We start from the raw sequence: 72089 nt of genomic DNA, 5'->3' as shown, positions 1-72089 counted from the left end.
CATCAATTTCTGTTATTAAGTTTCGCCCTTATTTTGTGAGCTCATTTGTAATACGATTGAAAAATAGAACATTATTTTGGAAGACCAGTTGACGGACAAGGTTACATGGGGAAAGACAAAGGGAAATAAGGAATCAACAAGGGTCCACAAAAGGTAAGTGTCGGAATAAAACGAATGGATGGGTATGAAGTTCTTCATAACCGCCATGAAAAATAGTAGCGAACGTGACGGGCATGAATTCTTCCAGCCCCATGCGTCGTCATAGCGACGAGACAGAGATAGATATGCGCGTGAAGTTTGCTTAACTATTGTGCGCGCAACGTGCTGAAGCATTGTGTTTTCTCGTCTCGCTTGTTCCCACGTTGAATGATCGTTAGAAGCGAGAGCAATTCACTGAACGGAAACAAACAAACGGCGAGGTTCAGATAATTTTTTTCTGATATTTCTGATAATATATTCCTGCTATCGCGTAGCACTTAATGAGGCATAAGCAGCTGAGGCTATCATGTGCCAAACACAAAGTTAAAAGTCTGTTTGCTCAATTTTGGGATTATAATTTATCGAATCCATATTTCGTTTAGTATGTCTGCTGCTTTTTAAAACTTCACTATATAGGAAGGGTCAATAAGGGTATCTTCACTTAAAACAACGCTGCTGATCGATAAAATTGAGAACATTATAGCAAAAGGTGGAAAGGGAATGAAAGACAAACGATCCAAAATATGTTCGCAATCAATATAAGCATGCTTTTTTTTAAAGCGCGGAAAGCTTTGTCAAAGAAGGCTTTAAAAAAACTGTGGGCACTATTCCGCCTCAACTATGGGCGCATATAGAGGCGCCAGAATTGATCCAAAGGCAAAAGCGAGAATCATTCGCAAACTCCGGTTTGAATGCGAAAATGCCGGGAGATAATTTGCTGAAAGGCATTAAGGGGGGGGGGGGGGGGGGGGAGAAGAAAGGAAGAACAATCGAATTCGATGGTGGGCTCGCTATGCCGAGGCTTTTGTTATCTTGAAAACCTGATGGGCTTGCGCCCGTTAAACTGACGGCAGTGCAAAACACTGCAGTGAACAACAAGGCTCTAACGAACGTTGCTTGCAGACACTTTGACTCATCAAACTTCTCAGTTATCCCCCGCCATCACCAAAACCACCGTTGTTAGAATATTAGCGCAAGAACCGCTTCAGGGGCTCCTTAACTTACTGCTTTAAGATCAGGATGCATCATTTTCCCTAAGATGAAGCCGTTCCAGCCCGCAAAACTTGAGACGTTGAGCGCAGAAAATTCCGCAGGTCGCGAAAGTTCGCCTCGACTTACTTTCGAAGGCAAAACTTGGCGATTTCATACATGTGTGCGCTTGTAGCTGAGCGTAGAGCTGAAAGTAATGGATGTGCGTTTTCTTGACGCTGGCCCTCGAAAAACTTGCTCACTAATTTAGGAACTAACGAATCCACACAAATGGCAAGAGTTGGCTATTCAACAGGCGTTAGCGCCAAAGTAAAGGAGCATGAAAGGGCGCGAGAACTCGTCGCGCTTATGGAGCTGGCAAAGGTATATTTTTTTTTACGAAATTTCATATTACGTCAAATGTCCAGCGCACAACCATTAACCGGAACTTTAAGCACCGTCAGTTAGACTACTTTAGAACAACCTCAATGCTTGAAATTTTATTATTTTTGTCGAAATCAGAACTCTATGCTCTTTTCTTATCTTTTTTTTTTTTTTGTCTTTCAATTTAGCGAACACCCTTTTGAGCGAATGTTTCCTTCATGCTTCCTGCTGCTAGGCAATTCGTTTTATTTAATGCGTCTCTACCGGAAATGCAACGATTGCACCGGTTTGTGAGATTTCTTAGTAGAAGTTGATATAACCATGTACTGAGTCCCTCGCAGCGCCGCCGGTCCAGGTGAAAGAGGGAAGGTGCTGTTGCACAAGGTACACTACAGGATCCGCCCTTCCTTCTTTCTCAGTAAAGATTCCAAAGTGGAGTCTAATGAGTTTCCGCAGCTACCTCTGTATAGTATCCCATGAATTGCCTTGGGAAGTTTTTGTTTGTTTGTTTATCATTTGCTTCCAGGTATAGGAAAAATTTTATAGAAATCTGATTATAGAAAAACTTTGCGCGTTGCCTCCCTATACTCATATATTGCGGCAATCAATAATTTAGAGATGGAGCTTACCTACCCGGGATAGGGTGCCCGGGCGTCCACCCTACTGGAAGCATTGCAAGTTATGGCAAGTATCGTGAACGGTAGTCTAGTATAGTGTCTGGAGATCAAGTGAGGTGGGTAGCGGCGGAATAAGCGAAGGTGTAAAGCGGAGAGTGAGGGAAGGAGGTGGACATTGTGAGCGCAAAATCACGAGCATTCCTTCGGCATGTGGTAGTTGGCAGCCATATGGATTTCAGGCACGGACGTTAGTTTGCTACTCGAGTGTCCCACTGGCAGCTCGGGAGCAGTCAGATGGGAAGGTGACGGGGAAATCGAACCCAGGACCTTTTTATTCCCACTCATTGGAGCGTCAATTCTTGTTGGTTGGTTGGTTGGTTTGGTTCGTGGGGTTTAACGTCCCAAAGCGACTCAGGCTATGAGAGATGCCGTAGTGGAGGCCTCAGAAAATTTAGACCACCTGGTGACTTTTAACGTGCACTGACATCGCACAGCACACGGGCGCCTTGCTTTACACCTGCATCGAAAAGCGCATCCTTGGGCACAGTACTCGAGCGCCCTAACCAATGCCCCACCACAGCGGGCTAAAAATAGGTCAAACTGTGTTAGACACGGACAGCTATTCAGAGGTGGCAGTTGTAGGAAGATCGGAGGGGTTGGAGAGGAATGAATGAATGAATGAATGAATGAATGAATGAATGAATGAATGAATGAATGAATGAATGAATGAATGAATGAATGAATGAATGAATGAATCCTTTATTTGAGTGAAAGGGTGAACTGGATGGCACTCGGCCTGCGCTTAAGTCTATTTAAGAAGTTAGAGCGGTAATGAAGAAAGCCACTTTACAGGAATGCATTGTCAATACAATCCCCACTATCATTATAATCACTGTCGCTACTATCATCCTTATCAACTAAATGCATCTATATCCCCGCTACTATCATCATTATCATTGTCACATGACTACATCGTACGTCGTTGACACCGCTCCTATTATCCTCACGCTAGATAAGGAGAGTTACAATCAGTTTTTCAAGAGCCAGGCGTGGCGTAGTGGTCTGCGAGCTCAGTAGGGGATGGGAGGGATAGCGCTTCGATTGCCGGTGGGAACAGATTTTTATTTTAACTGTCAGTTTGCTAACATTTCCTGCGAAAATTTCCTTCGGAGATTTTCGCAGTCTATGAGTCTAGAAAGGCTTTGGCCTGAAGTTCAATCTGAGGAATGAGGCAGCGGTCAGTGACAACAGGAAGCAGAAACCAAAAGTTAGGAAAAAGGGAGAGAGTAGCGAAAGCAGATTACACTTTGTCAATTAAACATGAGGGGATTCAAGCGAGCTATAAATGAGCTCGTGAAAGGTAATAAGCGGTTTTGAGTATGAGGACTTTCCAGGGAGACAATGAACGCGATGCTGAGAGAGACAAAAAGTTTAATTAACAAGTTTAATTTTGAAGGATGCGGTAGGGTGCTATCTGGTGATGGTAACAGTATATACTGAATGATGTCCTCAGTGGTGGCGCCACACAAACGATGGAAGAATTAGATCAGGGAGTCGAGGATATAAGGGCAATAACACAAGTGCAGATCGTTGTGTGCGCAGTTCCGGGGGTGCTAGGCGAGAATGGAAAAGTTGAAAAGGACGCGGCCTCTGTTAATCAACAGATAGCAAAATTAGGCCTGTAGAGAGGTTTTGAAGTATAAGAAATACATACGAGCGTGGAGCAAGCTTTGGAAAAGGGTTTGAACGAGATGACATCATTCTAGTGCAAGGATGGGAGCAGAAATCATTTTTATGAGGTCCACGGGGGCGTATTAATGAGTCTTAATGGCCCAATAAACTGGCCAATTGGGGATTTGGGAAGAAAGCTAATAAACGAAGTTTAACACTCAGATCAATTACATAAACCTACAATGGGTCGCAAGAGGGAGACATTGTTGGAAACACAAGAGTAGAATGCGAGACGCATATCTCACATATCTAGAAGATTTGACGTTTATCGATTGTTACGCTTGTGAAATGTGGAAGACAACTAGATCAAAGAGGAAAGAAAGAGAATGGGGAAGGGGGGACAGAATGCTGATCCACGAAGGGACAAATAATTAAAGAATAAAATTATATTCAAAAGCGTATGTCTGGGTACCAGGAAGAATTGCCGGTAAAATGATATGGCTAGGGGTAGTTCATTTAAAGAGAGAGTACAAATGCAAGCAAGAAAACAGGCATACAATTAGGTATTGTTATGACGATATGAAAGTTTGAAGACAAGGCTGATATTATTCTATCGGGGCCTTGAATGGCCTCATCGAAGATCTACGTGGATGCACAGATTGTAACGGGAAGCTAATGCTAGACTCCTGTGAGCATCACAACCTAGGTTGGTTATTGGAGTTGAACGTCCCAAAGCGACTGAGGCTATGGGAGACGCCGTAGTGGAGGACTCCGGAAATTTCGACCACCTGGGGATCTTTAACGTGCGCTGACATCGCACACAACCTAGCTGTTTTAAATAACGAAGCTAAATATGAGGGCCAATCATATGGGAATTCCGAAACACACAGACGACCATTTACTGTTTCCTAATCTTGCAAGGAATCTATAGAAAGCTCAGAAAAATGGAAACGGACGAAGAAGGTGAGTATAGCCTGAAGTGATCATAAGCGTATTAACCTGGATATGTGTGCCCTGATCAAAAGAAAAATCGTGAAAAGACAAAAAAGGAGCGCGAAACAGACTACCAACATATAGTGGTAATAGCAGAAAGCATAAGGAAGATATAGAGAAACGCCCCATAGAAAAGTGGGACTGCAACAGCTAGAAATATCCATCAGCACAACAATATAAAAGAAATGAAAGTGACAAACCACTGCAAAGAGGAAGCCACAAAGCTGACGAAATAGGGAAATTAGGGAGACCATAAAGTAGCGACTAGTGGCTTCAAGGGAACACAGAAAGGCAAAGAAGGCGCCGTTATTCTAGGAGAAAATGAACCAAAAATGCGAATCTCAGCGACAAAAACAATTGGAAGCGCAGGCTCTCGCCGAGGGTAAAATAAAGCAGTCCGCTGTTCACTGGATGACGCAAGTTCGTGATGCAACTAAAGGCGGGTTAAGAAAGTTCTGGAACCATGTAAGCTGGCTGGATAAAAAAAAAAAAAAAAAAAAACTAAAAAGCAGTAGCGGGCTCAATATGTCGTGGGAAAATGCTTAGTACAAGGCGGCACTGTGACCTGCATTACATCAGTAATGGCTGATTTGCCACGAGTATACGGCAAGGTAGCCTCCTAAAATGAGGGAGCAAGACCAAACCGCATCATAAAGCAGTTTAGAACTTAACAATCAAAGCGGGATCATATATTCCTAAATATTCAACCGCAAGAATAAACGAAATTTCAATCAAATTGATAAATGAACTTTGGCCGAGGTTGAACAAATGAACGTTGTTATAAAGTATTGCAAACAGTCACGGCAAATCAGCAAACCCAGGACAACTGGAGACAGGAAAATAAATTTAATTTCCGAAGGCAATGAAGATTTGGCGCAAATAAAATCTTTCAGGCCGGTTACGAAAAAAATCTGGTATATGGAGACTGGCAATGCGGGCGGTGAAATTAAAAGTGCAGTCATGTGAAGAAATAATAAATGCTCGAAAAACTTCGTAAAGGGTTTAGCAGTCGCAGGCGCTTAGATGATAGCCCGTTCGTGCTTACCCAGTGCGTGTAAGTGGGTCGTGAGGGAAACAGACCTGTGCTTAGCCTTCTTGGATATAAGCGGTGCATATTACGATTGCGAGAACAGGAATATCCCGTGGAAGAAATATACCGAGATAGTTTAGTGAAAATAGGAAACAAGGAAATAAGTATGACAACTGTCGAAAAAGCCAGTTGTTCTCTATCACCGCTCCTGTTCCTTATTTATATGATAAACACTGAAAAAAGCCTACAAGAAATTAACCTAGGTTTTATTATGTCGTACGAATTAGGTGGAAAGGTAGAAGAGCAACGACTCTTCAATTTAATATGTGCAGATGCTGTATTACTGTTAAAAAACAACAACAAAAGATTTACAAACGCTGATGAATTCTTCTGGACACGAAGCAGAGGCTCTGGGCTTCGATTTTAACCCAGGTAAGTCCGTTATGTTGATATTCAACGTTTCAACCGATTATGTGTTTACGATACAAGGTCATGAAATATCCAGGGTGGCAGATATTACAAACATCTCGAGGTGGGGTGCTCATACACATAAAACATGCTCAAACAGTCTATGAGAGCAAATGGACGAAGAGATGCCGAGATTATGAAGCAAGGCGTTGTGGGATTACAACAGCTATGTATCTGGTACTTTGGGGTATTTGAAAAGGAATATCGCATGTGTAAGGCCTTAGTTTCGGAAATGCGGTTTGACCAAGAAGCTGACAAATGTGGAGTGTGTGGTAAATCTGTACAAACAAATGACATCCATTCGGATGTCGATGAAGGCACAGACACTTTCTTGGGAGGTCCTGCGGTATTAATGACAAAGGTCATATATCATTGCAACTGCAGCGGAAGTTAGCAAAAAGCGATTGGAAGGTTGGTGGCGCAAAAGCAGCGTTGACATAAGGTAAGCAGTACAGGATAAAAACTGCATTTAAAGAAAATGGCGCAATTATTTTACACTATTAAATAAATATAAAGATAAAAAGCTGAACATGGTGTCAAGTTCCAACTACCACCTCAAAGGTGTAGCACTGGTTTTTCGCATGGGCCATGCCGGCAGCTGATGCCATCTATCCGAGAGGACTGGTACTGGTGGAGACGCTGGCACTGGCGGCTAACGAGACGAGCATGGAGGAAGGGAAACGAGATAAGGAGCAGAGGGTGGACAACTGAGCATGTGCGAGGTTTACTACTGCAAGAGACAATGGGGCTAGAAGGATACAGCAGACATATATATTATCAAGGGACTTCCACGCGGACGAATGCGACGCGAAATTTAGTTATAGGCGCGTAGAAGCTGCGCTCTAAAACCACGTGGGCTGCCTTTTAACGCTTCGATGTTAGTGCCCAATATCGAAGTTCCATGGGCACTGCAGAATATGCCGTGGAGAAATGCGAAAGCCTGAATGTTACTACTGCAAACGGTACGTCGCGCGCCCCTTGTTGAAATTTCACACTGCATAAAATACGATAGCAACTGTGTCGTGAACGACACTGTGTAACAATTGCTGCGCATGTTCTTTTATTTTTCTTTTTCTTCGATTAAACGACCCTCATTTTAAACATCCGATCATGTGACACACATGCAGACGAGTCACACTTGCAGTCACGTAACCCTACCACCCATCGCGTGTGACCGCAAGTGTGACGTCACATCCGGACGTCTCCATTACTCTGCCTGTTATTTCGATGTCTTGTTGATTTTTGGCTATAGTTAACTACCTAATTACTCTTTACCCATACGATATCTCAGACGATATTTTTTCATCCTCTATATAGCACAATAATTCGTTGTTCGCTAACTCGTTCGGTTACAACGAAATCGTGTACACAACTTTTGGAGACGCCAAACCACAAACATAGACAGTGCTTACGCATCAATAAATAATAATAATAATAATAATAATAATAATAATAATAATAATAATAATAATAATAATAATAATAATAATAATAATAATGTGTGTTGGCGGCTTCGGCGGCGTCTCGATCGTTTGAAGCGTCGCAGCATCGGAAAATCACGAACATGACCATGGAAGGTGGTAGTTGGCAGGCACTGCATCCTTATTGTATCCCCCGTTTCAGGTAATAATAATAATAATAATAATAATAATAATAATAATAATAATAATAATAATAATAATAATAATAATAATAATAATAATAATAACAACAATCCACGCCGTAAGGGAAGGGATGAAGGTGGTAGTGAAAGTGGAAAGAGAGAAAGGGGAGCCGTAGTGGAGGGCTCCGGAATAATTTCGACCACCTGGGGATATTTAACGCGCTCTAGCCCTCCACTACCGGCTCCTCTTTCTTTATTTCCCCTTTCACTCCATCCTCCTTTCTTCCCTTATGGCGCGGTCAGGTGTCCACAGAAACAAGTGTGACAGATACTGCGCCTTTCCCTTCCTGTGAACCAATTATTATTATCGCATAGCACATGCACGCCTCTGCTTCGCTTGCACATCGAAACGCAGCAGCTGGCGTTCGGGACCGAACCCGGCTATTCCGGCACAGTAGTCGGGCATCTGAACCCCTGCGCCATCGCGGTGGGGCGTGCGATTAGTGGGCGGATTGTGTGACGTCATGCGACCAGATGGCACGGTCTATTTCGGAGGAGCTGTCAACTCCTTTCGTATGTAAGAAAGAGACCGGGAATCGAACACACGCCTTGCAATCATTTTTTCGAGGTCTTGCCGCCTCGCAAAATTACTAACATACCTCTGGAAGGTGGCATATGGTAGGGTTCACTTTTGTGACCAGAACACCATGATCATGCCACTGAGGTCGAAATCTTCATCTGAAAGAAATGCAGACGGGAGACGCTGTCGCGTGCCCTCCCCCAAATCATTTGCTTGTTTTGGTGCAGTTGCACAATATGTGGAAACAAAATACGTTCCGAAACTGCTCTCTGCGCATGAACACTCAAATACAGATGGACAACTAGCCGCACTGGCCGCGCATGCGAGATGGCCGTGCATATGACTCATACTTTCCGCATTCGTTCGCTCACACTGAAGCTGCCAATCATCTTGACAGCCAAGTCGGGTAGTTTCTCCTTGTCTAGCATCAGGTCAACGCTGTTGCCATGCAGACAACAGCCGCTGTTTACCTTTAAGGCTATCTGAAGAAATTTACTCATTGGTAGATCTGACCGAAAACGATAGTGGTAGCTAGTGATAGTGACAAGGATGATCATAATGACAAACCAGAGCAAACCATGTATGACCACGCTTAATCGAACTTCCGTTCTCTAAACTATGTTCAGGTCTATGAGAGTCTAACCTGGGCCCGTATTCCGAGTTTGCGTCGTTATCGAAAATGTCGCTATCTCCCCGACCTCGAGTCATCTGATTGGTGGAAACGCCGGAACATGATGTTGCCACCTTTTCCGGTTCCGGGTGTTTCGACCAATCAGATGACTCTAGGTCACGTGAGATAGCGACATTTCGATAACGACGCAAACTCGGAATACGGGCCCTGGTGTAGCAGCGCAGAATAACCAAGCATAAAAAATATTTCGCTTGCATGATCGGGATTAACTGAGCTAAGCCGTAGTTATCCTGTAGCGAAAGCTACACTGCGGTAGGTTTCCCGCAAAAGGTCAATCGCCGAGCAAAAATGAACGAATTCATTGTGTCGGCTGCCTTGTGTTCCAATCGAAAGAATCGATACTCATAACGTGTATCTTTTCTTACGCTGTTCCATAACGGACAGATTACTGTTGCTTTTTTTTTCACTCAGAAAGCTAGAAAGGGTCGTATATAGAGCAAGCGGAGTAACGGTTTTACGCACGGAGCTCTCGCTATGCATCAAATCCGTGTGGCTCGCTCGATAAGTCATTTCCAGCGACCTTATTTTTTTTATACATCTCTGCCTCTCTATCAGCCCTCGCAACCGTCTTGATCCGGGTGTTGAGATTGTTTCATTGCGTGACAACCTTCAATATCAGGTGGCTTTCCGACAGTTCTGTGTTCAAGAATCTGCTGATCAATATAGGCCGCCGTCGTTCAGAGCGCCCGTCGCTATGGATGGCTCCGCGCTTTCAGCGTTCGGCTGATCATCTCAACGTCGTTGGATGGAATCCCGACCACCGCGACCGAATTTTGATGAGACGAAACACTCCTGTGCGATGTGCCATGCAGGCGCATGCACGCGAATGCAATGGTCCTGGCAGGCTGAATACCACCCTCCCGTATGAAAGGAGAGGCCCGAGTTGACAGTTCCCGCCAAATTAAATATCAGGCGACACTACTTCCACTCAGTGCTCGCACTGCTCGGTCATATCAGCTGCCAGCGCCATAGTCGCGATTTTTCGATCACAACGCCGGCACCGAATTTTCGGTGAACTGAGCATTTAACACTTTCCCGTTAAAAAGGGAGACAAGCAACCACATCAAAGGCCCACCGGGGTTCTTCCATATTACGTCGCCTTATCTTGATGTTGGCAGCACGTTTATGTAGGTGCGGAGGTAGGTTTACGTAGGTGCGCTTACGTAGGTGCGGAGCTTGCTATTCCCAGTCGAAAAAAAAAAACTACAGAACTGTGTCAAAAATACGACAAAATATCCTGTAGTTATGTCGTAACCATCAAATTTTTCTGTAGTTCTGTAGTACGTTTCTGTAGTTCTGTAGTTTTTCTGTAATATATTTCTGTTGTCTGTAATTCTGTAACACTTTTCTACTGTAATTACAGAAATTTCTGATGTTACGCCGAATGTTCTGTTGTCACAACCGGTTTCCCATCGAAAACCGCACAGAAATTTTGTCGTAACGTCCGAAAATTTTCTGCAGTTTTTTTTCGACTGGGTTGACTACTTAACAGCTCTAGTGCTATTCACTAAAATCATAAACTACGGCACGGGAAATTTTGTCAGTGGACGTTAATGCGTCTCCTCACGAACAAGCACTGCTTTCCTGTCCCCTCGGAACTTTAGACAATATAATGCGGGGCGTCTACTTTTGTACTCATCTGCATGTTCGGAGCTTTGCGCTTGCTTATAGTCTCGCCATCACGTACTGCTTAATCTTGCTGGACTCGCCGCTACTGTTCACAATCATGTGCTTGAGGCAAAGCTTCTTAGTCAGCAGGATCCGGTATCTCCATACTTCTTCTGAGGTCCTTAGCAGCGTCAGTCCCGATGGTTTCGTGTTACTCAAACAGTTTATTCCGCGCAGTGAATGCGTCATAGCATATAAATATGCGCCGGATATCTACTACGCACTAAGACGAGGAAGACAACAATGCTCACTTCCACAGCTGGTCACTCACATATATGCCTACACCCTCCAGTGAGCAGTGTGGCCAAGAGAAAGACGAAGGGAGTCGCGTATGTCGACAATGGATGCTATACGCCGCGAACTTGAGGGTTGAATAACTAACAGCTCGCGCTGTTAAATAAACAACAGGAAAGTATCTGTCATTGTAGTTGAGGATTCGTTAGCCTCGTGCTTGACCAAGACAACAATCTCGCTCGAAGCCGAAGAAGCAGCCATAGCACTTGCCATTTACTCCTCCGCTGTTACAATCATTCTGAGCGACTCGAAAACCGCAATCATGAATATTGCACAAGGAAAGATTCACTCTGCCCCAGAAAAATTCTAAATTCTCGCTCCACAGAACCCAGACCAGTTCAAGTAGTTTGGGTGCCAGCCCACGTTGGTAACTCCGGCAAGGAAGCGGCCTGCTAGAAAGTATGTCAACCGAGCAGTAGACCGGAGTAGCGCTAGGGACCGACTGGTCACCTGTCATCACATTACGCTCCACTACAGGGAGCAGAGGCTCGTCGTCTATCCCCCACCGCACATCTCCCTCTCGAAGTAGCAACAAACTACCTGGAGACAGCTTCAAGCTCGCACATTTCCTTCACCGGCTTTGTTAGCCCTTATCGACCCCGGCCAATGCCATTACAAACCCGAATGCTCTCTTTCTGAGACTCCGAGAGCCAACTTAAAGCCCCCATTTTATATCTCTGCCGAGAATTCCAGACACCATCTCGCTGGAACCTCACAGACATAGGGTTGGGAAACCGCGTTCGCCAGCTCCGAGCCGGCCTCACCAAGGCGACTGATAAAGTGGGCTGGGCTGGAAGTGTCACCACATGTCATGGACTGTTGTCCACCACCCGAGATCAAAAGCCCTAGGAAGCAACACCCTTTTTAAGAAGGAGGAAGGGGAGGAATACCTTTATTTGGTGTCCGGCACCCGACCGGACCTAGGTCTCCCCCGTGGGAACGTCGAGATCCCGTCTCTTCGCCGCCACGAGGGCCTGCTGGACGGCCCAGAGTTGGTCGTTGAGGCTGGAGCTGCGCAGCGCGGCACTGCCGTTCAGCGAGTGCCTGGTTAATTCTGGCTGTGCTACATTTGCATATACAAAATTTGGTTTTACGTTCATTTATTGTTGCAGATCTCAAAAATGGCCACCATTGTTTCCAAGGCTCATGAATAGTTTTCACCTACCTAAAGGAAATAAAAGACGCAGCATCTGTCACAGTTTTTCCTGTGGGCACCTGACCTGCGCCTTAAAGGGACACTGCAGCACATTTTGCAGAAATCAGGATTTCGGCAGAAACCCCCAGTTTTTCATGCTGCGAATTCGAATATCAGATTGAAATTACGCAGAAAAAAGCAGAAATAGCTTATTGTTTTTTAGCAGAGATGCGCAGCCCGCGCGACGGGGCTCTCCGCGGGTCGCGCCGCCGCCTGTGATTGGCCAAGACGTCGCGTGACGACATTTTGAGGACCAGGGAATCTGCCAATGCGCTTCCTTCGCTGCGCTGCGTGTTGATCGCAGCTCTCTGCGGTTTTATGAATGCCATTATGGCCCGCCATCTTCACTCGAATGACCATCGGGATTTTCACCGTATGCATCCGTACCAGACACGCCCACACACGATGCGGCAGTTCCGTTGGGAGGAGCGTAGGTTTTGCATGAACACTTGCTTTGCTTAGACTAAAGGCATTTCGCAATTTGAGTTGCGCGCTTTTAGTCGGTGATCGCGCAGGTGTTTTATGCACAATCGAAAAAAGTAACTTCGCAGACGTGATAAACAAATGATCTAGTTCAGAAATCTATAGTACTGGCCCCGCCGGGGTGGCGCAGTGGTTAGGGCGCTCGACTACTGTGTGCCCAAAGACGCGGGATCGAATCCCGGCCTCGGCGACCGCTTTTCGATGGAGGCGAAAAGCTAGGCGCCCGTGTGCTGTGCGATGTCAGTGCACGTTAAAGAGCCCCAGGTGGTCGAAATTTCCGGAGTCCTACATTACGGCGTTTCTCACATCCTGAGTCGCTTTGGGACGTTAAACCCCAAAACCGAACCAAATTTATAGTATTGGCACATTTGAAAACCGCTGCAGTGTCCCTTTAAGGGGGAGGAAGGAATTTGGGAGTGAAATAAGAAAGAGAGAGGCGCCATAGTGAGAGCTGCGGACTAATTTCGACCACCTGTGTATTTTTAACGTGCACAGAGACATCGGACAGTACAAGGACGCCTCCCTCTGTTTCGCCTTCATCAAAACGCTGCCGCCGTGATCGGGTTTGAACCCGGGCACTCTGGCTCAGCAGCCGAGCGTCCCGAGCCACCGCGACGGGCCCACTAGTTTTACACAGCCCAAAAAAGAGAAAAAGTCAGCCCTGCGAAAGGTTGCATGTATATACATTTAAGTACGAAATGTCGGAATATGTCTTGCCTGGAGCGTGAGAAAGTCCAGCTTCGTCTCGTTCACTGCTTCAACTCTCCAATGACGCTTAACCAGATAACTGGATTAATTAGGAAGTCAAGCTTTAACCCAATTATAGAGTTTTGATATTGAGTCAGTTACCGAGTATTAGATCATAGCAAAATATTTTACATTAGATTACTTCCGCCGTGGACGAAAGTTTGTTCTTAGAATTACCTTCCTGCAAATCCGACTCCATATAGTGAGGAATTTTGGAAGGTTTGGTTTCGTTTGGTTTATGGTATCCCAAAACGACTCAGGCTATAAGAGATGTCATAGTGAAAGGCTCCGGAAATTTCGGCCAGCTGGGGTTCTCATGCACTGACATCGCACAGCACATGGGCGCCTTGCTCTTCGTTTCCATTGAAAAGCGGCCATCGCGGCTTGTATTGCATCCTCGGGCACAGACGCCGAGCGCCCTTCAACCACTACACAACCGCGGCGTGGCAATTTTCGAAGGTGACCACAAAAACTCCCGCTGCACTTTCTATCGTAACATATGCTAAAAAGTCACCTATGGTGCCAGCAAGGCATAAAAAATCGTGCTCAAAACGTCTTTCTTGTTAAAGGCACCGTTCACCATAAAATCCGGCGTTGGCATTGTGTGCGAAGAAGCACGAGCATAGCGTTGGTAGCTGGCATAGCAGCGCACTGACTGGACCATGGACTGGGCGTGGGGTTGTCTGACGTTACCTTTGGCGGGAGTTGCCAACTCGGGCCTCTCCTTTCACAAGGGAGGGTGCACATCAGAATCAACCTGCCAAGACCCTTGCATTCACGTTACCCCTCTAGGCCACGCAGACACGTTCATACAGCTTGGTTAATGCGGTGCTTTGTATGTGGGCTGGTAGCGTACGCTATCGAGTTATACCCTTAAATGAGCAGCTTTTGTTTTCGAATAATTTTGTTTTCTCGGCTGCATACAGTAATGTCGGGGTTGTGATAACGCGCAGGCTTCCATTGTTTTGGACAGAAAAAAAGGGGGGGACTCTTCAATCGGCGCCGTGGCATATAGCGAAAATGCGTGTACGTCAGTGAAACATGCTCACAAGACGATATGAGCGCACTTAATTCGGAAAATGTGGCTCCTTCCTTATCTTGTTCTACATTTTTCTCGTTTTCTCTCGTCCGGTTACAGACACATCAAGTTTAAACGCGACAATGTTAAAGGTCCCACTATGCAGAAAATCGGACGTTGTCAGCCATGTGAGTGAAATATGACTGGCAGGACTCAAGGCAGGTGGTAGTTGGTAGGTGGCATGGCTGGACACTGATTGTCTTGTAAGTTGTGTGACGTCACGAGACCGTAAGATATTAGAAAGCTGGGTGGAGCTGAGCTGACAACGATCATGCTCTCATTTCAGGTGGGAGGGGTGGGATAGACATCAGCCTTCCGGGGCTCTTGAATGCCGAGTCAGGCTTGCACGCTATGTTTATATAGGCTACGCACGCACGCTCTTCGTTAGAGCAGGGCTTTTTATCTCTTTTATTGGTTGGTCACACCCGGCAACTGATTAACGTGGTACCATATAGAACTGTATTTTAATAAGAATGAATAATAATTCGTAAGATATTAGAGGTACAAATTGGAAGATTGGTAATTAAGCCTACAGAGACTACACCTACGCGGATTATTCTGATTCCATGGCACGCGTCTGGGGTGCGGCCACTCCTCAGATAGATGACTGGTCGCAGGAACACAAGGTAAATAATCTTTATCCGTGCATTTTGCAACTTGTAAAAACGCGGTGCTGCCGCAGTCGCGCAGCGCGATTAGAAAAAAAAAACCAATTTATCTATAAGTTTCTTGCGTGTAAAACTTGGAGAGGGAGGTTTGAGACAGAGAGAGAAAGCACGACGGCGAGAGCGAGGGCACGTGGGGAGAAGGAAGAGAAAGTGCGTGGAGAGGAGTCCAATGTTTCCAGGTGAAGGTTTTGCGCGGTGGGAAAATTTAACTCAAACTCATGGAACAGCACGCGGACCAACAACCGGGAAAGGAACCGTAGACGTGGGACATTAAGACCAGATAATCATACCCTTAAAGACGGCGTTTTAGTATCCTCCGTAATTTTTTCCTAATATGGGAATGTGAGCATGATAAAAACATTTTATAAGCCAGCCCTGCAGCACATTTCTCTTTCCTTGTCGTCTTGATTCTTTTTGGTTCGAGAGCAGGGACCGCTTACGAGAAGCCGGAAATTCCTTGGTGCAGAAGGAACTAGCGGTACACCATGGTGACAGACAGCTTTCAAATTGTGTACAAGTGGTTGGCACCACCACAGGTATCACCTCTTCTCGACGAGGTTCTGCTATGAAGTGCGCTCACGGCGGTTGCCCATTGTTCTCCTCCCCTTTGGCGGCGGTGCATCCCTCTTCCCTCCTCGCGGATACTTGAAAACGAAGCCTGAAAGATAAGCTCGACCTTATCTGCAAAAGCGCCGTCGCTTTTCCCGGAATACTCAGACTTCTCGCGAGCGCAGTACAGCACACACAACGCCTTCGGCAGAAGCACGCAATCTGCAGAGGTGTGACACGTGACGACTCCGATGTCCTTGAAACGAATGAAAGAGCGCTATGACAGACTCTGTCGTGGCCGCCGGGCAGCGTGTTTGACGACACTTACACCCTGGCTAGCGGCGGTGGACGCCACGCCAATGAATGGTCGGATATTCTGAGGATCATCACGTCAAGTGTGCCGATGTGTTCGATTTCGGAAGTTGAGACGAAACATCTCGTAATCCATGATCGACCATCGGGTGCACTTGTCGAGTAACGTAAACGACGCCGGCGATCAGGAGGGACATGCTGACAGCCTGGAACGTCCGTGGTAAAATAAGCCTGGCAAACAACCAATAGTGGGGGGTAAAAATGCAGTTTGTTGCACCGCGATTCGATCAGCGACACTGGGGTAGGAATCTGAAGTGAGCCTCAAGCCTTGACAACTTGGGCGACCTTGCTGGTAGGGACCTTTACGGCATGGCGACTGGCCGCAGCAAAGTGCTGTATGGGTATGTGATGACAGAATGCTACAGACAACCGAGACCCTGAATACGAGGATCAAGAGACCTCAGTGAATAAAGAATGTTCTGTTGATGAACCAAAGCCAGACGGTGGCAACATAGTGGCTCGAGGGAGCCGTCAGGATCGGTGATCCGGGCTGCAGCCCGACAGTTTATCTCCAAATGCCGAGACTCCAGGCATAGGGCCTTCCCCAATCCCCTGGCCACCAAACCGTCCTTGGCTGACGTAATGAAGCCTCCGTTTCTCTATGCAACCTCCGTATAGTGTCAAGAACCTGAGCGACTTCCCGCGGACTCGAGACGCCCTCAACAAAGCCTCCTAGAATTCTAGGAGGCTTTGCCTCAACCAAATGATGATGATGAAGTTGGATTTTAATGGCGCAAGGGCGTCTCAGGCCAAAGAGCGCCAAACACAAGGTTAACGGTGTACTCAGGTTTGCGTAATGTGATAGTTGTAATGTTTCATGAAGGGATAAAAAACAGTGGTGTATGGGGCCTAAAAATGCATTTGCTCTGTAATATCGCTAAAAACAGTGGTGTGAAGGGCCTAAAATTCATTTGCAATTAATAATGAGCTGGGAAAAAATTAAAGAAAGTATATGTAGATGCTTTAAAAGATCTCATCCGTCCTCTCAAGGAGGAACGGGCTGATACCCACGTCGATAAAAAATTCCATGTAAAAAACCTACTGTGACAAAATTTAAGCACCTGTTTTAAAGGAAATATTGGGTTGTCACCAATAAAAATGGATGGGTGTGCAGGTATTTGAAGAGCGTACGAGGGAAAATGACGTCTCCTTTCTGGTTCCAGTTGTGCACATATAATTAAAACATGAATGACAGTGAGCCGATCACCACATCTCGAACAGTGTGGTGCAGGAGAGTTAGTTAAAAGATATGTATGTGTTGTGTATGTGTGACCAATTCTCAGCCTGCACAGAGCTACTTCTTTAAATCTGTCTTGTTTTTTTTTTTGTAGTGTACCTGCCTATCCTTGGCTTTATTGTGTGCAGTTTATTTTGTGTTGCTGCGTCCCATTCCTCTTGCCATTGTTGCCGAATCATGCTTTTTATGTATGGCTTGAGGTCATGATAAGTTATTTTATCAATGTATGTGCCATTTCGAAGGACAGCTGACGCAGCAAGCCTATCAGCTGCCTCGTTACCCGCTATACAGCGGTGGCCTGGTACCCAACACAGTGTAATTTTAATTTCTAGTTTATGGGCAAACATAAGGGTGTTATAGGGAGAATTCAGGACTGGGTTCTTATTATGCCATTTCCAAAAGGATAGGGACGTTGAAACACTGAGGCAGTCTGTGTAGATGATCGACGTCTGTATTTTATTTTCTATAATGTGTCTCACAGCTAAAAGGATGCCATGGCATTCAGTGGCAAGTATACTTGTATGTCTGTTCAGTGTTTTTGACTGTGAAAACTGTGGTCCATGTGCTGCACAGGAGACTTGAGCAGACTTCGAAGCATCAATGTAATATTCATCACATGCCTCAACCAAAGCCTGCCTCAACACGCCCCCCCCCCCCCCCCCCCCTAAACACACCCACTAATAGTAAGAGACCATTCTTACTGCAGACAGCCACTGCTCATGAATAAACGTTGTGCTAAAAAGTCAGTTGTGGTGTTGATTCGTTCGCCAGCGGGCTTAATTCGCGCTTGTGAGGCAAGCTGCCGCTCCTGTATATATATATATTTCATATGCCTTCTCCCACATCGTCACCCATCATGATCTTCTTTCTTCTCCCCTTCTCCTTCCCCAGTGCAGAGTAGCAGACCAGATTTGAATTATTCCGGCCAACCTCTGCTTTTCCTTTCAATAAATCCATCTATCTCGTTCGCTTCATAGTCGCAAGACGAACCCGGCTTCAGCAACTGCCAGGAAGCAATATGACTCCGTACAGTTACCGCCGCAGTGCCGTAACTGCCACAGTGCATTCCTTTGCTTTCTGCGAGAGATTGTAACTGAAAAAGGATTGCGGGAGAAACCGCTTAGCCGACTTATTTATACGAACCCTGTCCAAGCTGCAGGCAAGGTATACATTTTTAACGAGCCTTGCCAAGGTAGTCTATTGTATTGTGCGATGTCAGTATACGTTAAAGATCACTTTACGTCTACAATCTATATTAATACGAAGCCCACCTCTACGGTGCCTGTCGTAGCCAGTGTCACTTTGAGGCAGTAGATCACATAACCCTCGTCTTATGCCATCTTTATCAAACAAATTAGATATAGCTTGTTTCTTGCTTTGAACCGACCCCAGGTGTGAGAGGGCGTTTTCAGTTTACAGTAAGCTAGAGAACTCGCACTTTAGAGGGGAGTTAAACTCGAACATTGTTTTTGTGGCTGTAGGAAGAAGGAAAAGAAAATGCACGGGTCTGCTACTGGCTCTGTAGCTGAGCCACCTCCGCTGCCTCGTGCAGACAGAAGAGAAAATAGAGAATAAAAGGAAGAGGGAGAGAAAGACGCGCGCCGGCAACAACAGCCGTCGTCCACCACCGAAGCGGTGGCGGGTGCAATGACGGCCTACAGGTAACAGGCTAGCCCCCACCGCAAGCGGCGGTGACTATTCCTGTCCCAGCCCCATCAGGGGAGTACCCACCCTTTAAACTCGAACATGAACGAACACAAAACAGTATATTTACAAAGAAAAAGTATTCACAGAGCTAAAAAGAAACTCGAATATGAATAAACACAAAATGGTATATTTACAAAGAAAAAGTATTTACAGAGCTAAAAAAAAGTTGCAAATTTCGCATATGTAGCTTGCGCACTGCCACACTCTTCTGTCGCTCTATCGTTCTCACTGCTCTGTCTTGGTCCTTTCCAGCTTGGATAACAACCACGCACCCAGAAACACCAAACACAGAAAACACATAAAGCACACAGAACGAACACACATACACTACACACGCACACGCACGCAGACACATATACGCGCAAACATACAGGAACTTATTTTTTGAGAAATGCCCGGGGGCTCCCGGGACCGCACTCCGGCTGTGTTTGAAGATCGGACACCAGGCTGCAGGACCAAACGAGCACACAGAGCTCGACTTTCGAACGGACGCCAGTTACTTCTGCGCATGAAACGGAGGAGAGCTCCTCATAGAAACATACAAGAAAGGGCTCTCGCTATCGCTAACAAGGGACGAGTCGGCCATACTATAATTACGGAAACAAATATACAAACGGCAGAGCACTAGCTTACCCATTGTAGCTTTATTCCGTTCGCATGCGGCTTTATTCTTTTCGGTTACGGAGGGCATTGAAGAAAATTCCCAGATTTATTTTGCTAACTTTCCACTGTTTGGATTGAAAATATGTTAAACTTTATTACAATTTTTGCTTGGAATTTTGCCCTGCAGTGGGTATAGTCAGGCTGATGATGATTATTATTTGAAATCCCTTCTTTTTTTTTTTTTCTTTTCTGCAGAACCTGTACCGCTTCCTGGACAATTTGTCACGTGAAAAATTTCATTATTGCTTTTAACAGAGAACACCCGCTCCGGAGACAAAACACGGACACTCTCTCCGCTTCGGGTAGTGAAATGAGAGGCCCGGATGAATGTCCAATCGTTGATCAAGGACGGACTTCGCGGACTGTTAATGAGACTCTTCGCATCACAGAGGGAAATAAATGCGGATGATGTACTTTAACCCAAGGTAATACGATACACTCTTTCATAGGTAAGAACTCATTCGCGTTGCTGTGCGTCGTTTACGTCGGCAAATTTTAAAACCCACCTTCGCGTCCATGAACAAACCGTGCACGCTACCGTCGTTGGCGCAAGTATTCGACATCATGCCGCCCTGTCTTCTTGGTTGATTCATGCGCCAAAAACGCGAGCGAGCTTCCGAGTGGAATTTTTCAGGAAAGCGGTATGTGTCAAGACTTTCAGGAGAATGAATATTCTTAGAATTAAAACTGAACAGAGACAAGCCAGGTCTCCAGTTTTCGACGTTTGCTCTTCTCTTCGAAACAGTTAAGGGGTACACGCACAAGCCAGTAAGCTCGCTTCGTCTCTTCAGACAACTGAACTCGTTACATTGTTAAGCTGAAGGGTCCCCCAGCATCCCCCCTAACTTGTTTCCAAATCGCGCTCATACGCGCGCAACGTCACGACAGGTCTCATGACCTTCAGGACAGAACCTGTTTGAATGTAACTAAGTCTTGCGCAAACTTCATCGCAAGCAAACAAGCAAACAGTAGCGCACAAAGTTCAGCAGCAGATCACCAAGACGTCCAACTATAGGCTTCCGCCTTCACATTTCTTAGTGAGTTGTACGCATAGCCCGTAATTTTGGTTTCACTTTTTTTTTCATAGCACAAGTATTCTAAGGTAGAAGAACAGAGGTTTGGGCTAGCTGGTGATCATCCATGTTTAAACAGCGCGAAAGGACAGAGACGAGTGGAAGGTTGTGTACCTCCTTCCACTCGTCTCTGTCCTTTTGAGCTTTTGCTTAAGCATGGATATTCTAATGCGTTGGCTGTGCGCACTATTTCGTCGCTGCCTGATTTTGCCACCAATCTCTCATTGCATGCCTCTTTTTCCATGCGTGAACCATTCCCCTTGTGACAGCAACAACCGCTTCATTTCCTTTGCCAGGAATCCCACAATTAGGAAATCACTTTGGTACTGGTCGTTTCGCTGCATATCCTCATTTAGGCTTTCAACTTGAATTGTATGCGAAGTACTGAGCGCCGAAATTAGACTTTTTTCACGGACCGTCCCCTCAGCACTTGCTGTTCAATCACTCCGCCTATATCGCACCAGGGCAGCTGCCTGAAGTCGAGTAAGTGCGGTACATCTCGCCGCCTGGAAGAGCGCGCTAAAAGGTACGGCTCAACCTCGACGAAACTAAACGATAATTGGAGCCCATTAATCCGGCGGGCGCAGTCTGATCACGTATGCGTTTTCTCTGGCGGATTAGGCGCTGGACTCCACGGCTTTTAGCGAACAAGGACATTCGTTGGAGGCGACTCCCGAGTTCTCGGTGTGCAAACGATGCAAGTTTTGTACATCTTTTCTTTGTTTCCCCTTCCATTGTTTGCCGATGTGATTGGAGTGACCATTAGGGGTGCTGCAGGGATCTATACGGGTTGTGCCCTCGCTCCCTTTTTAGCGGGTACAGGGAGGTCGAAGTTGCGAGTTAATCCTTGCGCCTGCAGGTTTTGTCTACTTTCTTCCGACAGGTCTCAGCAATTGATTTTTCCCAGACTGCTTCGTATTATTCGCTGCTCAACGTGCAGCTCGTTCGACCGCTGTTTTTTCGTGTTTCCTCATAACATTTAGCTCGCCTCACCTTCTCACCACATAACCTTTTCTTTCTAAAGCATTCTTTCGTGTTTATGACAGGATCCCTGATAGACACGGCACTTCGCGCAAAAATGCTATCGAGAGCACTGCAGAAATGCGACACCCTAAGCGTTCCTGCTGTACACGGTGCATCGCGCGTTTGCTAGCAAGGCCAGTGCTCGTGCTGCACTGTGGAAATTTCCCTTCCTTGGCGCCCGTTCGTTGCAGCGCTACGGCAAGTGTGGGATCCCACGGTACATCCTCGCTTCTGTCGCGTTGTTTGGCCACGTTCGTTGCAGCGCTCGTGCAAGTGTGGGATTGCAAGATATGTCATCGCTCCTGTCGTATGGCGTTTTTTTTTTTTGAAGCGGAAGCTTGTTGTTGTTGTGGGTGTAGGAACAAGGAAAAGAAAATGCACGGGCCTGCTACTGGCTCCGTAGCTGAGCCACCTCCGCTGCCTCGTGCAGAAAAGAGAGAGAGAAAGACGCGCGCCGCAACAACAGCCGTCGTCCACGGTGCAATGACGACCTACAACAGATAAAAATTCGGTGGCAGGCCAGCCCCCGCCGCAAGCGGCGGTGACCTACCTGTCCCAGCCTCATTAGGGGAGTCCTTTTCTTCTCTATGTTCTCTTCTGTCTGCACGAGGCAGCGGAGGTGGCTCAGCTACAGAGCATTTTCTTTTCCTTCTTCCTACAGCCACAACAACCACCTCGTGCAGATAAAAGAGAGAAAGTAGAGAAAAAAGAAGAAGAGGAGGAGGAGAAGCACGCCGCAACAGCCGCCGTCCACCACCTAAGCGGTGGCGGGTGCAATGACGGCCTACAACAGATAAAAATTGGTGGCTGGCTAGCCTCCACCGCAAGTGGCGTCGACCTACCGTCTCAGCCCCGTAGGGCAAGGAAAAACCACCCTTCACCACCTCCCGCCCGTCCTCAAGCGTAAGCTTCACTACGCTGCTAGATCGAGCGTTCAGAGCAGCACCAATTTTCACCTTCAAGTGACCTTGACAGTTAGTGCGCCTTTTCTTTTTTATAAACTAATTTACAGTTAAAGCTGAATGTTCCCTACTCTAGGTAGAGTGCGTCGGTCTTCGCGTGGCGAATTTGACCTTCAAGTGACCTTGACCTAGAGAAGTGTGGGTGTCCACGATTCCGTGATGCCCAACCGAAGTATACTGCGCCTTCCTTTCACCCGCCAAAACATTATGGGGGTTTTACCAGTGGTGCAGTGGTAAGACGTCCGACTACTGTGCCCGAGTTCGATCTCGACCGCCGGCGGCTGCGTTTCGATGGAGGTGAAACGAAGTGGCATTCCATGTGCTGTGATGTCAGTGCACAATAAAGATCCCCAGGTGGTCGAAATACTCCGGAGCTCTCCGCTACGGCACGCCCTTTCTTTATTTTTACACTTTAACTCCCATCTTCCTCCCTTCCCGTACGGCGCGGTTGAGGAGCCCACAAAACAAGTGTGACAGATACTCCTCGAAGCGAGCGACAGAATTAAAAACCACGAAGAAAACAAGACCAGACACAAAATTATATGGGTACCGGGGCACATGGGGGTGGCAGGGAACCAAGAGGCTGACAGGATAGCTCGAGCATACACTACTTTCCGAGCATCCGACGGGTCCGCGGTACTTTTGCCAGCACCCAAGGCATACTCGGCCATACTAGAAAATTATAGAGGAAGAAGAATGCGATATCCCCCACCGCACAGTTCTCTCACTAGAGAGGATACTGTCATATGGAGACAATTACAGACGGGTTCATACCCAAACCTACACATACTAAACAAAATGCACCCTACCATATACGCTGACAGATGTCCGTGGTGCGATGAAACACCAACACTATATCACATCACATGGGCATGTCAAAACATAGATGTGGTCCCCAAAATTCGAAACCCGAGTGCGGAGCAATGGGAGACTCTGCTGTCCAGCGACCGCTGCGAAGACCAGCAAGGTCTGGTACAGCGAGCCCAACGGGCGGCAGCAGCCAGCGGAGCCCTGGACTGAGGGCAACCGACCATTGTGAAAAAGTGGACGAAGTCGACGGAGAAGACTCTTGTGGATACAACAAGCAGACATCTCTGAAGACGTCCAAAAACCGCCAAATAATATAGGGCTCAATAAAGTTTTTCCTCCTCCTCCTCCTCCTATGAACCAATTATTATTAAAGCATGACTTTAACCTAGTGATAGAGCGAAAGCTGTGTTGCAGCGATAGCCTGTTATAATATTCATTTAATTGGGTTTTGGGGAAATGAAGGAGCCTTATGCTTTTGAGTGGACTCCACGGAATTGAGGACTACACCTAACCAGGGCCCGTATTCCGAGTTTGCGTCGTTATCGAACTGTCGCTATCTCACGTGACCTCGAGTCATCTGATTGGTCGAAACGCCGGAACTGGGTGTTGTCACTGTGGAACAGAAAGAGGAGGCATCATTTTCCAGCGTTTCCACCAATAGTGACTCGAGGTCGGGGAGGTACACTTACGATAACGACGCAAACTCGGAATACGGGTCCAGGGCCCGTATTCCGGGTTGTTGTGGCTGTAGGAAGAAGGACAAGAAATTGCACGGGCCTGCTACTGGCTCTGTAGCTGAGCCACCGCCGCTGCCTCGTGCGGACAGAAGAGAAAATAGGAGAGGGAGACAAAGACGCGCGCAGTAACTGTCGTCCACCACCGAAGCAGTGGCGGGTGCAATGACGGCCTACAACAGATAAACATTCGGTGGCTGGCTAGCCCCCCCCCCCCCCCCCCGCAAGCGGTTGACGTATACCGTCCCAGCCCCGTGGGGCCAGGAACTGCCACCGTTCTAACCTATTCCAAGTCTGCGTCGTTGTTGTGGCTGTAGGAATAAAGAAAAGAAAATGCACGGGCCTGTTACTGGCTCTGTAGCTGAGCCAACACCGCTGCCTCGTGCGGACAGAAGAGAAAATAGACAAAAAAGGAGAGACGCGCGCCGCAACAACCGTCGTCGTCCACCATCACCGAATTGGTGGCGGATGCAATGACGGCCAACAAGATAAAAATTCAGTGGCAGGCTAGCCCCCTCACCTGCGATAACGACGCAAACTCGGAATACGGGCCCTGGTCAAGATTCATGTTTTTCTTGTATATTGTACATTAGTTTATCAGAAAGGAAAGGTGCCGTATCTTTGACCTTCAAGATTGCTCAAGGTGAAAACCTCCGGGACACTGACGGCTCGTAAATTAGGTTTTGGGGTTAGGAAAGAGCCTTATACTTTTGAGCGGAGGCACGGAATTGTGGACACCTACATCTAATCATGTTTTCATAATTTTTCTCGTATAATTGTACATTGGTTTATAAGAAAGGAAAGGCGCAATATATGCATTTGACCTTCAAGGTTGTTCAAGGTGACATCACACAACCCAGGGCTGCAGCTGTTTTTTAATTGGTTCATAGGAAAGGGAAGGCGCCCACTTCAGGTGTCCACTTGTTTTGTGGACACCTGAACCGCGTCGTAAGGAAAGGGAAGAAGGTGTGAGTGAAAGTGGAAAGAGCGATGTAACCACTGGAAATTGGTACCACGGCGAAATCGCTGCATCACGGCCAACGAAGCTTTCGCTTCTAAAGTCGTAATGACTAGGCGCAGCCCGGCGGCTGCGTTTCGATGGAGGCGAAACGAAGTGGCGTCCGTGTGCTGTGCGATGTCAGCGCACGTTCAAGATCCCCAGGTGGTTGTTCTTGTTGTGGCTGCAGGAAGAAGGAAAAGAAAATGCACGGGCCTGCTACTGGCTCTGTAGCTGAGCCACCTCCGCTGCCTCGTGCAGACAGAAGAGAAAATAAAGAACAAAAGGAAGAGGGAGAGAAAGGCGCGCGCCGCAGCAACAGCCGTCGTCCACCACCGAAACGGTGGCGGGTGCAATGACGGCCTACAGCAGATAAAAATTCTGCGGCAGGCCAGCTCCCGCCGCAAGCGGCGGGGACCCACCTGCCCCAGCCCCATCAGGGGAGTAGTGCTAAATCATCCCCAGGTGGTCGAAAATACTCCGAAGCCCTGGACTACCTCCTCTTTCTTTCCACTTTCACTCCAACCTTCCTACATTTCCTTACGGCGACGTTTAAGGGTCAGTAGAACAAGTGCGACAGCGATTGGCGTAAGCGATCACACGTTATTAGCCGCCCTGAATTTGAACTAGACGGCGACCAGGCATACGCTGCTCGCATCGGTGTGGAGCTCCGTGTCTGCTTTTTTGTCGAAGTGAGCCAATATGGGAGGTGCTTGTAGGCAGTGTGAAGCTCTTGGAATGCTTGTACCTCTGGTGTGTTCCAAGTGAAAGGCGTGTCTATCTTCGTGAGGCATGTTAGGGGCTCAGCGAGTCGAGCACTGGGATTTCACTGATGGTAAAATGCACACAGCCAATAGTAGAGTAGAGCCCCTTATAGTAAAGTCACTCAGACTAGCAAGCAAAGATCTTACTATATCAATCATTGGCGACGACATGGCCACTAAGATGCTGTCTAGTAATTAAATGGCTACCTACTAAAATGGCTTGTTGCTTCATGAGAGAACACTAAAATATCTTTCACCTTTCTTTTATCATCTCTTCGTGCAGTTTTTTTTTAGTTAAATAATTCTTTATTTACATCTTATGCAAGTACCTCTTTAGCATGAATGCAACGTGGCTACAAATACATCTTTGTTCAATTTCATGTAAGAACCAAAGCTTTGCATGAGCATGGCGCAGTCTTCCTCTGCTTCTTTCATTTAAGAGGCAGTAGATGCGAAATGGTAGCAGCAGCCACAGCGATCGCATACTTTTTTTAAGTGCCTTCGTATACTTCCACAAGTTGGTGAACTATTTAGTAGTAATGATAACCTGTCAACTGCACTTGTTTTCACTGTGCTGTTCTCGCTACTGTGCTTTACACACTGCATGTTTTTCTTCCTTCTTGATCAGTGGCAATGTCGAAGAAACTTATTATGATATATCGCACCTGCGTGCTATTCTTAGTGTTAAAATTAGGCTCTTGGTGTACAACTCTTTAGTTCTCTCTCTCTCTGATGATACTGCACTAACATTTGGGGTACAAATGATATAGCTAATTTGACCAAATTGTATCTCCTTAAAAAAACCTGCGAGATGTGTTGCTGGTGTGCCTTATCATTTTCAAAAGAGCGAACTCTTTTTAGGATACGAAATTCTACCAATCCTTGCTTTAGAAATTTTACACAAGTTTAATGAGCTTTGCATTTGCTTCAATGGTTATTTGTTTAATGAGCTTCTAAGTGTCTAATGAGGTTGTTTTTTGAGCTTCAAAAGCGGAGTGTGGAAAATTGTATTGTTAAAAAGAAATAATCTTAGTGTCGACACCTAAAGCAGATTACCCCGAACAATATATCTCATACTCTGTCAGCGCTATTAAATAAGTTGAGCCAAGAAATGTTTGACCCTTTCCAGCATTCAAAACTTGTTAAGAAATTTTTTCTGAACACATTTAAGCGATGACAGTGCATGTATTTCTGCATTGGTACTTTAGTTGCTTTTTCCACAATGTGTTATCTTTTTGTGTTATAATGAATAGCACAGTATTTATTACCTCAAATGTTTGTAAGAAAAGATGCCACTTGTCTGATGCCCTGCCAAGTTGAAAAGGGAACAGGACCTCTATCAAGCTTACGAGCCTGTCTCCTTGTCTAATTTGGAGAAAATAAAAGGCTGATTCATTGATCGATTGAAAAAATGCACGTGACAGTCAAGGCGTAGCAAAACAGCACATATTGCATCTCCACTTTGTCACCACTGCCTTGAGCTTCGCACTGCACAGTGCTGCGCAGGCCTACATAAAGTTGGCTTCTCCTGAGTGCTGGTGAGCCTAGTGGTAAAACTACTAAAAAAAAGCTGGGGAGGGGGAGGAGGGGTTATTATTATTTTTTTCCGAAAAAAGTAAAATTCACTTCGTGATCCTAGGTCATTTCATGAGAAGTATGTCACAGCGGCCAGACACGCTTCACTATAACCAACCTTTATAAAAAAATGTCATTACTGTAAAGGAGAAAAAATGTGCAGTTGTACATGGCAAAGTGGGACTTCAGTTTAACTTTACTATATGCGACTTTTTACTATAACGGAGTTTACTATAGCGGGGTTCATACTGGAGTGCTGTGCATTTAGCAATATAAATTTTGCAAATTCAGTCACTGCAGCAATGATGTAGAGTGAAATATTTTACTGCTGTTCAAGTGGTATAAAAGTACATTATCCACATACCAAAAGGCATTTCCACACTGGTATGAAAAATGGTCAGTGCAAGAACAGCAGGCAGTGATTGACATGGGCTGCGCAAAATTATTTACAGCAGTCAAAAAAGAGCACACTGGAATGCAAAGCACCTAAGACTGCAAAATAACTGCCTTCTATGTTAAGAGAATGTAATCCGGTGGTGATAAAAAAAAAAAAGAATGCTTAACAATTAAACGGCAACTTGAAGAGAGGGTTTTAACCTACACGGGACAGCAATATGATCAGGCTCTGAAGCATATGTTTTGAAGCAGAATTCAGAGATATTCAGCATCATCTGAAAACCTTGCATGAGCAGAAAGTGACACCATGAAACTATAAAATATTGCGGCATTTTCTGCTAAAAACAAAAAAGTCAAGTTGTATGCAAGCATACGCCCTATTATATAACTTGCTGTATCATACAAGTTATGACTCAATGCATAGGGTAAAAGTTTCTTATAAAACTTCTAAAGACTGCTGTAAATGTTCCTCTGACCATTAGAGCTGACATAACACTCATTAGTCGTGTTAGACATAACAAGACAACACGCACCTGAAAATGACATGTACAGAATATGACCGGGCCATTGCTTTAAAAAAGTAGGGACATAAGTTTTAGTTGCGTTTTTACAATGATGCGTACGAAATTAGTAAACACAACTTGCCACATGGAACCTGGAAACAATTTATAATTGAATTCCTTCTCTCATGCTTCGATTCAGGTCCCCCCATGACTGTGAAGTAAAAGCTGACTTCAGGTCATACAAACCTTACAGTAATCCCAGTATATAATCACTGAACGGTCATTTTAACTTACCCTAGCTGTTAGGCAAACCTACCCAAAGAATCTGACAACAAACGAGAAAGCTGTATTATACTGCAGTTATTTTACGACTAGTGTGCCCTAAACTAACCTCTTACATTACAGACACAATTTACCACTAAAACTGAAACATAAAAGCACTGGCTCAATTGCAAATTGTTTACAGGATGAAGGCCAATTCTTATGCATATCAATGTCAGAGTACTGTTATAAAGAAAAAAGGCCATCACTACGCCACTCTGCAACCTGCAATGAGATCACCTAAAGGTTCTTGCCTCTCACAACCTCAGATCAGGCAACCTTCTCTCATTCTAGCGATATATCCATGACAGCTGTCCGAACAGTCCAAGATACCGACTGCCAGCTGCCATAAGAGACAGTACACCCACTAGTACAGTACATGGCCCACACAAACTGCATTCTTGGTTCATGGCCAATCAATGGCACTCATAAATATGACTATAACTGCTTCAAGTTTTACATTGTCCACCTTGTGGCAATGACTAATACCACTAGACTGCACCAAGTCTCCAAAATAACACAAAGACTAGCAGTGCAAGAAACAGAATCACAAGAATGCATGGCAGAAAGGATGGACAAATAGGCCCACTGAAAACAGAGCAGAGTTAAAGAATGCCCTCTGTTAGCAGCAAAACAGCAAAATAGACTATTTTGTTCATTCTGACAGGCAGTAAACAAACACACTTACCATGTTTCTGTTAGGACACATCTAATATCTCAGTTTGCATATGAACGTAAAAATCTAACAGTGCATGCAGCTGAAAAGAACTACTTTTAATGTTCTTACGGTCGGTCAGGAACAAGGCACCTATGTTAGGCTGAAATATGATTATTGATGGATATCAAGAATTTACTGATAATGGAAGTTTAGGTCAGTGCATGAAAGTGAAAAAAAGTTCATGAATGCATGGAATGGACGCAACACTGTTGCATTTCCTTCAACAAAATAAAGAAAAGCATATATGTGCTACCATGCATACACTGCTCGACTAAATGTACACAAAACTGAACTAGAAATCAATGATTCTTAAAACAGAACAAGCATCACTAATGATCAGTCACAGATGCAATTGTAAGTCCAAACGCTTATGTAGAATGCCTCATAAGTACATCACAGTATGTCACCTTTTGTGCGCTTACTGTGGCTTAAGAAAGAACATAAACAGAAAGACAGGAAGGAGTAGTGCACACGACCTTGACATGCTCCATAATAACTTTTTCAATACTTACACTGCTGTTATATAAGAACTTCTACTCCTCAAAGTATGATATGCAGTACATATTTTCAAGTGCGACTGAAACAAGATATTGCTTCATAACCTATTATTCAGTGATGTGCGCAAACCTTTCACCACCAGTTGTCATAAGATGCACCCAAACCGAAAAACTTTGGTTTATAAATACCGCTCTGAGGCACTGTACGTGAGAAGAGAAATTTCAATTGAAAATGCTATCTTATGTCAGCATGTGCTCTGTGATATGCATGAACACGGTTGGTCTACTGCTGACAACTGAGCACCGTGTAAACGTTTTAATGAAGAAATAAAAATAGTACTAAACAATATGTATAAGTCTTCTTATATACTGCAATTTTACTTGAGCTTGGATTCTGCCGGCTAAAAGAGCTTGAGAACGCTGAAGGCTGCTGCAGATTACACTCAAAAAACTTCACTTACAAACAAGAAACCATATATTACCTCATGTGACATACTGTGTATTTTCAAACACATATGTTCCATGGTTGGTATGCTCCCAGTGGTTTAAGATGATCTGGCTAACTTTGTAGTAGGACAGCACATTAACGAGAGTTTTCGATTATGGCATACTACAATGCCAAAACTATTTACATCATAAAATGCCTTATACAAGTATCGCGGTAATGAAACACGAATGAAACTCAATGAGGATCACAGTGAAGCATAAATGACGAGAGCTGCACCACATATGCCTTTTGTTCGTCCTGCATTAACCTTACAGCGATGATGTGACACGATAATCGAAAATTAAAGGGATGCTTAAGCTCTGCCTTAAGGATTATCGGTGTCATTAATAGCTCCTGCTTGCAGCCTATTTTGCAGATCCTCGTTTGAGCGTGTCCCCTATGCTACTTTAATTCGTGCCTCTATTATATCACCCACATTCATTAGCATACACTTGCAGGCTACTCAGTAATGTGGAAGACCACTGACATAGACATCTGCAAAAGCCCTGCTTTAACCAAGCCGTAAAGACACGCCTGCGTGGTTGAAGAGTAGCGTGCCTTACGCATCGTTCCAAAGGTCCTGGATAGTTAGATTTCTATCGCGCTCACCTACATGAACGAAAAAACTAAGTTCGCAGCTCCTGCCTAACTGGTCAGGTTATGTGACCATGTGCTGTCACACAACCCTACGGTCTGTCCATGTCACTTGCCACCTGCTACTAGCCAATTAACACCTGTCCATGTCACCTGCCACCAGCTACCACCTGCCATAGCCACACCTGTGATTTTTCGCTCACTACGAAGACAATGCCGACAAAAATGGATTTTCTGTAGAACGGGGTCTTTAATCTATAACATTAAACATTTCAAGCTGGAAATTATGGAATTCTGCACCTTCAGCCTTCATCTGTGAAGGTGTTGCGCCCATGAAGCTTCATTCATTATCACATATGTGGAAACGAGTCTATGGCTTTAATTACAGCCATATAGCGGATGAATGGCTATGCAGCCAAAGAACCTGTGCAGCCTTGCAGCCTTACTACAGTGCACATAAATATCACAAGTGTAAAAAAGGAACAGGTAGCTAAGCCTGCAAGGGAATGATTGTACTGTTGCTCAAAAATATAACTCAAAGTAACATTAACACAAAGTATTACACTGTTTCAGTGAAAACTACCACCTGGAACCATGCTGCAAATCGAAGTGAGTGTATATTGAAACTGCAACAATACGGGCAGTGGAATATTCCCAAGAGCAGAGAACACCGATGACATGAAATACGGCAATTTCATTAGTCGGAATTAAAATGTGCAACAAAAACTTATTCTGAAAAAGTTAATTTTCATTTTCCTCAGCTACCGGTCACCGAACGGGTGCACCAAATGAATCCACAGGTCATTTTACAAATTAAATGCAAATTCAACTTACCAAAGTTGTTAAAAAATGCTACATGCAACTGTGATATTTCACATGCAGTGACTTATATTTAAGTTAGAAGCTGCTACAGATCTCATATATTTACAACATATACTTTTTTTGTCAGTGCAAAAGTTCAAAATATTTTCTGTCTCAAGCAGTACTGACGCGAGACTACAGAAGAAAAAGGCACGTTCTCTTGTCTGATACACCCTGTCGCCCATTGAGAATTAAAGGTAAGTGGAACACTGAGCAATGTTCTCACCTTTTTCTCTTGTATCCTTTTCTGCAGCATCTATTCTAATAATGTACCTTTTGTCCAGCTTCGGGTTGACTTTGTAGAGAGCTCTAGACGACTGAATGTGCCCTGAACTTTAAGTTTCTTGGCTTCTCTGCCTATCATGGCCAGAGATTTGAAGTCGTTGACTACTGCGAACATCCTGCCATCTGAGTGGCTGCTGGATTCACACCAGGTGTGCCAGCACGACAACGCATCATTGAGACATCAAATTGTAACTAAGAGTTCCCGGCAGTATCAGAATCAGCGTCGCTCTGGTCCCGTTCCTTCAGTGTCCAAGCCCCTCCCTTGGCAGCACCGTGAAGCTCCAAGGTGACATCGTGCAAGGGTTCGAGGCAGGCGTGGTGACCAATGGTCACAGTAGTGATCCCGAGCTTGCGGCACTCTTGGTAAAGCTTCACCTGAGTGTCCTGATCCAATGCACTGGTGGCCTCATCGAGGAGTGCCATCTTAGGTTTCTGGCAGAGGACGCGAAGGAAGCTAAGACGCTGCCGCTCGCCTGGAGAGAGCGACTCGTACCACATTGGTAGCAGCGAGGAATCGAGTCCACCGGATCGCTTCAGGAGATGGCCAAGTTCAACCAGTTCAATGAGTCTAGAAGGAGACAACAATTATGGTGAACACTTAAGCTCCGCCTTAAAGGGTACGGCGCGATAGAACAGGCTACCACTGAACATATAAAGCCCCCCTTCAACTAAGTCGTACGAATGTGCCTGCGTGGCCTAGAGGTAACGTGAATGCGAGGGTCCTGGCAGGCTGATTCTGATATCTCTCTCCCTTGTGAAAGGAGAGGCCTGAGTTGGCAGCTCCTGCCAAACGTAATGTCAGGAAACCTGACTTCCAGTCAGTGTGTGACCATGTCAGCAGCCAGCTACTGCCTCTTGCGTCATGCTCGTGATTTTTTGCTCACAACGCCAGTATACAGCCACCGACACCGGATTTTCGGTGAATGGGGCCTTTAAAGCGACTGCGTTAAAAAATGAATGCTTGGGAGCATAAATCACAAGTGTAATTAACAGAGCCAAGCTGGATTGGTAGGTTCGTGATTCGGAAAAGGTGAGAAACGCTATTCTGAACGCAGGATACAGGAGGATGAGGCAACAGATGACCGTGCATTCATTCACCATCTACTTTTTGCATTCCATTTCAAACTGCTGGTGCTCGTCACTCTTGCCTACAGATGTATGCCTAGAAGGCAATTGAAAATATAACTAATACACAAAAATTTTTAACAATATCGCAGTGTTAGCAGACAGACTAGGCCACACTAAGAATTATTACAGAGCACATACAGGACGTAGTAAGATGGCAAGTTAGGCTAGTCGGGTTATGTGCATCTTGATAGCGAAGAGGGACGACAGGACAAGGGAAATATACAGCACTTGTGTTCTGTACTTCCTTGTCCATTGTCCCTGTTCGCGCTGTATATTTCCTCAAGATGAACACACAGGGTGTGTCCGGAATGTAATGCAATTATTTTTTTTCGGGTACTGCTGTCCGTCCTACCGTGCTCGGGTTGGTTGGTTTAGGTGAGGAGGACTTTCAACTTTTCATCCCTGCCTAGCGCCGTCTGTTCTAAGCTGTGGGAGTGTCAGGATTGCCATTTCCATGGGCTGATAGTGTCCTTGTCATGAAGTGCGATGGAATCTCCAAGCAAACGGATCAAGTTCTGTCATAGACTCAATAAAAATCTTGCCGACATCTACCAAATTGTTCAGCAAGCCTATGGGAAATCTGCTTTTTCATATTCTCATAGTGCCGCGAAATGCTGAAGTTCTGAATGGCAGAATACCTCAGAATACCCTCGTCCCAAGAAGGCAATGATAAACCAGTCGAAAGTGAAAAACAATGCAAATTGTCTTCTTTTTTGATGTTCATAAAAAATGTGTACCCCAAGGACAGGCAATCAATGCTGTCTACCACGTGGACGTGCTCGGGAGATTGAGGAAAAGGGTCCTCCGAGCAGGATAGCAGATCGCTGATACCTGGCAATTGCACCATAATAACGCTCCTAGCCCCACTTTTCTGCACAAGTTTCTGACCAAGCACAACTTGGCGAAGCTCCCCCCCCCCCCCCCCCCGTTGTTTTGACCTGTCTCTGGCATACTTTTTTCTGTTCCTGAGAAGAATCAAGGAAGCCCTGAAAGTAGTCCGGTTTGGGAACATCGTAGCGACCCAAACTGGCATGACAAAGGCTCTAAACGAGGTTCCTGTCGATGCCTTCAGGATGCTTACAGTGCATGGCAAAGTTGCTGGCGAAAATGTGTAGATGCCTAAGAGAACTACTTTAAAGAATTTAAACATTTGGAATAATATTTTGAATAATTTATTTTCTGCTGATAAAATTGCTTTACTTTCTGGACACACCATGTACGAGGTAACAACAAGTACAAAAGCCACGTGCACCATTTCTTAAATCCAATGGGCTTGCCGTGTACATTCAAGAAGCGAAATTTGTTTACAAATGTAGAAGACGATGTCAGAAGTAGGTGTATGAGCAGTGCAGCGGTCAATCGTTTACAAAAAGTTTAAAGCTGCTTCTTATCTAAAAATTTGTCATATCCAAGCCAAGCTAGCAGCTGACTGCACCCAACTTGGTGACTAAGGCAACTTATGAGCTCTTTCTTTTGCATGTGACCTTGAGTATACATGGAAATTCGCAATAAGGAAAAATGCAGACAAACCCTTCTCTTTAGCCTGCTCTTCATGTCTCCATTGTCATTTCAATTACATGGCTTGTGCTATAGGGCTGTAGTGCATGTGTAGTCCAGTTAAGCACTCTGCAGTATCACAATGCCAATTTTATTACCTATTACAGGACCCCTAAATGGTAAAAACAAGTATGGGGTAGAACCAGCCTTAGTAGTGGGCAAAGTGCCCAGTCAAACATGGCACCATCAAGAAGGGGCCATGAGACTGCCCTACAGGTGTGCGCACTTGACTGATACTCTTTCATTGTATCCTGCATGTTTAATGCAGATATTTGGGGTGCTCTTGAATGTGAAAACGATTAGGTTCTAGGATGAATGTGTCCCAAAATGACCACTGCTCCCTACCACAAGGGTTGCTGCACTGAAGGTCAATGGCGACATCTAGACCCAATACAAGCATAAGGAAGTATTGGTTAATCGCAACCAAGCAGAGCAAAGCCACACTGTCCAGCTCGAGCCTCAAGGAACAGCTGCATGTAACCAATACAGCACAGCTGGCTGCAGGAACCATGGGGGCATCGGACTAAGAGTTCTTATAATCCAGAAACCAACTCCCTCTTCTTTTCTTTCACTCATGCAGAGTCAAGCACTTGGCAACACAGTTTTCACATCATAAAACACTCACTGAAATACTGCCAAAATTAAGAAAATAACCTTACACTTATGCACAACAGCAGCAATCTAAACAAACAATGCAACCACTGTACTAGCATAGAGTGGATAAGCTAACATAGATAATCGCAAAAGACAAGAATGCGACAGGTGACAAGCAGAATGCTGAGTATTGGTTAGCCTAAGGTCCATGGTTGGTTTGTGTTTAACATCCCAAAGCAACTTAGTCTATGAAAGGCGCCGTAGTGGAGGGCTCTAGAAATTTCAACCACCTGGGGTTCTTTACATGCACTAACATCACACAAAAGATGAGTGCCTTGCTTTTTCCTTTCATCGAAAGCGGCTGCCGCGATCGGGATCAGTTCCCGCATCCTTGGTCACGGCAGTCGAGCGCTCTAACCACTGCACCGCCATGGCTGGGCAGCCTAAGGTCCCTCAGATGAAGGTGAATGGAGAAATCACATCTTAAAAAGTGACTCTGGGATGTTTGCCAGAAAAGTGGTCCTAAATATACATGGCAAAAAAAAAGTGGTCACATTAAGGGGAAATAGACTAAGAAATTATGAAGCCATACTTCAATGAAACAGAGGGATGCCTTCAGTAACCTTGCTTACCTTTCACTGTGGGAAAAAGAAAAAATATCACCTGCTTTTAATCGAATTGCGTCCTGCCTCAAATAGACATATGCCATGAGGGAAGCCATAGTGGAGTGCTTGAGACAGCTAAGAAAAATTAAAATATTCAAAATAAATGTTTTGCATTTCTAGCATTCAACAAAAAACTAAGAGACAAACAATGTTCCTTTAAAGCAAAAAAAATTGGCTAATTAACATAGTAAATCTAGCTTATGCCTTACTCACCTAACTGGGCTAACGTGCCATAGCATGCGAGGATGCCCGAGCAGGTTGTGCTCTTCACATTCAGTAAAATTTTGTTAATTCGACCTCCATTATCATTTACCGAAATTTTTATCTGAAAGTTTATAGGGAATGCTGATAATTTGAACTAAGAGTGCGGCCTATGGCATCGGGCGCTCGCTAATTCAAGCAATGGGTGGAACTGATCCGGTTGATTCAGACAGAGGATTGCGTTGAGGTACAACCCACCATCACAGGAACAGACCTTCCCAAACTTCAACTGCATAGAACAGTGGTGACCACGCACTTCGTGCATACTATGACAGGCAATACAATAATCGAAAGCTCCCCATTTCCAAAACACAGCTCAGTCGCATAGCTTCGACTTCGCCTTGTTTAACTTTACATCAACCTACAGCAGTGTTCGCACGTGCATCGACACTCAAGTAGCTTTAGACTTTACTTGGTGCGTCATTGTCATTTTATTTTTTATGATTTCACGCTGTTCTAATGCCTACACACATATTCCTCACGTAAATCTACATGCTGCTTCCAGTAGGATGAAACTGTATGCTGTTCCCGGGCAGGTTCTCTGCACAGTGCGCTTCACCGCGATGCTTCTCCACGTGAATTGTGCAATGAAGCATCCTCAAAAAGTGACAAGGCCATTTTGTGAAGAGGTAACTTCGTCGCACAGTGAAAATGGTAGCGGAGGCTTTACGATTTTGAAGCACTACTCAACGTTCCAGACAGTGTGTGTAAAGTAAAGCACTTAAAGAAACTGGAAAAGACCGTCATTCCCAAATTGAGTTTCATCAGAAATGAAGAGAACCATCATGCAGATGTTCATTAGATGAAATTACAGTGATGCAAATGGTTTTCGTCAGTTTTTGCAGGCCCATTCAATAATCCTACCTTTCTGTTAATTCCAACATTTCTTCTGGTCCTTTCAAGGCCGAACTGATGAGTTTACTGCACCCAGTCTCATGAGACCACGATGAGAAATATAATAAATAAATTTGAACAAAACTGAGATTTGGGAAGGTCGTAGCAGTATGCAGCATATAAAGTAAAGCAATGCTAATTAGACAACAGAAAGATGAAGGAAGAGCAGTGACCCCACAAAATAGGCTTATTTTTGCAACACTGAGAAATATACATGATGCCAAAGATATATGAATAAGAAGATACATAAAGAATAAACATAAGAAGCGTAGCACTAGCCTATTAAACCTTTACAAGCATAAAAATAGGAATAATTGCAATCACAATGACTCTAGAAGTTGAATGAGATTATTTTAAAGCCAGCTAGGAACTGGTTCCATTCAAAAAGGTGTACAAATTTGTACCAACCACTTAAAGGGAGAGTCTATTGTCAGTGACGAGTATACAAATATTGTCATATTTTCGCACACCTTACTACCTGGTAGAGGTAATGAGGTTAAAGAGAGCAGAATTCATAGTTTAAGGTGGAACTGATGGCATCAATTAGTCAAAGAAGTCAGGTCTTATTGGATAGTAGCATCATGCCCTGTTGTCTCGGTGGGGCCAACATGGTAGCTGTCTGTAGCTTATGAAGTGAATATACTATGTTTCATGAATATGCCACAGTGTCACAAGGTCAAGTTATTTTTGTCTGTATCAACTAAGGCAGCTTTCTTCTTTTTTGTCTTTCAATAAATTACACCTACTTTTACTGATAAAGCTGGTGAATCGGCTTTTAAAATGCTTTAAAAGAAATAATCGCACAACAATGCCACTGTACTGGTAGTGGAACTGCTGGCAGCGCTGCTATGAGCAAAACAGCTGTTGAAATCCGTGACAGACATCACTAGTTTTGTTAAGTTCAGATATTCATTTTATTTAATTTTAACCTATCTTACTATCTCAATTATAGTTTTAACAAAACCTACGCAGCTTGCTTATTGTCATGCTCAAACATTGACACTGCATGCCTCAGGTGGTGCAGCAGCTGTCATGTTCATTCAAAAACACAGTTACTATACTAATATGCTGTGTACTCGATGTCCAGGTTTGCAGATGCCAGCTACCATTGAGAAAGCGGGGCTACCATATGAAAAAAAGTGAAGTTTTAAATTGTTCTGCTATGTATTTAAGCGCCATAGCAAGGTATTTGCTAATTTGGGAAGAACAAGTCAGTAGACTGCCCTTTTAATAGAAATACCTCATATAATGTACATATTCATACCGAAGTCTTTAACTTATGTAAAAAGGAAACATGCGTTCAGATCGGGAACTGCTTTAAAAGTATTATAAACTGGTGGACAAAGCTATAGGACTACAAGATTGAAAAAACTTTTTTTCCCTTGCAAAAAGGGTGTCATTGAATTGCACAGCAGCCCGTTTAAAAGCACACAAAACCCCACAGAGGCCTGTTACCAAAAGAGATGGAAACACACTAAATGGTTTTCTTGATAGGTTGGTAGAACTGATCATGCGAAATTATGTACTTAAGTGTGCCATTTTATGTATACTGGCACCTGAGGCAAATGCAACAATTTTGTTCCACAATGCCACAAAGAATAAAACAATTCAACTGCAAAAGCAGAAATTATGCACTAACTGGCAAGTAATTACAATTACACAGAAGGATGCAGCCCGTGCAGGATGCACATGCAGATTTCCAGCACCCTTCCCCCCCCCTCCCCCCCCTTCTGTCATGCAGTGAAAGTTAGTGCAATGCATAAGAAATGGGCTATGCGCATAGCAGGGTCATGCTGGCACAAGTACAGTGCACCCCCCTGCCTCTGCCTTCCTCAATCTGGTCACACTTAGCTGCATCGACATTTTGACTACTGCAGCAATGAAAATGACTTGCTTTCCCCCGGAACCTTCTCGCTAACAGACTAACAGCTTAGCTGACTGTAAGGGCGTCAATGTAGACATCTTTAAAATGACAGGACTGGGCACGTGCACAGCAACGCATACATGAAGAATGTTGCAAATCTCTTTGCTGTCATGTCAGGAGAGAAGTATGGAGAAAAGTATGCAGCCACGAACACAAGGCACGCTCCCATATGACACTTGTAATAGTATTGCCAAGGTCCAACAGATCTTATCGAGGCTAATTTCTGCATTAATGGCCATCTGATCTTTTGGTGCGTATACCGAATCTAGGTCCATGCTCGCATCAACGCTCTTCACCACCCCCGTCTTCCGTGATGCACCACTTCCTCACAGCATGCAATCAACTATGCCCTGATCTGGGGAAATTGGACATTAACAGTTGTCATGAAAACCACAACGCCCCCGCCCCAAACAATTTCACAAGCCGCCTTATTCAACTGACACAACAATATCACACAGTCCATAAGAACTGGCGCACATTCATCATCATCGGCTAGACTTTACCCACTGCAGAGAGAAAGCTTCTCGCATACTCCTCCAATTAGCCTGGTCTTGTGCTAGCTGCATCCAGTTGACCCCTGCAAACTTCTTAACCTCATCTGCCTACCTAACTTTCCACTGCTTCCTGCTACGCTTACCTTCCCTTTGAATCCAATTTGTTACCCTAAGCGACCATCGGTTGTCCTCTTCGCACTACATGCCCTGTTAATAACCATTTCTTCTTGATTTCCACTAGAATGTCACTAACATGAGTTATTTCTCTGATCCACTCTGCATGTTTCCTTTCTCTTAACGTTACATCTACCATTTTTAGTTCCATAGCCCTCTGTGTTGTGCTCAACTAAAGCAGAACCCTTTTCATTAGCCTCCAACTTTCAGCCACACAGGTGAGTACAGGTAAGATGCAACTGTTATATACTTTCCTTTTGAGCAATACTAATAAGCTGCTGGTCATAATCTGCGAATACTTGCCTCAAGGGATGGCCTATGCCCATAGCGTGGTCACATGATCGCACCCCTGTGGAGTGGCACAAGTACAGTGTGCCTCCCTACCTCTGCCTTCCTCAACCTGGTCACACTTAGCTGCATCGACATTTTGACATTTTGGCGCGCATTCGCACTGCCTCAATTAAAGGCTCCGTATTGATTGTGGGGCTTGAGGCACACTACAGTGTATTTTCAGTGTCACAATACAGTAATTACTCGCACGTAGGTCCACTTGTTCCTCTGAAAATCATTCTGTTTAAACTCAACGGAGAGCAATGCAAATATTTAAAAACAGATTTAGTGATAAAGCTGATACAGCAAAGCCACATCGGAATGTCATAGCATTGGCCATGCTCATTGGGAACTATGCTTACAGTATACTTTTTGCGATCTACCTTGGCTAAGCCTAAACCAAGGCCTTTGGTCGCCTTCATCGATCAACGTCAGCCGCAGTGACTTGCCTGTCACATTTGGCTGATACAAAAAGGATACCAGGGCCCAAACAAGCAAAATTCCACTGAATATAAAACCAGTCAGCAACTACACTGAATAAGGCATTGATCAGGCTATTCTATCAGTGGCTCAAAGAGCTAAGGGATATTGAAAAGTGTTTCAAAAGGTAAGTAAATACCATGGGCATAAAGGCTACATGAGCAGTAAAAACACATAGGGAAGAAAAACTGTGTAACAGCAAGAATCCTGAATTTTAATCTATGGCAGAGGCTCGCACAGGGTACCGAAAGGGGTAAGGCAGCTTCGGCAACTAAGATTGTCACATCAAAAGTTCAAATGTCAATCAAGAATCATACTCGGACCTGCACAGATCCCTTCAGTGAAGATGAGGAATATATGTGCACGACTTGAGGTGCCAAAGCAGCCCACAGGCCATGAGAGACGCCGTAGCAGCCAACTCATTTAATTGTTACCTCCTTGGACACTTTGACGCACACCGGTATTGCACCGCACATGGGTGTGTTTTTGCGTTTTCCTTCATCAAAATAAAGCAGCAAATTCCAAGATTCCATTGATTAAATTGGGCTGAAGATTACGGGCAACTGAGCCTTCGAGACAGAAAACATGTTTAATGCATGACAAACATAGGAGGTTTGTTTATGAAGTAAGTAAATTTGGTACTGGCAGAAGAATCATGCCACAATAAAAATAGAAATTGTTCCACTGTGACACGATGTGAGCAGCCAGAAAGCAGATAAACCAAAAAGAGTCATAACAATTGATTGGGACTGATGTTCGGGAAAACAGTAACACGGACAAAGCATGATACACCTCACAGGAACAGTTGGCTAAAAACACAAGATAAAGATAGATGCGCATGGCCAAAACATGGAGATAAGATAGAAAGGAAGCTAATGACTCATGGACAACAATGAGAAAGCCTACAAATATGCCTTTCAGGAAGATAAGAGAGCCTGTGCCAAAGATTAACTCCCATCACTGAAAGTAGGTGCAAGGCCTCCAAATGTTATCTCACTGTGGTTGCATTGCTCTCTCTGCAAGGGCTATAACAATGCGAACAGTGTCACACTGTGTCACCGTCATAAAGACGAAAAAAGAAAAGATCTGCCATGAATGCCATGGGCACGGCGAAGTGGGCTAATTGGAATGGGTTCATTTTGAGAAAAAAAGAAAAAAGGCGTTCCGGCTGGGTCATGAAGTGACCCGGCTGGAATGCATCTGTCTAAACATTACACCACAAGTGGACAGAATGAAGGAGACAGCACAAAAACGAAAAGGAAGCATTATGTAAGCTACTCTTCGATCAAACTTTGATCTTGTTATGCCAGTCAGATAGGCTAACACGAGATGTGTCTGAATCTTTCCATATCCGAAGGGCTGGAGCAGAGTGTGCCAGTCATCCCTTTGTACAGTTGTTTGAATGAGAAGCTACCTCTTCAAGTCAACATTATCGGTGATGACACATTCCTGCTGTCGATTTTTTGTTTCTTATGCTTCCTTTCGTGCATGCCTAGATGGTATAAATGTACTTCTGTCACTAAACATCTCAGTTGCGAGATAGCATTGTGTTCATCTGTTATTCTCGGTTGTCCTCGTTCTTTGCACTGATTTTTCTTCAAATTAATGCCATGATACTAGCTAACATGTGATTTATCATTTCAAATGTATTCTTCAAACTTTTTCTTTCACTAGCCAGATAATACTATTTACCATACGTAAAATGAGCATAAAACCTGTTAGACTGGGTGCCAAATGATCAAAATAAGCCATTTATTCGGCACATTGAATGGGGTAGTTTTCCCTGCTTAACATTCTTAAAAACCAAAGCCATTTTCACAGCTCCTTATGTGTGCAAACAGGCTAGATTAGCCATCACTGGAGCTAGACGTGTTCCAGTTGAGAATTTCTTCATAGCGTGCAGGTCGTATGCTACTAGCGCTAAGTAGCTGGTGAGCAGTCCGCTTTCTGTAAATGGCCTGCACACTCTATCAGTAGAAGGGATTTTACTACAGGCCTAGGTTTGTCAGGGATTACTTATAGTGGAGCAAGGTGGCCGTGTGCTGTGCATTTGGACGAAACTGGCGTGCCTATGGGATAAATTTCTATCGAAATTGAGCATGGCAAGCAGTTTGCTTTGGTTGTCTTTAGCCTCAGTTCTGTGTGTGGCGCTATAAAACACACCTGTAGTGATTCCTAAAGGAGATTTCAAAGAGATTTCCCAAAGAAGATTCAACACACTGTCCCAACCCATCCATCCCAACACACTTTACATAAGAAATGCAACACTAGCATTTTCCCTGCACCAAAATTTCCCTTGGCTTTCTATGCAACTGTGCACATTGCTTTTCCTAGTGTCTTTATTTTTGTACTGCATGGACTGAAACTGAATTAACCCCATCTGGGTGGCGCAGCGGTTAGGGCGCTCGGCTACTGTGCCCAAAGATGTGGGATTGAATCCCGGCCACGGTGGCCACTTTTCGATGAAGGCGAAAAGCAAGGTGCCCATATGCTGTGTGATAGCAGTGCACGCTAAAGAACCCCGGTTGGTCGAAATTTCCGAAGCACACCCCTACGGCATCTCTCATAACCTGAATCGCTTTGGGACGTTGAACACCACAAACCAAATCAAACCGAACCTGCATCTCTTCAGGTTGTTACAGACATGACGAGGAAGTTAGCACTGCTATATTCAGCGTAGGCTGAGAACAGTCTTGTGTTTTCCATGGCAGCTGTCACTGAGACTGCTTAAATAAAGGCCAAGAGACTGAGCTTGCAACACTACAGGTATAAATGAGAATTGGACCTTTCAGTTCACACAGAAAAAAAAATATACACAAAGGATGCATAATTCAATTTTTGAAATTAGGTTTTAACCAAAAGAAGGTAAGTACCCTTGAGATGTAGACCCAAGCTAATTATAAGGTGTTCTATTTAGAAAAAGGTTTGGTTTACAGGAGTTAGAGAGTCCTAAAGCAGCCTGAGCTATGAAGAGTGTCGTAGTAGAGGGCTTCCAATAATTTCGACAACCTGTGGTTCCTTGATGTGCACTGACATCGCACAGTACATTGGCACCTTTCTCTTTGCTTCCACCCAAACACGGCTGTTGTGGCCAGAATCGAACTCGCCTTTCCAGGCTCAGAAGTCACGCATCCTGAACTCTGAGCCACTGTGGTGGCCACTCAGAAAAAGGAGAAAATAGGAGAACATAACTTAGTATGTGTGACGCGTGCATCGCAGTGCTATTTGGGTCCATGCAGACCATGTGTTGTGACCGCTACGTGATGCAGAACTCTGAACTGGAGACTCGATCAGCAAGGTGGCGCCAGACAAACAGCTAGTAGCAGAGGAGAGAGCTATTAGGGTTCAATGTGAAACATGCAAGTCTCTTGCAAGTCTCCCTATGATAGCCACTATGGTGACCATTCTAATTTCATCATGATGAGTGAGCTTACAGGGAGAGGAAAGGTGCAGTAACTGCCTCACTTATGCAAGATGACTAAACTGTGGGGGAACATATGGAGAGGGAAGTGAAATGTAAGAAGAGTTATTGCAGTAGAGACTCAATGCTTATTGGTTAGGGTTCTTCACATCCACTGAAATTGCAGAACAGAGGCATATTTTGCACTTCCCCTCCATCAAGGTACAGACATTGCAGTCAGGATCTGTTACTGCAGCCCTGTGCTCCTTTGCGGTGTTTCCGTGTTTAATGTAGTTTTAAGCAATCAAAACCATAAGGCTGGTTTATAATAAGTTTTCAGATGTTTGCTAGTGGAGCTCTTTAAGGAAGGCTTTCTGCTATTGAGATTATCATTGCAGTAACAGCTCAGTACATTGCCAGTAGTTGAAAGCATGATTATGCAGGGGTTTCATATATAGGCTGTGTCTTCTTTAATCTGTTACTCTCACTGTAGCCAAGATTTTGTTCTAAAGCCTTATGCTCAACAGCCACTGAGCCATTGGAGAAAGTGGTGGCTATTGCATTCCGCTCCTAAGCAGAAGGCCATGTGCTTGAAACCCAATGGTGACAGTCACATTTTGATAGTGGTGAAGTACACTAACGCTTATGTACTGGTCCACAGGGTGTACTAACGAACCTAATGTGACCCATAATAACAAAGAGCTGCCATTAACTATGACACGCAGCCACTCACACAGCTCATGTGCACAATTCATTTGGTATCAACGTCAATAATACAATACCGATACCATAATACAAGAAATAAAATAATTTTCGAAAAACAAAATAACAGAAATGTGTGCACTAGGTTAAGGGCAGATTAATGAGCAACTCTTGAATGGGGTAGCAGGAAAGTGGTGTTGTTTGCACAAGCCTTTCTGGGGTCTACTGAATCTAAAAATCAGGGTTTTTCACAGTCTTTGTTTCAAATAATTCTCGCTAGAAGGGAACCGCCTGCAATGAATCCACCATTGCTTTATGTTACCAGGGAACCATGGCTGTGAGGCCGCAACCAGTTTCAATTTGTCTGCAAAGTATAAGAGAATAAATTTCCTACCTCCATATTTCACCTTCTTCGTGTGGCGTCGTCTTTGGCGGTGTGTATGGGTAGTAGAGCTGAGACCTGAGGCTGCCTGTCCCGAACCAGGTCACTTGAGGCAGGAAGAGGGAACCCTCAGACTCTCTGACAACCGCACCCGAAGATGGGGACCACAGGCCTTTCAGAATCCTAAGCAGGGATGTCTTGCCACTGTTACTCGGGCCTGTGATGAATACACTCTTTGGAGGACCCAGTTCGAGGGTAAGACCCTCAACAAAGATGTTCTCATCATATGGACTTCCATAGGAGACATTCTTCAGGGTGAAGTGCGGCAAGACTTCTGCAAAACAAAATGAAAGCATGATATGCTGCAGTGACATGCTTGTCAAGAAGCACCATCTTGTGCTGGGGAAATTTCAATCATAGTCAAATCTGTACCGCACTCATTCCAAAACAGAAATGCTTGGCATTCACTTTCAGCAAACTTTTCAAGGGACTGATTGCAACAGCCCCCAAACTAGTCTGAACATCAGTTGCATGAACAGTTTCTAGCAATCCTTAAAATCCTTGCTTTTTTCAAAATGAGCTTGAGCCACCAATGCTTCCAACATAGCTTAAACCTGATAATTTACAGAAAGAAGTACAACTTGATAAAACTGTTCCGAGTAAAAATGGACCATTTGTCTTTTCGCGAATGTGCTGCAGTTTCTTAAGCACCGGAATATGCCTCTACATCTGTGGATTCTGTCAGAGTTGCATTCAATTGTGATTTGGATCTTTCCTTCTCTACACGATTCTAACTCATGCCATCAGTGACAACAAGGATGCTGTGACCACCGAATCAAAGCGAATCGCAGTCTGCCCAAGCCTCACACACTTGAAAGAAACATTGCACAGGCATTACTGCAGTTTTCTAGCAGATACAGCCCATATCAATAATACCTGTATTTAATTTCCTGGCCTTTTCTAGTTACAAAAAGCTCTGTATTAATTGAGAGTAACCTTTTTACCTTATCAGAATGTCAGCCTATCAATACAGGGAAGCTTCAATTTGTCTTCACTGTTCACTTTAGTCACCATTTTTATAGATAATTTACAATTATTCGCTTGCTTTAAGTGCTGCCATAGGTGGTAGGTGAAATTGTCACATTCAATGTTAATGGGTGTAGAAAGATGACGGGAGACAACAACACAACTGTGTTCTCCTCTGTCCGTTTGCACACGTTACCAACGAGCATGTATCAAATAGCCTGACTTATGATGTTAATGAAATTATCCTATCAAGGACTGCACCACCCTAAAGCAACCAAACAAAGCAATTCCCAAAGAGTTTTTCAAGCTGCATTACTGGTATGAAGTAAAATAAAAAAGGGGATTTAAACTACAAACATGAACTATAGCATATGTCTGACCACGTCTCAAAGCATGGCATGCTAACCCAGTGCATCCTTGTAAAGGTTATGCTAAGAATAAGCTTGGTCAAGGAACATACCAGTTTCAGCATCGTCTTCACCATCGTGAGGCCGCTTAGTTTTTTTTAACTGTTCCAAAAGCTCATCTTCTTCATTTATAGCTTCCATTCTTTCCAAGAGAACAGAAATCCTGTGCGTATTCCCAGCCACAGTTGAAATTCCACTCGACAGGTCAACCAGCTTACTGAAGCAACTGATTAGATACATGGAGACAAATGTGTTTTTGCTGATGACTCCACTGAGGTCTGCTGTCGAGATGTCGTCGTACGCTCCACTGAAAAGTGGCACTGCTATGATCAGAAAGCTCAGGATGCTGCCGGCATAGTCTGTAAAGTAAACACCTAGATTGAGTGGGAGCTGGCGGTTGTATACAGACTGCTGTGCTCTGACTAGTTCAACCAGGTGTCCCTCCGTTGAATCCAGCTCTGCAAACTCCCCGTCCAGGAATGCGACTGACTCAGAGTTGGCCCTTATTTGAGCATGCTTGTACCTGAAACGACCTTCTTGCTTCTCTAACTCGTACACTCTAGGCACGACTCTGGTGATGAGTAGCTTGCTCACAATTGTGCTAATAATAAAGTAGATGAACACGGCTAACGGTCCGATGAATCCTGCGACGCTGAAGGATTGGTAGCTGTAGTAACCTATCGTGAAGGGGGATATAAGTAAGGTGGGCACAATATCGCTGAGCACTTGGCACAACCGATCCACGTCCTGGGTGATTCGCTGGTCCGGGTTGTCTATACTAGTCTCGACAACGTTCACGCGATAGTGGACCTTGCGCGAAAAGTACAGCTCCTGAAGGCGCTTGGTGAGCAGCTGACGCCACTGAACAGTGACTGTACTCGAAACGTACGTCTTGGAGCTCTTGATGCAAGCCACGAGCGCAATGAGGCCGAGGCAGAAGGCAGTTTGGTTTATGAATCCCCACCAATCCTTTTTGCCGAGCACGACGTAGTACTGACTAGTCGTGAGTCCCACCTGATAGACGATCACTTCGTATGCGACGGACAAGGCGAGCAGCGTGAGCATCACCAGTACAGCTGCGACGTTTGACAGTACGATGCTGGCGAGCCTGCGAAACCGCCGGAGAAAGAGGCAGTCCAAGGCGAGTCGCTCCATCTCGGCGGAGCTCTCGCTGGGTTCTTCTTCAACGTGCCTTGGTGGGCCCACGTTGACGGCGGTGATGCGCTGATAGGACCCGGACGACGCCATCTCGTCTTCCGCAGTCGCCGACGGTTTCAACTTTCCTTCAAGTGTCCGTACTGTTAACGGAGTCTGAGACGAACTTCTCTGGCGTTTTGAGCCCATGCGAAACCGGCCCTGATGAGGAGCAGCCTCTCGCGGCGATAACAGCGATGAAAGGGACCGCCTTTAACACCGTGAAACTCCGCGCGGAGCCGGCGCTTAGCTGCGTGAAGGCGAACTACACAGCAGCATGAGATAAGCCGAGTAAACAGAAGCAATAACTGATAATTGATAACAGCACAACTGGAACTGGAAGATTTTAACTGTGGTGGCCGCCATACGAATGCCTTGTATAGCATGCTAGACTACTAAAGTTAACGTGTATACAAATAGATATATGCGTGTGTGCGCGACTGCGTTTTGTTGAAATTTGAGAAGGTAGCATGCGCCCTCTAACGTAAAGAGGTAAGGTAAGAAGTTTAGTTAGTGTGTGTGTGTGTGTGTGTGTGTGTGTGTGTGTGTGTGTGTGTGTGTGTGTGTGTGTGTGTGTGTGTGTGTGTGTGTGTGTGTGTGTGTGTGTGTGTGTGTGTGTGTGTGTGTGTGTGTGCGTGTGTGTGTGTGTGTGTGTGCGTGTGTGTGCGTGTGTGCGCGTGTGTGTGTGTGTGTGTGTGTGTGTGTGTGTGTGTGTGTGTGTGTGTGTGTGTGTGTGTGTGTGTGTGTGTGTGTGTGTGTGTGTGTGTGTGTGTAAAATTTGAAATGTTATACTAGTCAAAGCTTAAAAATGTAATCACCAATTTACGTAATAATATTCGAACCAGTCTTTTAAAAAGGTAATACTGGCGCAGTAATGAAATAAATTGTTTTATTAAAGTTTCGGTTTCAGCTGTATTATCACTAGTGTTCCTGTATATGCTCCCGCGTGCAGGAGTACAGGAACACTAATTATCACCTATTTGAGACACACTGTTTCGTTCGGTTCATTAACGCGCTGCTATTTAAAGCAAAGAATGACAAAAGCGACTGATTCATATAGACGCTTGCTTGTGCGATTGACAATCACTGACGAAAATGACAATCCTTCATACTCGATTATGTCTCCGACGCCTCTGAATCCTAATAATTAACTCCTTATTTTGCAGCAACACGCGTGTGAAAGAAGAAACACACACACACACACACACACACACACACACACACACACACACACACACACACACACACACACACACACACACACACACACACACACACACACACACACACACACATGATTCACCTCGTTTTAGCCAAGCTTCCTTGCATATATTAGCCGATAATCTCACCGTTTGAACCTTTTGTACTTTAGCTCAAATTTCGTAGAAAAATGAGTTTTGGGGCTCCGTTTTAATTGTCTTGGCCGGTTTACCGTGGGCTTGGTAATTTCCTGATTTGATGACGTTTAATCCGAGCTCGCATTGTGCGCAGCGACGCATAAAAGAAAAGTATCTGCAGAAACTCTATCATTCGCACTGGTAGCGCCATCTTTCCCTCACAACAAGAGCGAGGATGTGCCGAGGGAACTGCGGGAAAACTGCGGCGAAACAGAGATGGCGGCATAGGTACTATATCATCGTTTATAGATCCTTTTTTTATAAACGGCTGGTACTATCATAGCCTATACACTCTATGGTACTATATATGGTACTATTTCGAGAGTGTTTTTGTATTGCCTTGCGCGATAGAGTTCGAAGGACTTTAGAGAAAAGTAAACCCCCTTAATCCAGAAAATTACGATACTCTCCTTCGCTGCTCCGATTTCCTCCTCGCGCGCTGCACACGGCGCGCAGGCGAAATGCATTTACTTTAAAAGCTTTTTGGCAGTTTTTTTTCTCCAACCATCCTTTTTTTTACTTTAGGGAAACCTGACGTTTTAGAGGCGGCTCGGTTCCTTTTTCGGGGGTGAAGCGAAGAAAGGAGAGGTGAAGAGGGAGCGAATACAGGAGGGATAATGGGTTTGAACATAACCTCCTTTATACTCTCTGTGCCTGTCAACGCGCCGCGCGAACAATAGAGCGGCGCCGTCGAATAAAGTTGCGCGGCGCTGCCGCTGCCCTCGCTGAGGGCGCCGCTGACGTAGGGGTCGAGGCGCACGGGTACGAACGTCGGCGCGGGGCCGGAGTGCTGTTATTCGCTAGCGGGATAACTGTTCCTAAGCAGGAATCGTGCATATTCAGGATATTTACTTCTAAGGCCGACATCCACTAAGCATAACAAGTGATCATGATACTTGTTAGGCAATACCACCAGCGCTATATGACATTTTATGTCAGGCAGTTTCAAGAAATTGCTCATGGCTCGAAAAACTGCATAACTGCTCCGCTAGCGCCAATGGTAATAGAAAAATTACAATGCTAGTCTACGCTGCAATAAAACAAAATTTAAGAAGAAAGGCGCCAGCATTTATTTACACATTTCACAACAGCAACTGTTCTTCAAGAGTACCATGTAGAAGTGGTGTGATGAATAATTGCCACGAGTAGTGAAAAATGTTCACGGTGACTGCTGTCACTGATAGCACTTCAAAAGCCAGCTTGATTTACAGATGATTGGAACAACTGCATCGCAGTATGCCATTGAGATCTGTAAGGAGAACAATTTTGGTATAAGCTGTTCTTTCAATGATTCAGCATGTCGTACGAACGTTTTTTTTTTAACTTGAAAAACAAGGAAAGACAAATATACGCGCTGCATCTTTCTGTTTCAATCACTCCAAAATAATCGTCACAATAGGCAAATCTTGTGTTTTTACCCAGGTGAAAATTTTCTGCTGGTTTCCTGCTGGGATCCTGCTGGTTCCAGCAGTGCTGGGTTATTAGCACATTCCCAGCAGCTGCTGGTTCCAGCAGCTGCTGGGAATGTGCCAATAACCCAGCACTGCTGGAACCAGTAGCTGCTGGGACCAGTAGCTGCTGGAACCAGTAGCTGCTGGGACCAGTAGCTGCTGGGACCAGCAGCCACTGGGACCAGCAGCTATTGGAACCATTGGCTGCTAGGTTTCAACCGAGGGCTGCATATAGTCAGAATTTGGTGGATTGGTTCTCTGGGGGCTTGTCAGCCTACGAGAATTTGGTGCAGCGACTGCCTTGGACTGCACAAAGAAAATAATGGCAACAGCAGAGGTTTCAGTCATGACTCATAGTTTAATTTTATTTTCCATGCCCATATAAATTCTGCAATCTGCATGGACACATTTTCCCTTCGAGACTGTGGTACTGCAGCAGGTGTGCTCCAGCTCCAACTCGGATGGTGCCATGAAGGTAGCTGCATGAAAAAAGACAGACCAGAAAAATATGCTACCAAAACCATGCTACTGCACATAAAATATGAATAATGGAAATTGAAAGCATCTACCCAAGAACCACATATTTGGTGCAAATCCACATGAGAACTGGTCAAGTGTGATGCAAACCACGTTTAGAGAAAATTTTCAATGAGCAGCGCTTCTACTAATGTGTGGATGGCTAGCTTTTGCATGTGCCTGTGCAGGCTGCACCAATGCCCACACGCACCCATGGTGTTTCATTCATTCAACCATGAGAACGCCACTCTTAGGAAAGTGTCTGCATTGCTTTAGGCAGATGCAACGTAACAACTGGTGTGGCATAGCCAGAAAGGTTAGATGAAATGAGGGGCTTGTTATGATACAATTTAAAGGAGCAAACAGTCTAGAAGTCCAAGGTAAACATTGGGGATAATTTTTCTTTTTAGGTTTGTTGTCGATGTTGATAGGAATTAGTGTTAAGATGATTTAGGGAGAAAGAATATTAAATGAAATGTGGAAGGAAAAACAATGCCGCTTTTCATGCAATATTATTTCTCCCTAAATCATCATAAGACTCATTCTTGTTAATAACAACAACCCTAAAAAAAAAATTATACCCAACGTTTACATTGGAGTCGTAGACTGTTCGCTCCTTCAAATTAAATCAGAGATGTCAGAGGTATACCCATTGCTAGCCAGACATGACTGTTTAGCGGCATATTCTTTTAACCTTGTTTGGTATGCCACTCGTCATACACCCATACCCTGCAAATGGATTGGCATGGAAAGACAGTCTAGTTAGTCTATTTGCAACGAACCGTATCGAATGTGTGTTATCTTGCACAGTGTGTTGACTTGCGATTAGACGTTCTTTGAATCCTTGGCTGTTCACCATTGTTCGTACAATGCGAAAAACAATCGGGCGACAAAGATATTTTACTTGCCGAAAATAGCACCAATGATACTTCGGCAAAATGATATGGCCTATTTTAAACTAGGGACGACAAAATTACCAGCTCACTTACTAGTCAATTACTAGTCACTCGACTAGTAAGCGGATCTCATCACTGCCGAACTGCGCTGGCAGTGGTGCGCGCTTGAGTCACAGTTCCCGCTTGCTTCACTGTTCTTTTCCTCCGTGCCTATAATAAGCTCTCGCAAATCCACTAGACGTTACACAACGCGAGGACTACAAAAAAAAAAAAAAAAAAAAGAAATGAGATGCACTTTTTTACTTACCAAACACACGCAGGTCCTAGGCCTTGCAGATGTCACATCACATTTCTCAGTCTTGACAGAAGTTGTTACACCACCTTGACCGGTTCAAACTTACGTAGATGTTTCAGGTAAAATGCCTTAAATAATTCATACTGACGACGACGTTTAAATATTGTAAAAAGCACAAAACACTCCTGCATTCGCAAACACGAGCCAGCACAGAACAGCTCACTACGTAAATGTCTAAACTTCGGAACGGCTTCTTTTGGCTTGTTGAGCGTCAACCGGAGACTGGTTACGATAGTGTCGTAAGCGCTGAAAATGCGCGTTTGTCAAACGTTACGAAAAAATACTCCTTAAATATTTCAAATTGTGCTAATATTACTATCTGTATACCATCTTACACGTAATTGTATTCGCTCTGCTCTGATCGTTGCACCAGATCGTTCGAAGGCGCATCGTCTGCTACGCTAGCAGATAATGGTGACAGCAGTAACAGCCTCGTGCATTACGCCGTGATAAACAAATTCGTAAAGATCAGATAACGTTTTTTGCATCTTTGATGTTTGCAATAGCTCATAGCGGTATAACACTGCGGCTACCGGCCGAAAAAAAAAAAAGCATAGCTTCTTTAAAAAGGTGTCTTTCGCAGCTACGGTGATATTTTGATCACGGAGCAGAAACATGGTGTAAAAACGGGTATATACTTTCCGTGCTACGTTTTTGTAGAATGAATGAGCTCGCGATAGGGCAATGCAACAAGTTCTCACGTGCGTAAATGAACTCCATTACATGCGTTTGTAAACTTGGGTGGGTTACTTGCTGGTTCCAGTAGCATTCCAGGAGGGAACCAGCAAAATTCTAAAACCAGCAAAGAAAACCAGCAAGCACCCTGCTGGAACCAGCAAAGCCAGCAGGTTACCTGCTGAGACCAGCAGACGCTCACTGCTGGAACCAGCACAGCCAGCAGGTCGCCTGCTGGGACCAGTGGAAAACCAGCAGGTCGCCTGCTGGGACCAGTGGAAAACCAGCAAGCACCCTGCTGGAACCAGTACAACCAGCAAAAATCCAGCAGGCTACCTGCTGGTTCCAGCACAAACCAGCAGCTTCCAGCAAGAAACCAGCAGAAAATTTCCACCTGGGTATTTTTTACAGGATTGTGCAGTTAGCGAAACAAAAAATACTGCGCTGGAGCACATGCAACATACCACACAGACGAGCTAACCAGGGAGGAAGTTAGCATCGCAGTCGAGAAAATACACGTGCACATTTCATATTACCTTACTGACGCGTAATAAACGCACTTCTGATGCTGTCATAATTTTTCAAAGGCCTTAATGCGATTGAGTACGTGTTTTGCGGTTTCCGATGCTAGTTGGCAAGGAAAACTAATATAGGCTTTGCACGATTTGGTTTAACTCACTTTAAAGTAGTCATCTTCACAATAAATAAATCTTGTGTTTTTATTTTATTACAAAATTTCGTAATTAGCATATATTGCAAAAAAAACTTCGCAGGAGCACATTTAACACCTACGCAGACGAGCTGGCCAGGGAAGCAATTAGTATTGCAGTCCAGAAATCACATGTGCACACTTAACATTACTATTGCAGTATTAATGCTCAATAAACACGGTGTTTGATGCTGTCACTATTTTTTACAAGCCTCAAAGCAGCTGAACGCAGCGATCTCCGGAAGGACAAAGCAAAGCTGGCACTTACCAGTTGGTTCAATGCTGTATTCCTGCAGCACTCGAAGGCAGAGAAAAGTAGAAGTATCACCTTGCACACTGCAAAACAGTCCACGAAACAGTGAGAAAGCGCAGCGCATGGCTATCCGGACCGTTTTGCAACACGGCGCACCCGGCACTCACCTGGCGAGGGTGACCCTACGTCGCTCTCGCCATCTCTCGGCAGCCAGCGGCGTAACTTGTCAATACAGGAGGAGCGGCGGCGACGGCCGCGGAGCGCGGAGTTGCCAGGCGCAGAGTGTATAAAGAAGGCTATGGTTTGAAGGGTGCAAAAGAGGTGGGAAGGGGAAGGGATTTAAAACCTATGTTGAGTCACGATGCCAGATGCAGCAGCTAGTGTTGACTGTTGTTTTTTCCTTTACGAGGTAGCCAATGAAGAGCGAAGACCCTGTATATACACAACAGGAAGATTGCTTCTTGTCCAGTTGACATTGTTTGGGGGCGTCTGAAAGAAGGCATCTCCTCCGATAACTGCATGTACCGGTCTCCGTGACGGATGTTCTTCGGAAGTTTTTGTGGTCGGAGTTTTTCGGAATGTTCGTCTGTGGGGTTGCATTCTCTTAAGAAGTTTCATATCAACTATTTTGTGAACGCAAGGGCGTTGCCGCAGACCGGGCCACAAGAGGAATCAGTTCTGTTTATTCCCCGCATGGAAGCGCCCATAAAGATAGAAATCAAGTTATACGCCTCCGTTGCGATCACGTGGTGAAACCGAAACCGCGCAAGGGCAGCGCCGTTGCCAACGACCGGGCGAAACGCTGCAGCTAGGAATCACTTCTATTTATCTTCGCAAAAAGGCAGCGCAACCAACATTACTAGTAACGTTGAGCGCAATATGGAGGAAGGAAAGAATCCATGCAGCGCAATAAATTTCAAGCGCTTCTTGCAAGTCCTAGGAGGTGGCAGCACTTCCCAGTGAGTATGTATTCCCCATTAGGGCTCGAAATTTCAAACGAAGGGTTGAAACCCGACCGGTACTGCAAAGACCTTGCGGGACGGAAAACCGCCGCCGTACATTTATGGCAAAAACCCTCAAAGGGTTAATATTACCTTCGTTATCTGCAAACTCTAGGGCCTCAGGGATGTTGCCTGTGTTCGCGGCGACTATAGTGAACTAGAATAGCGGCGACGTATGCATACTTCAACAACATAGCAAAATACTTTCAACTGCTTTTACAGAGTTATCGCGGAATGATGACGTGCGTCTCATTGTCCTTGTTAAATTTCTTTTTGGAGCTTGGCATTCTAAGACTTATGGATATTGTCGCAGACATCAGGGCGCTGCAATCCGTTACTCTGTTGCTTACCCGCTTTTCACGGTGGTTCAGAATGTGTCTGTGTGCGTGTTTTTAGTTTAACTATTTATTTTCACCCCCTTGCCTTTTCATACCCCGATATTTCAAGCCCATTTTTCTGCGCTATAGTTGCATGCATAGCTACTCTTCCAGTACTGTTACTGCCGGTTATAGTCAACTCTCACTGTACAAATAACTAAATGCGTCTACTGCCCATCTATTTCCGTTCAGCTTTCTGAAACGTTTTTCGTGACATATTCCACTCCGAGTTTCCCGCTCCTCAAACTTTGTCCAGCCCATGTCCGCTGATCTGTTTCACTTGTGGTTTTGTATTGAGCAAATACTAGGAGGTCTCAATGCACCCGCTCCCGCGTCGCTGCATTTTTTTCGGCCCACTAAAGGGACCTTACGTCCTACTACTAGACGGCCTACTAGCTACTAGTGCAGGAGCATATACAGGAACACTACGGGCTACTGGCTGATGATGATGATAATGATGATGATGCTCAGGGCCATACCCTTTGAAACGTGTCGGCACCAAAACTGTTGCGCCCTACATATACAGGAACACTACGCCCTACTAAGGCTAGAGGAGCCCTACGCTGGATGGATGGGTGGAATATAGGAGCATCCCCTTTGAAACGGGCTGGTAGCAGTAGCTATCATGCTCATTTTTCTCCCTATATCTTAATTATTGATTCAGAATGGTTAACTAAACCATCATTCTATTTATTAAATTTTTGTTCCTAAATACTAACATTATGTCACTTCTCTGCTTTTAAGACACCAATCTTCCAGTCGTTTTTTGCTAGTTTCCACCGCCGGTTTATTCACCCGGCCACTGTTATCTCTAAGCCCCAGAGCTTCAGGAACAGTGATTGCGCCTGCATCAACTTCCGGATGGATACCATTACATTCGAGTATAATATGGTCCATTGTTTCACTGGAGTTTCCACATACAGCACATGCGTCATCTCCATTGTTAAATTTCTTTTTGTAGCTGCGTGTTCTAAGGCACCCTGATCTAGCTTCAAAAAGTAGGGCGCTGCCTCTTGAGTTATCAAAGAAATCTTCCTTCCTGATCTGCATTTTCCACTTTCGGTATAATTCCACACTCTGTTTCTTTTCCATCGAATATACCCAATTTTTACCTTCTGTGTTTTTTACCTGTTGCTTAATGCTCTTTATTTCTCCGTCCTTGTGACTAGCATACTTACTAGTTAGTTTCCTAGTTCTTTTCCTCCATTGTGAGTCAATGCTTTTTAAGTACAGGTATTTAAATACTTTAGCTGCCCATCTCTTACTGTCCAATTTCCTCAGGCGTTCCTCATATATTTTACTCTGAGCTTCCCGTACTTCGAAAGATGCCCAGCCCATATCTCCCTGTACTGCCTCATTTGTAGTTTTGCCGTGGGCACCTAGTGCTAATCGTCCAACGGATCTCTGATTTGTTTCTAATGTCGACTGTACCTCTGATTTTAGGCACAAAGCCGCATTTCCGAAAGTAAGTCCGGGCACCATAATTCCTTTCCAAATACCCCTCAAAACCTTATACCTGTTGTATCCCCACAATGCCTTATGCTTCATTATCCCGGCATTCCTTCGCCCTTTGGCCTTAAGTGATTGCTCATGCTTTCCAATGTATGCCAATCCTTCGTTTACCCATACCCCCAGATATTTATATTCTGCTACTCTAGGTATTTCATGGCCTTGTATTTTAAGACCCTGATCAGTTGAGCCGTTGAAAATCATCAGACCCGACTTAACTGCACTAAAACTGAAGCCTAGAGCGTCCCCTTCGTCCCCGCAATACTTAACTAGAGTTTGCAATTCTTCCAGACTCTCAGCTAGCAGCACAATATTGTCTGCATACATCAAACCGGAGAGGCGCTGCTCTACCGCCTTTCCACCTAATCTATATGACAGGTTAAAACCTAGGTTACTGTCTTGTATCCTCCGTTCCAGGTTTATCTCTAAACCCCAGAGCTTCAGGAACAGTGACTGTCTTACTGTCTTGACAGTACTGGCACTGCAGTGCCATCTTCCGAAGAAGAATGGAAAAGTCGCTTGAGCTCTGGTGAGATTTTCGAAAGCGATCCACTAGGTAGCGCAACCTGGCAAAGTATCTTACTCTAAAGTATCTGTAGAATTGGAGAGTTGGTGAACGACATTGAATATTGGGAGGAACGATGTCACAAGAAATCTTTGTTATTGCCGAGCAAGACCATTTCCTTCGTCTCTCCGCCTTAATATAAGCCTGAAGCGCTGGCGTTGTTACCGCAGCTCAGCGCAACAGCTGAGACCTCGCACACTGTTGAGTTCTTCGAACACAGGTGGAAGGAAATACTAGAGGTGAGTTAGAAAGCGCGGCTAGTGGCCAGCTTCTCACATCGCGTTTTATGGAAAAGGACGAAATCATTTTTAAAAAGGGTGTATTTGCTCGGTTAACGACACATACCTGGAAAAAAGCTGTCCCCACGCTCTGCCAGTGTACTTGACGGTATGTGAGGCCTTGAAACGAATCGCCGGCACTTTGTAAGATATGTTGCATTACTCGAGTAGCTACGTCGTTATGGTACTTAATATCATGCAAATGGGGGCATTTCTGGACAGTCCCTAACTGACTGATGTAGTGGAGACTCTTTAAAAGTAATTAAAGAGTTTGCAACTAAATAAGCTCTGAATAGACTGTATAGAAATGGTGCGGAATTTATTACATTGTAAAAAGGAAATAAAACTGAAAAAACAATAAGCAGTAACTTGCTCCTTAAAGGTCCACGGAAACGGCCCCCAAGAAACCACTGATAAACATGTTCAGTGTGTAGAACACATCCTTTTGAGCATTAACGCAAAGTATAACTCCTTGGAACAAAGCCAACGATTTATTATTAATTTTTAAAAACAGCGTTTTTTGAAATTCGCGGCAGAGAGAATGTCGCTTGGCGGTGTCGCATGGAACTATTTCTTAGTCCCGTGACGTCACGGGTCGGTTGACTGGCAAGGCTTGCTAGAAGCTGCCATTCGCTGCGGTCACTGCAACCATGACGCCACGGACACACTTCCGGTAGCTGCGAAAGTCGTCTGCTCGTGCGCTGCTCGAACTCTGTGCGGGCTGTTACACAGCTCGCCGCTCTTATCGGTTAGGTGGCCATTGCCCATTAAGTGCAACAACCGAAGCGACGCAGGGATCGGCAGAACGAAGCTGCATTTACAAATATCTTATTTATATAACGTGGTTTCAGGAGTATCGGAGTGTCGTCCGACGGGGCGTTAACAGCACGGTCAAGCACCGCACGATGGCAGCACCTCCTCGACCGCCGTAAACACCGCCGCTGTGGCCCCTCCTCCCGCATACCGTTCGCGAACGACACGGCGGATCGTTAGCACCGATGTCCGAAATAAAGCGTGCTAAAATTTGTTGGCGTCTGGAATACTGAGCCGAATATCAAGTATGAAGCCCTCGTGAGGATCGCTGACCAGCAGCAAATTGCTGGTAAGAGCGATAGCCGTGATACAAGCTAGTTTCTGCCCAAGCCAGCTGCCGCTGGTGCATTTCGGCTGATCCGATCTGCTCGTACTAGCTCTGCGATTAATGCGTCGGCAGAGTTAATCCTATAATTATTTTACTATGGCAGGATAGGAATCACTATAAGGCAGTTTCATAAGTAGACGATTTACGACAGCGTTGATCATGTTCCAAAGCGTCGACCGCCGCGGCTTCGAAGCGAAACAATGTAGGCCTAGCGACGACTACGGATGGTCACGCACGGCGCCGGCGTTCGCCGCGCTCGCACGTTCCACCCCCGTGGTAATTGTGTAACGTACCTCAGCCTGCTCGCGGCATCCCGTGCTGCAAGCGTTGTAAACTCGTGTACTTTCATAGCTAAGGCCGCGTATTTTTTGACGTTCTGCTCAGCAACAATTGCCGTTCAAACGATACTGTAGGCAAGACAAGGCTTCGGTACGCAGTCGCTGCGCTGTCGGCCGTAATCGAAGACGTCGGGCGGCACCATAATCTATACATCGATCTTTAAACATGATACAGTGGGCAAATGAATAACTTTGTGAAGCAGACCCGCTCGTACGTTTCGCGCACTCGGGCGCCGACGAGTAGCTTCCGTCAACAGACGCCGTCATAACCTCGGTTAACGCCGCAAACCGAGGTCGTCAAGCTCGGTTTGCGGTAACCACGGTTAGTGGTGCAACCATGGTTTGGTCCGCCGTGTAACATAGGATAACCACGGGTTCGCGGTTACACTAACCGTCGCTGCGCGAACTGGCGAACTCCTCAGGCGTGTGCGAGCGAGGACGGGTTGGCGCGAGTACGCAAGCGAGCGAGCGCGCGGCAACCGGAAGTTCGTCGAAGTGACGTATGTCTGGGCGGAGCTTTGAACTTGCTTGTATTCTTTGTTTTTTTATGACTCCCTTCGACGTACGAGTTGAGAGGGAAAATTGGAAGGGTCAGTTTTAATCGCCGATATCTCTGGTGTTGCAGAAGCTAGATCGAAAATTTTTGCGGGAGAATGATGGGTGGTTCAATAACTATCATTGTTATGGCGTTGTTTACCCTTCTTTGTGACCCCTTTCAGGGGACATTTAAGGAAAACGAAACTAACACGAACAAAATATTATAAAAGCACCACAACTGGTTTGCGTGACAGGCGGCAAATAGACTCAAAATTTTTCAATAAATTCAGGCAATGTCAACAGTTTGCTCTGCCCGCGATTTAAAGTACGAACACCAAAAATTTCGTTGTGTATTATTTCTGTGGCATGGTATAGATTGCAAGAAAAAGTAATGAATCATTTAATAGGACATTTCTCCCCATGCAGTTCTGTTTCAGTTTCAAAAGCCGTGCAACGGCTGTGACGTGACAGACGTATTTAGGCTATGTTTATGTCATGTCAGGCGTAATAAAAATTAAGGAAAAGATAAGTACGGCTAAACCAATTAGCGAAAGCGAGCGACTTCTCCATGAATGCCCGCGAATCTCAAGGACACCATATATAGCCGGGTTATACGATACGGAGATATCGTGGGCATTTTGAAGGAGCAGGTTATGCGTAGTTATTAACCTTAACAGCAGATAGGTTATAGCCATACTGCTAACGCTGTATAGCGGACAAGAAGGGTTCGAGGGCATTTTGAAAGCTCCGGTCCCAGGAGGCGAGACAGATGGGCAGCGGTAGCGGAAAAGAGTAGACAGGGGTCTGGAAGGTTGTGTGGCACAGTGTCAGGCAATGTATATATTGCCAGGGGGCGCTCGGAGCGAAAGACGTTGAAGTGGCGCTCAGAGCGAAAGGCGAAGTGAATCGGCTAGCTTTCGCAGGACGTATCTAAAACTGTGACCGTGCAAATTCACGTGTACCGGCTCTATAAGTCTAGCCCCAGTCACCAACGCCGTGACAAATTTGGTGGATGTGCGGGAGCAATTATTGACCTCCGTGATCTTAAGGTCTCGTTTTCTACTGAGAGAGCGGTGGCTCTCAGCAGTGCAAAGCGACCACTCAATGTGCGTCGAGTTTATGCGAACAGTGTCACGCTACCACCTCGAACCAGCACCTTCGTTAATGTCACGATGATGACGTAACAGCCGAAACTAACGTCTAGTTACTGTTGACGCAAGGAGTCTGCGTGGCCGGCAGTTTGATCCATCTTCACTGTGGTCAGTCACAGGTACTTGTTACTAATGTTACGCACGAGTATCGGCGTAGCTTTCGCCGAACGCATCTCTGATGTCTCCGAGGGCTTATCCTCAGAAACCGTGCTACCGCCCACATCCCTCGACAATCTGGATGTCAGCTCAGAGATATCGGCCAGCCAGCATGAACAGCTGCTTTCATTGTTACTCGAATTCAAAGAGTATTTTGCATCGTCGTCAAAAGTGCATCAAACTACCATCGCCAAGCACCAAATCGTGACGTTCGATAATGTGCGTCCAATCCACCAGCATCCCTACCACGTCTCTTTGACCGAGCGTGACGTTAAGTCACAAGTTAAGAAGATGCTCGAAGGTGATGCTATCCAGCCTTCAAATAGCCCGTGGTCCACCCCGGTCGTTCTAGTTAAAAAGAAAGACGGCATGTTACATTTTTGCGTTGATTACCGCAAGCTAAACACCGTAACCAAGAAGGATGTTTACCCCTTGCCGCGGATTGACGACTCTCTCGACCGCCTTCGGCGTGCAAAGTATTTTTCGTCAATCGGTCTAAAAAGTGGCTACTGGCAGATTGAGGTAGATGAGCGAGATCGTGAGAAGACTGCTTTTGTCACACCAGACGGTCTTTACGAATTTAAAGTTCTACCTTTCGGACTTTGTTCCGCCCCGGCCACATTTCAGCGGATGATGGACACTGTCCTCGCCGGCCATAAAGGGCAGTGTTGCCTAGTCTACCTAAATGACGTGGTGGTCTTTGCCGAATCGTTTGCAGAACATCTTCAGCGCCTGCGGTCACTACTCGAAGCCCTTCGATCCGCTGACCTAACACTCAAGGCGCAGAAATGCCACTTTGGCTACCGAGAGCTGCGGCTGCGTTTAGATGGAGACGAAACGAAGAGGCGTCCGTGTGCTGTGCGATGTCAGCGCACGTTAAAAATCCCCAGGTGGTCGAAATTACTCCGTAGCCCTCCACTACGGCTCCTCTTTCTCTCTTTCCACTTTACTTCCCGCCTTCCTCCCTTCCCTTACGGCGCGGTTCAGGTGTCCACAGAAACAAGTGTGACAGATACGGCGCCTTTCCCTTCCTGTGAACCAATTATTATTATTATATTACCGAGAGCTCAAATTCCTAGGCCATGTCGTCAGCGCCACCGCCGTGAAGCTCGACCCTGGCAAACTTGCTGCTGTTGCGGAATTTCCGATTCCACGTGACAAGAAAGCTATTCGCAGATTTCTCGGCTTGTGCAGTTGCTACCGGTGTTTTATTTATAACTTTGCTGACCTTGCTGAACTGCTGACTCGCCTCACCCGGGGAGAGACTCCTTTTGTTTGGACTCACAAGCAAGAAGCTGCTTTTGCAGAGCTGCGTTTCCGTCTCCAATCGCCACCTGTTCTAGCCCATTTCGATGAGCAGGGTGAGACAGAAATACACACTGAAGCTAGTAACATTGGCCTTGGAGCGGTTCTTGTGCAACCTCAAGAGGGTGTTGAACGAGTCATCACCTATGCCAGCCGTACTTTATCTTCTCTTTTTTCTTCTCTATTTTCTCTTCTGTCCGCACGAGGCAGCGGAGGTGGCTCAGCTACAGAGCCAGTAGCAGGCCTGTGCATTTTCTTTTCCTTCTTCCTACAGCCACAACAAAACAACGAGGGACAACGCCGACGCCGCGAGACCCAGGAACGGGTGCCAAAGAGCTGCGCTCTAAAATATGATTCCTTTAGAGAGGGGAAAACAATAGAAGAGGGGGGGGGGGTTCTAATAAAGTACGACAGGCATCTCAAGACTGCTCTCCCGTACAATATAGAAGCGCGTGTACCAGTGCCGCATAAACTACAAAGTGAAGTTTATTCATTTCCATTCACATAAAACATACATAAGGTGCAAAATACACAATATTTACATTCTAAACCAGCAGGTTTCGCTTGCGCATCTATGCTACTTGCATCAAACCAGGATACAACAAAGAAATGCAACATACATTTTACCACAGGATACAAAATCCTCAAGAGCCATGTCATTGCCCTAGTGGGGCATGTATTGGACAGAACACAGGTTACATTCCTCACAATGGCCTAAGGGTGATTGAGGGGAGGTGGCAGGGGAGGGTGTATAATATAGAACCATTGGCATCCGCAGCCTGCCCCCCTTTACAACGAAATGTACCTTGTGTGCCAGCGCCGCAGAAACCGCGCCTCTCCGTCTGCTTCTAACTGGCTGGACAAGTCGAAAGCAGGAGGCGCAGGTTCTGCAGCGCCGGGTACATTGCTCTGATGGGCTGTCTCCGTGCTTCGGCGAGGCAGCGCCATTTCCACAAAACAAACATTGCACACAAGAAAACCAATCATCCACAGAGTTTTCGCGGTTCCCGAAGTCCAGTTCCGGCGCGAACACACAGTGATCTATATACACCAAGCGCCACATAGTTCGCGCTACCGCACATTCAAAAAACACATGCCGCACAGTCTCTGTAGCCCCACAGTTGGCGCACTGGCTATTGGGCACGAGTCCCCATGACTCCAGTTGCTCTCTTGTTGAGAGGATGTCGCAGCGCCTTCGCCACTCGAAGTCTCTAACAGTCGGGGGTACTCTGCATAACTCCAGTGCCCTCCACCCCCTCGCCCTCGTGTGCTGCTGGTCGTCTGGGCTGAGTTGCGCGCAGGTGACCAGCTCGCTGATTCGAGAGGCGGGGGTCTCGCAAGGTGGAGCATCAGGGAACTGTATCTAGCAGCGAATTCAGGCCCGTAGTGCCTCTGTAAAAGGCCAGGGGCTTCTCTGCTTGGCCTGAGTGGGGCTGGGACAGGTAGGTAACCGCACCTTGCGGCGGTGGCTAGCCTGCCTCACAATTTTTATCTGTTGTAGGCCGTCATTGCACCCGCCACCGTTTCGGTGGTGGACGACGGCTGCTGTTGCGGCGCGCGTCTTTCTCTCCGTCTTCCTTTTCTTTCTTCTATATTTATTCTTCTGTCTGCACGAGGCAGCGGAGGGGGCTCAGCTACAGTAGCAGGCCCGTGCTTTTTACCGCGATAGCGTTAAGGGCCCCGTGTCGCAGAAAAGTCGGCGTCGTCGTCGGCGGCCGCCGTCCCACGTCGTCCGGCGTTGGCCTTGAGCGAAAACTCCCAGAAGCATTAATAAATAAAAACGAGTAGGAAAGATCACCGACATGAGGAATCGAACGTGGGCCTACGGGGTGGAGACTAGCACGCTAACCACTCCGCCACGCCAGCTAGATGGTTTGAAATGGACAAAGGCGCGTCTATTGATTGCGGTGTTGTCTTCGAAATGTCCCTTAGAGAAGTGTATTGTGGCGTATAATAATATTTATGAGCATGTGAATTACACAATTACAGAAAACGCAGTTAAGCGAGTGGCAAATTACTTTTCCGCTGTACTTCCTCTTCGCTTGACGTGCACGTAGCGCCATCATGCGTGTGGCGCATGGAATAAGATAGACAGGGCATGGCCTCCGAGATCATCATCGCGCCGGCTCGGATCGGCAACGATGTTGCCGACGAGCTAGTAACTACCAAACAGTCATACTTTAGACAAGTTAACGGGTGTTCTATCATGTGAACTACGTCTTTGTGTCACTCAAAAGCGCCACAAGCAAATGAGTAGACGGTGCGAACGGGGCGCGATAACGCTATCGCATTCCATTCTTAAATTCGAAACTTAAGCGTCCTCCAAATTTTTCTTTTCCTTCTTCCTACAGCCCAAACGGCCTGGGGCAAACAACCTTCGGATACGCTATGTGACTGCAATTGAGTCAATCTGCTAGTCACCATACGGTCAATATCATTATATAGAACGCGCAAAAGTTCGCTGCCATTGGAAGGAAGAGTAATGAAATGTTTTCAATGCTCAATAAGCATTTGAGCACACAATAAGTAAAATATTTGCGCAGCACACTTCTTTTGTAATTTTTGTAATCAAAATTTGCACAGCAACACTTTTATCAGAAAGGCACCAAATAACAGAGAATTTTACGCCTGTTCGTAGTCGATTCAGCAGCGAAGCTTCAGTAAGTCGGAACAGCGCAGATACTAGAAACACAATGTTATATCAATGGTCGTTATTACTTGCTGTCTCCTCTTTCATGCGTTGCCTCGAAAGGTACTGGTTGCTAAAGTGGTACTCCCCTGATGGGGCTGGGACAGGTGGGTCACCGCCGCTTGCGGCCGGAGCTGAATTTTTATCTGTTGTAGGTCGTCATTGCACCCGCCACCGTTTCGGTGGTGGACGACGGCTGTTGTTGCGGCGCGCGTCTTTCTCTCCCTCTTCCTTTTCTTTCTCTATTTTCGCTTCTGTCTGCACGAGGCAGCGGAGGTGGCTCAGCTACAGAGCCAGTAGCAGGCCCGTTCATTTTCTTCTCCTTCTTCCTACAACAACAACAACAACAACATTCCCACTGCATCGAGACACTCGGAAATTGATTTATAGGAAGTGAAAGGCGCGGTAACCGTCTCACTTGTCTTTTCTGCGGACACCTCAACTGCGCCGTAAGGGAAGGGAGGAAGGTGGGAGTGAAAGTAGAAAGAGAGAAAAAGGGGCCGTAGAGGAGGGCTGCGGAGTAATTTTGAGCACCTGGGGATATTTAACGTGCACTGACATCGCACAGCACACACACGCCTATTCGTTTCGCCTCCATTGAAACGCAGCCGCCGAGATCGGGTTCGAACCCGGGTACTCCGGCACAGTAGTCTGGCGTCTTACCGCTGCACCACCCCGGCGGGGCCACTCAGAGAGAAAACTGATTGATTGATTTATAGGAAGGGAAAAGGCGTGGTAACTGTCTCACTTGTTTTCTGTGGACACCTCAACCACACCGTAAGGGAAGGGAGGAAGGTGGGAGTGAAAAAGGAAATCCAGAAAGAGGAGCCATAGTGGAGAGCTGCGGAGTAATTTCGACCACCTGGGGATTTGTTGTTGAAAAACCTTTATTTCCACCGAGAAGAAGCTCCGTTTCGGACTCCCCGGCACGCAGGCCTGATGGAGCCTTACTCAGGAGCCTCGCGAACTAAGGTCTGGTGAATATACATTGTTGCTTCACGGCCTCAGCCGCCAGGCGGATGGCTTGCTGCTGCTGAGCGGGGTCCTCGCTTCGCAGCAGGGTCTCCCAGGCGTCTCTATCTATATTTTCTTTAGCTCCTGGGCTGTTGTTACATTCCCAAATAATATGATCTAGAGTGCCCCATCTCCCACATGTTATGCAATGTAGATCCTTTTCATCTTTTGAAATTGTTGCATATACCCAAAAGGGACTAATATGATTGCCCCCTTGTAGCCTCCTCCATGCAATTGCCTCCCCGTTTCCGAGGGAACGGTCTGGCGGCGGATAGACCCTTCTGATTAGTTTATAGTGCTCTGTAACCTCTTTATACGAGATTAGGCTATCTTTTACATCCATGCAAGAGGGCTGCTCGGCAGCCGCCCGGTGATAGAGAGCTCGGGCAAACTCGTGAGCAGCCTCATTCCCTGCGATGGATTCATGTGCTGGTATCCATATAATTTCCACGTTGCGCTCAAGCGGCCTCGATTCGAGGACTCGTTTAGCTTCTTCTGATATTCTTCCCTTCCAAAATTTCTGACCGCATTTTTGCTATCGCATAGTATGAATTTAGCCTTGGTACCGACACAAGCGAGCGCTACTGCCAATTCCTCCGCCGCGTTGGCGTCTCTCGTGCGGCTTGAAGCCGATACTACAGGTGCTCCTGTTCCGTCGACTACTGCGGATACGGCTGCTCCTTGCCGTCCACATGCAGCATCTACGTAGGCCACTTGTTCTGCTGGTTGTTCTCCCATTCTTTTCTCGTAGGCTCTGGCTCTATGCCCGCGCCTCTCTTTGTTATATTCGGGGTCTCTAACGTGCGCTGACATCGCACAGAGCCTCCCCCTCGTATGCTACTGCCAGCTCTCTACTCTACATGCCCTTGGTCAGAGAGAAAACGTTATTGCCAAGGGCATCTAGAGTAGAGCCGGCAGTAGCATACGAGGGGGAGGCTTGACCATACATCTCCAATAACAGGTGGTCGAAATTTCCGGAGCCCTCCACTACGGCGTCTCTCATAGCCTGAGTCTCTTTGGGACGTTAAACCCCACAAACCAAACCAAACCAATAATAATAGTTGCTTCAAGGAAAAGACGCAGTATATGTCACACACTTTCTGTGGATACCTCAACCGTGCCGTAATGAAAGGGGTAAGGTTGGAGAGTAAGTAAAAAGAGAAAAAAGAGGAGAAAGAAAGGAGGGCTGCTGAGTAATGTAGACAACATGCGGATATTTAACGTGCACTGATACTGCACAGGACGCCTCTCACTTTCGCCTCCATCGAAACGCTGCAGCTGGCAGTCGGGTTGGAACCTGAGTACTTCGGCATAGTGTTCAAGCATATTAACCACTGCGCCACCGCAGCGGGGCGCCTCTTCTCCACACGACTTTATGTTGGGTTGGCAATTCCCGCCAATTCAAGCATGCGCGGAATTATATTCCCAATTTGTAATAAATGGTAACATGCGCTGTCTTATATTGAATTGAGTGTGGATACTTCTTTGTATGGGTGCCTATGTTAGGCTAAAGTGTGAATGCTGAGGCAAATCAATCCGTCATCTGTCTTTGGGACTGTTGTGCCAGGCGGTTTTCAGACATCGCACCACTGTCACTTTCGTTACGCAGGGAGCGTCGAGACATCCCACCGCTGCAATATCTAATGCGCAATTACACCTTTGACACCCATTATATGTCATCACTGTTGCGGACGTGGTCCTCGGACATCTTGGACTGTTGCCACTGCATGTTACGAAGAGCTCACTGACAAAGCGGTTGAAGCGATGGTGATTTAACGAAATATACATGTACAGTATAAACGAGGGCTTTTTCCGAAGTCGGGTTGGGGGCCGAGAGCATAGCGAATGAATGTTCGCTGCCTCCTTCCATCTAGTCTGTCGGCGATGCTCTTTTTGCATACACACGGATTCATTTGCAACAGCCAGCAGTTCGAACACTGAAAATGTCGGCGGCCGCTTTTCGGTGGAGGCGAAAAGCAAGGCACTCGTGTGCTGTGCGATGTCAGGGCACGGTAAAGAACCCCAGGTGGTCGAAATTTATGGAGTCCTCCACTACGGCGTTGTTGTTGTGGCTGTTGGAAGAAGGAAAAGAAAATGCCCGGGCCTGCTTTACTGGCTCTGTAGCTGAGCCACCTCTGCTGCCTGATTTGATTTATAGGAAGGAAAAGGCGCGGTAACTGTCTCACTTGTTTTCTGCGGACACCTCAACCGCGCCGTAAGGTTGGTTGGTTCGTAGGAAGGGAAATGCGCAGTATCTGTCACACTTGTGTCTGTGGACACCTGAACCGCGCTCTAAGGGAAGGGAGGAAGGTGGGAGTGTAAGTGGAAGGAGAGAATAAGGAGCCGTAGTGGAGGGCTACGGAGTAATTTCGACCATCTGGTGATTTTTAACGTGCGCTGAAATCGCACCGCACACGGACGCCTTTTCGTTTCGCCTCCATCGAAATGCAGCCGCCGAGGTCGGGTTCGAACCCGGGTACTCCGGCACAGTAGTCGGGCGTCTTACCACTGCACCACCCCGGCAGGGCCGCGCCGTAAGGGAAGGAAGGAAGGTGGGAGTGAAAGTGGAAAGAGAGAAAGAGGAGCCATAGTGGAGGGCTACAGAGTAATTTCGGCCACTTGGGGATCTTTACGTGCGCTGACATCGCACAGCACACGGACGCCTCTTTGTTTCGCCTCGCCCCGCCGGGGTGGTGCAGTGGTAAGACGCCCGACTACTGTGCCGGAGTACCCGGGTTCATAAAATGTTATCTGATCTGGGATCCAATAGGGTCTCGGGGATTAGATTCCTATTTCCCTCTACCATGTCAAAGAGCTGCCCATTTGGCAGCGACCCGGCCGTGTCATGTCGTCTTACGACGTCACGCAACCTGTCGACCAATCAGTCTTCGGTCATGTCACCTACCAGACATCACCTGTAAAAAGCATGCTCGTGATTTTTATTTATTTATTTATTTATTTGAAAATACTGCAGGCCATTGCTTGGCCCAAGCAGGAGTGAATTCAGATTGTCACATAATGAAAAGAATAAAATTATACAATATTAGCAGCACAAAAAATACAAAATATACATAAAACAATATTAGCAGGTATAAAGACGTTGTAATGCATAAGAAAAATTATGTGAGGATAAAACAGATGCTGGTAACGAATTCCAATCTTCCACTGTTCTAGGGAAAAAACAATTTAAAACTGTTAGTTTTGGCAAAAATGGGAATAAGTGAATGCTGATTAACACCGCGAGTCCTTCTTACTAGTGGACGCTTAAGGCATTCTGGAAGCTTGAGTTTATTTTTTCCTGTTAAACTCTTAAAGAGGAATGTCAATCGGGCAATCTTTCTGCGGGTTTCCAGTGTATGAATGTTATGTAAATTCATTAACTGTAGGGGAGTCCTCCCTTCTATATTTTCCGAATATAAACCTAACAGCTTTCCTGTTGACTTTTTCAAGAAGCATTGAATCTTTTTTCGTGTATGGGTCCCAAACTACTGAAGCGTATTCAAGTGAAGACCGGATGCAAGTTTCATAAGCTAGTTTTTTTTATATGTGCCGGGGCAGTTTTTAGCTTTCTTCGTAAAACCCAAAGCTTTCGTAATGCAGCTATAGAAATATTAGTAATATGTGCTGTCCATTTTAATCTATTGTCAAGAGTTACACCTAAATATTTATATTTTTCAACTTCCAAAATCGTACTGCCGTGAAGAAAGTAAGGAAGCAAAATGGGAGATTTTTTTTTGTTATTCGTAAGAGAACAGTTTTTTCAGTATTAAGTTCCATAGCCCATTTAAGACACCACTGATCAATGACGAAAATTGCTTTTTGTACAGAGCTGTGGTCATTTCCGGATGAAATTTGTTTAAACACAATGCAGTCGTCTGCGAATAACTTTACAGATACATCGGTAGGTACAACACTAATCAAATCATTTACATATATTCAGAACAACAATGGCCCAAGCACACTTCCCTGCGGTACTCCTGATTGAACACTGAGGACGCTAGAAGGGGTCTTATTAATTTCTACATATTGCCGTCTGTCTCTAAGATAGGCTTCAATCCATCGGATGATAAAAAAGGCACACCCATACATTCCATCTTATACAGAAGTTTTCCATGTGGCACCTTATCGAACGCCTTGCTGAAGTCAAAGAAAACCACATCTGTTTGCCCGGACATTTCAAGCACAAGCGCAAATTCGTGCACAGATAGAACAGGCATACAACGGCGGAAAAGCGCCCCATTTTTTGAACAACGCGGTTTTTAACGCTAATATGTTAAAACAAAAACATGTCAATAGATAGCGACATCCTAATGGAACGAGTAGAAATGACATGTATGGATTTATAAGAGAGTTCGGATTGCAAACGGTGCAAAATTGCGTGGATAACTTGTTTTTGTCGCGAAGTGCAACATTTAAAACATAAAAGCGTGAGTGAGACGCCCGGCATAACCGCCGTAATTACTCCCTGTTCCCCACGCTTCAGTTATGCCCCGCTCACTTCCGCACTCCCCCAATAGCGCCTATGGCAAGGAGGGCGAAAAATCTAGGGCCATGGATGCCCATATAGAGGGAAAAACACTGGCCGTTATCCTCCGAGCATCATGTCACTGGCGCATTTTTTATATCGATCCTGTTATACCTCTGTCATACGGGCAATATGGATGCCTTTTAAGTGAATGGCCACTGAAAATTTTCAGGGTCATTGATAAATGCATTCTCTAGAAGATATGCAATAGGAATGATGAGGAGAAAGATGTGGCATTTATAGCCTTTAGTTAGATGACTTCAAAGTTCACTCATCGGGTGCACATGTATTGATATATTTTTTAAGATACTGTAAATCCCGCTTGAGCTTATTGCTTATCATGGGAACCAAATTTGTATAGGAGGAACGGTTGATTAGCCATCCTCGTCAAATGAAATATCACGTTTGAGCGGACCTCACTATCTTGAATACGCCCAATTACTATTAGACGTTATGTCTGAGTCGCCTATATTTAGAGCGCAGCTTTTTGGCACCAATCCGCCTTTTGCGCGAGGATGTGGCGCCGTCATGCGGGAGCGGGCGGGAAACACATTGAGCGGCAGTGTAGCAGACGACGCGAGAGCGCACCATACGAAATGGCCAGGCCAACGCTGGTAGAAAGCGAAAGCTTCCCTCCTTTTTTGGCCTCGGAGCGGAAAGTAGTGACAGTGGTTGCAGCATATCATGTTCACGCAGTATGGGGGAAGGTAGAGCGTTTTCACAATCCACTCATAACGCACGTACGCATATACTATATTCGTATTGTAAGAGCGTGTAGCGCGGGCCGTGTTCGACGTGACAGAATGAGACGCTCTCAGCGTGCAGGTTTTCGGCAGACAGGAGAGCGTGGGGGCAGAGAGAGAGAGGGATCTCAAAGGGCAAAGCAGCCAGGGGTTTGTTGATGCTGCAGAGCTAGGTGGAATCGTCTCCTGTGACTTTGAGCGGCGCATATGCGCGGGGTGTCTTGAGTTACCGAGCACAATGCGGTCACCGCGGCGCCGGCATGGTGCAATGGGCGTCGCTTCCTCCTCGCGTCATCTACAACCGTGCAGCTATAGGATTTCATCCACGAAGATCAGCAGAGAGTCACATATACACACCCCGTGAAAAGGGCATTGTCCCGGCCGGAATGCACACCTGCAGGAAACGCGCTGCATTTTTCTGGCAATGGATG

The 72089-nt window shown here is 45.6% G+C and overlaps 1 protein-coding gene across 1 annotated transcript; it reads right to left on the bottom strand.

The window, feature by feature from the left end:
• Nucleotides 1–27887: 27887 nt before the first annotated feature.
• On the bottom strand, nucleotides 27888–48461 carry LOC146179008 (lysosomal cobalamin transporter ABCD4-like). The gene is made up of 3 exons (XM_084578698.1): nucleotides 46937–48461; nucleotides 45463–45784; nucleotides 27888–33033 (listed from the first exon to the last, which is right to left on the bottom strand). Exons 1-3 carry the CDS (start codon nucleotides 48225–48227, stop codon nucleotides 32658–32660), a joined length of 1989 nt encoding a protein of 662 aa, XP_084434824.1. The 5' UTR covers nucleotides 48228–48461; the 3' UTR covers nucleotides 27888–32657.
• Nucleotides 48462–72089: the final 23628 nt, after the last annotated feature.

Source organism: Amblyomma maculatum, chromosome 9, assembly GCF_055883805.1.
Source record: "Amblyomma maculatum isolate TAMU_Amacu chromosome 9, ASM5588380v1, whole genome shotgun sequence".
Classification (NCBI taxonomy): Eukaryota; Metazoa; Arthropoda; class Arachnida; order Ixodida; family Ixodidae; genus Amblyomma; species Amblyomma maculatum.
The sequence above is the reverse complement of the archived record's forward strand: the minus strand, read 5'-3'. Positions and strand labels throughout refer to the sequence as shown.

What these genes read in the sequence shown, in the direction of transcription:
- LOC146179008 (XM_084578698.1), bottom strand. Translation starts at nt 48,227, where the DNA reads ATGGGCTCAAAACGCCAGAGAAGTTCGTCTCAGACTCCGTTAACAGTA. An exon ending in TGAAGACGATGCTGAAACTG is followed by an intron (nt 45,785 to 46,936) that starts GTATGTTCCTTG and finishes TTTGTTTTGCAG; the next exon opens with AAGTCTTGCCGCACTTCACC. An exon ending in GAAGAAGGTGAAATATGGAG is followed by an intron (nt 33,034 to 45,462) that starts GTAGGAAATTTA and finishes GTCTCCTTCTAG; the next exon opens with ACTCATTGAACTGGTTGAAC.